Below are 60,948 nucleotides of genomic sequence, written 5' to 3'. Positions count from 1 at the left end.
TGAGTCTGACTTTGTTTTTTTTACGATTCTGCTAGGAACTATCATGACAATATCAAAGGATCGAGTGAAGCCATCTCCACAACCAGACAGCTGGAAATTGAGGGAGATCTTTGCTACTGGCATTGTCCTTGGAGGTTACTTGGCACTAATGACAGTAGTCTTCTTCTGGCTTATGAATGATACCGACTTCTTCTCGGTGGGAATATACAGTTCTTTGTTTTCCATTAATATATAAGCTATTTAGGTCACAGTTATTTGGGCAAATAAGTTCATTCTTCTGATTTTATTTAATTATTTTCATAATGCAGGACAAGTTTCATGTGAGATCTTTGAGGGATAGGCCTGAGCGATGGCGGTGTTGTACTTACAAGTGAGTATTGTGAGCCAAGCCCTTATTTTCATCACAAGGTCTCGTAGCTGGTCTTTTGTTGAACGCCCTGGACTTCTCTTATTTGGAGCTTTCATGATTGCTCAATTGGTAAGCAAACTGATTACCTTTATAATTTTACCTAATTGCTCAACTGGATGCTTAAGGTTTTAAAAGTTGTAGTAATTTCCAATAATGTTAAGACAATTAATCTAGAAATTTGTACATTTTGAAAGTAAGAATTTTACTCCGTTAGCAAGCTTAAAAACCTGTGTGATATTTTACTTGGTTGCTCTCGTATGTGTATGACAAAAGAATTTTCCTTTTTTTTTTTTTTTTTTTTTTAAATAACTCATTCCGCAAAATGGCAGTCTATGCAAACTGGGGTTTTGCACGGATAAAGGGAGCTGGCTAGGGGTGGGCTGGTGTCATGTGGCTTTACAGTATAGTGACATATGTCCCTCGTGACTTTCTTAAATTCGCAATCCGATACATTCAAAGCGGAAAGGCGTGGAATAATCTTTTGGAGAACAAGGTATGTTGCATTCCGCGCTACCCAACAATATAAGTTAGATTCATGTTTCTTGCCACAATTTACCTTATTGTGTCTTCCCACCAGACTGCCTTCACTACAAAGAAAGATTATGGGAAAGAGGAGAGAGAAGCACAGTGGGCTGCAGCACAGAGGACCCTTCACGGCCTTCAGCCACCTGAAATGAACAACCTTTTCTATGAGAAGAACAGCTACAGGGAGCTTTCTGAGATTGCAGAACAAGCCAAGCGGAGGGCTGAGGTTGCAAGGTAAGGACCGTTTGCACTCATACATAGATTTAGAATCATGCTTGTCTCCGTAATGATGTCTGCCGGTTCTGTTTCTTGTTTCCTGGAAAATGCTTCATCTTGCATTGTTTTGCTTTGCTGGTTGGACTTGTTCCACGTGAGAATTGAGTTCTAAAAGAGCTTTTCGTTTTGGTTGCAGGCTTCGGGAGTTGCATACGCTGAAGGGTCATGTTGAGTCAGTTGTGAAGCTGAAAGGACTTGACATCGATACAATTCAACAACATTATACAGTTTGATGAGCTTTTCAAAAGGGAAACACACAGAGAGACTTAAGTTTGTACCTTCAAGTGACGAGCGAGTAGCAAAAATTAATGACGATGATGATGAAGCGCTTAGCAATAACCTTGTGTCTTTAGATTAGGTTGCAACTAGTTTACTTTTGATGTTAAATTTGGCCAGAGGATTCTCCTCATTTGTAGCCAAATAACATGAAGTTTACGGTTTGGTTGTTTTTACTCACATATCGGCTTTTCAATGTGAAGGCTGTTGCGTATGCTTTTGCATTATTACTGTACAGAGTAGGAGACTAAAAACAAGAAATAAGGAAGGATCCAATATTAGTATGTGTTTTATTTTCCCCTGAAATTTTTGGTTGTGTGAAAAGGTGGCAACTTTTTCTCTTGGGTTTTCTCATGTCTGTAAAATAATCTGACTTGTTCATGGGTTTTACTAATAAGGGAATCTGCTTTAACTCCAAATCACGATCGTTTGGAGTCTTGGACATGGACTTTCGTGCCATATCATTCGTTCGCTCAAAATTTACACAAGGACAGTCCTTGCATTTGGTCTAGCACGGACACATTCCGATGGACCTGAATGCTGGGAAAGGGATTTCACAACATCCCTTGTGGCCAAGGCCAAAATGTCAGCACAAGTAACCTTGTTCCTGCAATTAGGCACTCTATCAACAGTAGCCTTGGCTTTGATCACCGTGTCAAACGAGTGAGTCCATGGCAATGTGAAGTCCATGGCAACGTGTTCACCGAATTTTTAAACGAAACAATTTCGATAATTTATTTGTATATCATCACCATGCTGGTTGCAAAGATTACGATAAGACTATTGTGTAACAGGTTGCTGCCATACGATGTATTGATGGGCACATGTTACGCCTCTATGAACCTGCTTAGGAGTTTCAGAAGCAAACCCCTTGAAAAAGGTGTGACGAGCTGAGGATGAAAATAGGTTGCTTTGACGAGCTGAGGATGAAAATAGGGTGCTTCGAGCTTTCGTTAGTGAATCATGAAATCTAATAGAGGAGGGTCCACCAACACATGCGAGTCTCTTCTCTATTAGAGAGACGGCACGAATGATAGTACAACTAGATGGTAGAAATAGCATTTTTTATCCAAATTTGCTCTTGTTTTAGCCTAGTAATCATCTTGCGAATACGTACGTAGTACTACTTTACCGCAAAACAGCAAAGGCTATACCAGCTCCATTTTTGTTGTTGCATTAGGAAGAGTTTGTGACAAATTCAACACGAAACAACAAGAGCATATGCTGCTGGAGCCTGGACTAGAAGCACAAATCAAACGCGCAAGGAAAAAAAAAAAACATCAGATAAAGTACCCAACTAAAGTGTTTCGTACATATATTACATATAGGCACGCACACGCTTGAGAGAGAATTCGGCAAGTACCAATTTCAGGAACATCTATTCTATATTTATACGGGGGATGTGAGAAATCTTGGGCCAATATTCCCGTCTCTCTTCAGAATCGTTCTTTTAACAGCGGACACTCTTTGATAAGCAGATGAGAAAGAGATGTGGGAAGCCATTCTCCTGGCAAGCACCCGATATTATGGCACTCCAAAATAGCCAACCTTTTCAGAGATTTGGGCGCTACTTCTGTAAAGCCCTGGAGCTCAGGGCATCCTTCTATTCTGAGGTATTCAAGAGAGGTGAGTTGTCTCAAAACCTTGCCTTGGATGGTTGTAAGATTTGGATGAAAGCGGATGGAGAGACTAGTGAGAGTGGCGGGCAGCAAACCCTCTTCCGGAAACGAACATCCCATTTCTTATCCACCTTCTTCACTGAAACTGATTTCCAACATTCTAAGAGAGTTGAGTCTTGTTAACCCCACAGTGAGCAGTTTGCAGCGAGTTTTCTACAACACTAAGAAAAAAGGTGTTGTATATTTGACGCCAGCCTTCCTTGACGAAATGATTCCACTTCTGGACAGCCAATTACCATCAATTTCTGAAGAGACGGTAGAAGGGTATGCATTTGTTCTGGCAACGACCTCAATTTCTTGCATCGATCGATAAGCAGCTCCTCCAATTTGGGCGCATCCATCCCTCCATCTGGAAAACATACAAAATTTGGGCAGTCGACCATTTCCAAGTGAACGAGGGAAAGGAATTTAGGGCATTTAGATTCCACATGTGCAAGTGAACCACTAAAGGACTCCAGACCATTCAATTTTACACTTTCAAGACTTTGCAGCTTCTCCAACGGTAATATCTCAGTCAGCTTGGGACAATTTCTCAATTCAAGCTCACGAAGATTAGGAAACATTATTGTGGTGTTGCCTCTGCTTCCATCGTAATAGGACCACTTTTCCCACTCCAACATATCTTCCAAGTGCAATTCTTGTAGAGATCTAAATGGAGCACTCCCACAAGTATCGTTACCGTAAAACTCGCTACCAATCTCAACCACGTTATTCATCCCTAGAACATGAAGCTCTTTGAGGGAGGGTAGTTGCCCAAGTGGTGGCAATAAGCAGCAATGCTTGCAATCACCAAGTGCAATACGAGATAGTTTAGAGAAATACGGATCTCCTAACCAACCTGGAATGTTAAACCCCCGTAAGACCTAATTATAAGTTGTTTAAGGTTGGAGCTTGTTGAGCACTTCTCTGTCATTTTCTGGATCATGATTACTAGCATCATAAGCTCTTCCCCATATCAAGAAAAGTAGGTTCAGATTCTCCTTGTTGCTCATGATATCTGCCTCCAAAGCATTCCCCTTAACGTTACCAACTCCTGAGATTTTAAGGCTTCTGCGCAAATGCTGAAGCTCTTTTAACTCTCCAATCCTTTGAGCTGTTTGTTTGTCCAACACAAAATCGCTTAATGTTTGGAGATTTTTCAATTTACACATCCCTGCAGGCATCTCTTTGATCTCTGTTTCTCGGATGTTGAGATGGCGCAAGTTGATTAGCCTTCCCAAATTGGTTGGTAGTTGAATCAGCTCAAGACAAAAATACAATAACAAGGTGTGTAAATTGTACAAGGTGCACACCGTCGCAGGTAATTCTCTTATTTTAGTGTACGACACGTCCAAATGCCTTAAGTGTTTTAAGTTGCCAATTGAGCTAGGCAACTCAACGATATCACAACATGATAACTTGATCACTCTTAAACATGGTAGATTTGGTAATAAATCAACAAGTGTGTAGTTCAATACCAACTTATTGCAGTCTTTGTAGCCTCCTTCAAGTTGTAGAAAGGTGTGCAAGTGCTTAGCCTCATCCAGCGCCTCAAATTTCTGAATGTCATGACCTCCAAATTCCATGAATGCAAAGTGACGAGTTTTGCATAAATTTTAGTTGGGCGGCTGATTTTCCTCCAATCTTAAACAAAATTCTCCAGCTACAAACTTTGCTAAATCATGGTGAAACATAACATACCCAACTCGTCTAATGAATGTTGAAAGAAAGACCCTGATACTAGAATATCAAAGTGATCACTTCCAACATCTTCCATTGCCTCCTTCCCGTGGGGTTGTAAGAGGTCTTCAGCCATCCACCATGAAATTAACGTTGAACGTTGAAAGTTGTAACCTTTAGGAAATATTGCACAATAAGCAAAACAACGTTTGAGATGCGGAGGTAGATATTGGTAACTTAACCGTAGAGCTGGCAAAACCTCATAATTTGGCAACTCCCCATAAGTCGCTCTTCCATATCTTTTCCCATTCCCTTCGATTCAAAACAGAGTGTAACAGGCCCCCTAATGATTTTATAGCTAAAGGAAGGCCTTGACACTTGTTAACAATTTTCCTTCCAATGACTTCAAGATACGGATGGGCAGTAATAACACTGTCTTCCGTGAAGGCATGCTTTGCAAATAACAACCAAGAATCGTCCTCGGATATTCCCTCCGCAGCTATTGAAGTGAGTCATCAAGTTATTCCAGAGAAGATAATCCTCACTCCAGACATCATCAAGAACGAAGAGGAACTTTTTTCCTGTCAAAACCCCCTCCAATTCTTCAGAAAGCAGATCCAGATCTGTGATCGTGCAAGGGTTTTTTGTGATCTTCCCATGTATCGTTTGTGCTATTTGAAGAATATCAATTTCTCCTCCGACAAAAACCCATGCTTGGACATCAAAGTCACCCTTGACATCTTTGTACACAAGTTGGGCAAGGGTGGACTTCCCGATCCCTCCCATGCCCACGATGGGAAGCACTCCTATTTTAGGGCCAGTCGGATCATTCAAACGTAATGCTTCAAGGGCTCTTTTTTTTGTCATTTTCCCTTCCGAAGACGGCAGACTCATCGACCCGAGAAGTAGTTTGACGAGTTCTTTCTTGTGGCCTATGTTGAACTCCTTCTTTCAGACCATGAACGTCTCTTTCATTGAGAATGAGGTTTAATACCCCAGAATGTTTGATATCTTCGGTTCAAGAGAGTTGTGAAATTCATCAGAGTCCAACCCTTCTTCTCCGTCCGATGAATTTCACAACTCTCTTGAACCGAAGATATCAAACATTCTGGAGGTGTTAAACCTCATTCTCAATGAAAGAGACGTTCATGGTCTGAAAGAAGGAGTTCAACATAGGCCACAAGAAAGAACTCGTCAAACTACTTCTCGGGTCGATGAGTCTGCCGTCTTCGGAAGGGAAAAGGACAAAAAAAGGATCCTTGAAGCATTACGTTTGAATGATCCCACATAGGAGTGCTTCCCATCGTGGGCATGGGAGGGATCGGGAAGTCGGTTGGAATCTGAAATTCATCGGACGGAGAAGAAGGGTTGGACTCTGATCTCGAGATCCCGCTTGTGCTGCTGCTAGCTGCAGGAGAATGGTCATCCTCACCTTCCAGCTGGCGTCGAAGAGCTTCAGCTTTGATCTCGTCCAGCAACTCTCCTAAACAGTAGATAGCTTCTTTGAGATCGTCGAGCCACTTCCTCACGGTCGGGCTTGTCATCTGCTTCTCCTCGGCATCGTCAACCAGCTTGTCAGCGGTGAGCAACTTGAGCTTCAACTCTCTCATGAGCAGCTCGTTTTTCTTCCCAGAGATGAAATCGAGGACGGGACGGGAAGCTATCCGGTCGAACAAAACAGAGAGGAAAGAAGAGAGAAAAGCTCCGCCTACCAACTCAGCCATGGTCACAACTGAGTCGTCCACGGATAGGAATCTGAAAGATGAAAGAGTTTGGATTGTGGGGATGAGCTAGTTTTGCTTTTGCTACTAGCTGAGAGCTTTCATATCGTTCAGATCTCCGTCTAACTTTTTCCACATGGGGATGTTTCAATGAGTTTTGTGATGACGCTAAAAGATTAAAGTTGGAAAGCAACGCGGTTTATGGGGTCCTCCAGTTGGAGATTTTTAACTTTTACCGCGGTTTCAATGAGTTAAAAAAGTTATTACAGAAATTAATATTTCATAAACCGCGTTAAAAATCATTGAAACCACATGGGATGTTTCAATGAGTTTTGTCATTCAAAAAAAAGTTATTAGAGAAATTAATATTTCAAAAAAAAAATTTGAATGACAAATGACTTTACCACTTTTCTCGGATTCCCTTCCATAATTGACCATCCAGAGTTTTAACTAATATTTCATGATATTTTATTTTAGAAATATTAAGTTCATATCCTTTATTTTATTATTAAATTGATTAAAATTCTATTTATATTTATTTTTTATTAAGGTATTTGGATATTAATAACATCATTAATTATTTTAATAATAAAATATTTTTATTTTTAAATATATTCCTTTAATGTTAAAAATGTTACAATTAGTATATCGATATTTATGGTTAAATTTTTTATCATATATTTTTATTTTTAGTTTGTACCTATTTTTAATTTGCAAACCTTTTTCAATTTGTACCAATTTTCTTTTCATTTTTAATTTGTACCCATATTTTTTAAAGTTTTATTTGTATTTGTACCATTATGTTTACCGTCATGTGACATTTGTATATTTAATCAATGATAGAAAAATTATATATGTTATATTTATGTTTTATGGCTAAACTTTGTACCATATAATTATATTTTTAGTTTGTATCCACTTTTAATTTGCAACATTTTTTTTTAAATTTGTAGTATTTTTTTTTAGTTTTAATTTGTACCCATATATTAATTTCTTTTAGCTCCCATATTTTTTAAAAATTCATTTGTATTCATAATTTTTTAATATTTTATTTGTACCCTAATTTATTTATAATGTACTCATTCTTCTGTATTAATGTACCACTTTGTTATACGTGAAATGTATAATTTTTTTGTAAAATGTACCAATTTTTTTAAAACTATGGATATATTCTTTTGCCATTTATTATTTCTTATTGTTACATAGTTTTTTATCCATTTATTCAATCAAAATGTTTGAATTTTTTTATTGTAACCGTTTCTAATAGTATTATAATGAGGGACTTTAAATTTATAGGATTATAAATCTCATAAAATATCAAACAATTAATGTCAAAACTATAAAAATATAAATATTAATAATAACATAATGAGGTGTACAAAGTCAATGGACTTTGATCAAACTTTGAAAATCATTAAGGTTTTAATCAAATAATGTTAAGATTAGAAACCGCATCCAAAATATCCATTTATTTTTTATTTTTTATTTTTTATTTTTTATTTTTTTGATTAAGGAGTGTGATTAGTTAAGATATGATTAAGTCTTTTGAGGGAAACAGAATTCAAACGCCAGGCTTCTTTTTGGGACTCAAGTAAAACAAGTTAAGATATGATTATTTTTTTTAAAAGCGTGGCACTATCCATCCATCTTATTTAACTTTTCATACACTCTTTGCTAATTTTTATCATTTTATTATCTTCAATGCATTTAATTTAACGGTAAAAAATTGAGAGCATTGTATACAAAATAAAAAGAGGTGTGAGTGATAGCACCACACTTTCAAAACTATCTACTAGCAGCGATAGTGTTAGTTGCTGTGGGATTTTTTTATAAGAAAACTAATGAAAATGGTTTGAAAACTTTGAGTTTTAATCAAAATGACAAAAATGTGTTGCATATAAATAGTGTCATAAGTGACTTTTTTTTTTTTGAACAATCGATATTATCTACACTAAGGGGAGGGGTTGGGCTTAACCTCATAATGGGCTAGCAATAAATTGGTGCAAATTCGCCTTTGGCGAGATTTGAACCTAAGACCTCTCACTTATCAGTGAAGAGAAATACCACTAGACCGTAGTACTAGTGGCATAAGTGACTTTTTAAAATAAAATTTTCCTTTTTCGTTAAAACGAACAATACTGGAAGGAAATTTTGTTCTTCTTTTTACACGTATTGCTTTTGGATCTAGTATAGAAATTAAATGATGTTTCTTAAGAAATAAGTCTGCAAATCTGAAATGAAATAAAAAAGAAGAAATAGTTTGGATTGTGGGGATGAGCTAGTCTTGCTTGCTACTGGAGTACTAGTTTTGCTTGCTACTGGAGTATAAGTTTCATATGGGATGTTTCAGTGACTTTTGTTTTGATCCCAAAAACTTAAAAGTTGGAACATGAAACATGCTTTATGGAGTCTGACAACTTTTACCCAGTCAATACCTACTTTTCCTCCTCCAACTGAAATCTGCACTTCTAATAGCATTGGATTTTTTTTAATCGAAGAAAAACTTCAAGTTTAAGTTTAGTAACGCGTTAAGTAGCTCGCTTAAAAAGTAGATTCGTAAAAATGAAACTCAATAAAATTAACGGAGACCACATAAATGGTAGATCATGTGATTTAATTCGGATAATGATCGAGAAAGCAAGATACATAATTTTTTCACTGATATAATTGTATCATCAGAAGTTTACTTATTGAAGTTAAATCATAACCTGCTTGACTAGTGTGTTATTATTGTCCGATCTTGGACTAGAAAAGCTTTATTTGCTGGGATTGGGACAATACTATACAACTACTATCCTTGATTGAAAATGACTTTACCACTTCTCGCGAATTCCCTTCAATTCTTAATCATCCAGACATAGATCTATTGCAGCTATACATACGAAATTATGAATTGTTGTTGGACTTGGAAAGAAAGCAAAACTGTGTTATTATCATGGTTATTATCGATTCCAACAAAATTAACTTTTAAATTTTATCGAATTAGATCCTTTAAATTTATATATCTAAAATATACTTATGAAGTTGTTCCAATTTATTGATTGATACTAACCTTATATTCTTGCCCTTGAGCCAGAATAGCCGTTTTCATTTTCAAGTGTTGTTCGATAGATTGCGTACTAATCAATATTCGATTGATATTCTAATTCACCAGTATATGTAACTATTCTTACAATACGAAATTCGATATCAAATTTCCAAGCCACAGGCAGGATTTGCTTATCTTAGTTGCAGAAGCTTTTTGCAGGACCTTCAAATGTCATCAGGACACCAAAAGTTTTTCATGAGGTTTGGTGTTTGACTTTAATCTACATAATTTAGTTGTTTTTTAGACAATTTAATTCTAAGACAATGCCTTAGAGATGTTGCTTAATCGGAATCTATGGTTTTAGGAATTCCATCGAAGCAAAAAGCATGATCTTGACCATCAACTTCCCCCTACTGAAATTTCAAGTGAAATTTTGATCATATTCACCGATGCCATGAGAACTTGCAGGCATTGGAAAGTAATTCCTAGTATTTCCTTAAGGGTGCGTTTATTGCGCCGGACTGTCTCGGACTAGACTAGCTGCCGGGACTAAACTGGACTGGCTTAGACTGGACTAAGCTGGACTAACTTAGTGAAGCGTTTGGTGTAATGTCGGACTAAGAAGCAGGATAAGAAAAACAGTACTGTTCACCAGATTTGTGTTTGCTTAGACTAGGACTACAAATTTTTGCCATTGTGTAATAGAGTAATGCTACAAATCTCATGATATGGGTTAATTGGAGCATATTTTTGCCATGTATATTATGAATCTTAAAAAAAATTGACAATTGTTTTGTTTCTATTACCTGCTAATAGAATTGGGTTTAATTTGCAAATGTAGCTTGATTTAAACTCTATCACCCAACAGAAGAAAAATAATAGTGCCCAATACATGCAACTTCAACAAATACAAGTACATAAGAAGATCTCCATAATTTAGAAAATCCTAGTTAACATTAGTTAACATTAGCCAAAATAGATCTCCATAATTTACAAAATGGCTAGTTAACATAAGTCAAAATACTAGTGCAAAACTAAGTTATAAGCCATAACATAAGATTTTATGATTAATAAAATACATCCATGTTAACATTAGCCAAAATCCTCATCCGCTTGCGTTATCGCTTAAAAACCTTTGGACGAACACTTTCTTAAGTTCCGGTTTGATTGCCCTGAACACTCCCACATTTTTTGGTTTATCCAAAATAAGAGACAATGCATCAATTTGATCCATAGGAGAGAGACCCATTGCTTCAAGTTCATTAGCTATGTCAGTATGATCTGCAGTACCTTGAACTAAAGCTTCAGTTACCATTTGCATCCTCTTCCCACTTTCAACATAAAAATCTTTCAGTCCACTGATAATTGCCTCGGTTCCATCACTTGAACTTCCCACAGCTCTTTTCATCTTTCTTTGGCTATTTTCAGATGGGGTGCTTTGTTGGCTTTGTTGGTTCATTGAAGAAACAAAATTTTCACCTCCAATATCACTTTCACCAACATGATCATGACTTTGTTCCTCCACCATTTGAGCAGGGGTTTCGGCTACATTACCCGTAACCCGATCTTTTCCAAATATACATGCAAATCTATCAAACAGTGGAAAAGGTTTGATTCTCCATCCATCGGCTTCTTTATTTCTCTAAGATTATATCAACATAGCAAAACTAAAATTTAGCATGCGTGACAAATATAGCAGCAATAATATAACTAATGTATAAATAAAATAGGATATGAACCTGCACATAAGTTTGCCATGAGTCATCACTGTCAACTTCAACGCACTTTTTGACATCATTCCATGCAAATCCACTTGTGTTTATCATGTCAACGACCATACTATATGTTTTTTTCCATTTCTTCAACTTGAACTCAATATGTGGATTTGCCTTTATATTTGAATGAGGACATAAAACATTGACAGCTTTTGCTATTTCAACCAAAGTACCTTGTTTGAAAGCACCGGTGTCACACCGTTGCTTCCGAGCAACAAAATCCTCAAGAACTCCTAGTAATACTTCTTCCTCAAATGCTTCCCATTTACGCCTTCTTCCTTTTGGCTCTTGAGTAGCATTCAAAATATTTTCGTTATCCATACCTAAACAAAAAATATTTTAATGAAGGAAAATACCATACAAATAATCAATTTGCATAATATCCAATCAACTTGCATAATATCCAATCAACTTGCATAATATCCAATTAATTTGCATACCATCCAATCATTGTGCTAATATCTAACAAATGCATGATAAAAAGGAATACTAAAATAAAATGTTATCATTAACACATATAGCTAGTTCGGTTGCTAGTTCCTAATTGCTCTCCACTCGTTATACATTTCCTGAGCCATGTCATTCCTCTTTGCAGTCCACTGGTCAGATGTTTGAACACTACCAACATATTCACCTTCTTTTGTATTTTGTCCATCTTCTATTATTGGCAAATTCTCCATTGGATCTACAGACATCTCTTGCCTAATAAGATTGTGTAGTAGACAACAAGCGGTAATTATTCGACCTTGTGTCCTTATCGGATAGAAAGATGGACTCCTTAGTATCGACCACCTTCCTTTTAGCAAGCCAAAACAGCATTCAATTACATTCCTTGCCTTAGAATGCTTCATGTTAAAATATTCTTCCTTATTAGAAGGTGTTCGTCCCTCCCATTCAGATAAATGATAAGGTATTCCTCTATAGGGTGCAAGGAATCCTTCACCATTTGTATAACCACCATCTACAAGGTAATAATAACCTAATGAAAAAAAAAAACAGACCTTATTAGTGTTTTGTAGTTGACAAACAAAACTAGACCTAACTTACAAAGTTGAGACTAAGTAATAGTCTTACCCGCTGGTACCTTAAAACCATTAGGCCTAGTAATTGCATCATGTAGCACTCTAGAGTCTGATGCGGAACCCTCCCACCCCGGAAACACATATATGAACTACATATCTCCTGAACACACACCTAACACATTAGTTGCGACTCGACCCTTTCTTGTTCGGTATCTTGGTTTGTCAATTTCAGGTACATGCACATCAATGTGTGTTCCATCCAATGCTCCCAAGCAATTCTTAAAAAAAAAAAAAAAAAAAAAGTTTTTGTTAATTTATACAAAGGGAATGAAGAGTTAAAGCTTAGGGAAAATGAAAAAAAATTCTCATCATACCTTAAAACATCGCCACCTAGGATCTGTAGAATCAATAGGCACAGGCTGAGGGACTTTTAGTAGGATACCTTGTAATCGCAAAATTCCTTGCAATACGATATTGAAATACCTACTTATAGTCTCTCCCGACCTATAAAATCTACCGCCAACACTACGATTCTTAGTATGATGTGCTAATATTTGTAAAGTCATACACACCTGCTCCTCTACAGACACCAAACCATCAGTTTTTACCCTCCCATCTTGACGAAGTAAGTCACATAATATGCCAAAAGTCCTTCTATCCATTCTCAATTCGTTGACACATTCAATATCAGTATTCCCTATTATACCATTCAGATAACACAAACTAATCTCTCGTCTAATAAGTGAACGGTTAGTCAATGTGGGTCGTTCAACATGTCTCTGTTTGCCACGTAGCATCATCAACACAAGAATCGTACAAATGCAAATTGTCTCCAAATAAGACATCTCTAACAATAAGATCAATAAAAGCTTCATTCGATCTATATCTATCCAAACAAAAAAAAAACAAAAAACAAATTAAGGACATTATATATGTAATATTTACTGTTATTAAGGGTGATGGAAATGAAGTGATTATGATACGAAATGAACTAGATCAAAGTAATTAGCGAAGTCACAATCCGAGGCATCAAATATACGGGTGGTGTTGGAAAAAAAAAAGTTATCATTAACCCGAGGCAACAAATATACAGGTGGCGTTGAAAAGAAAAAAGTTATCATTAACCCGAGGCAACAAATATACAGGTGGCGTTGAAAAAAAAAAAGTTATCATTAACCCGAGGCAACAAATATACAGGTGGCGTTGAAAAAAAAAAGTTATCATTAACCCGAGGCAAGAAATATACAGGTGGCGTTGAAAAAAAAAAGTTATCATTAACCCGAGGCATCATATTCAAAATGTTCTACTCTTATACATCTATAAACATGTGTCTAAGAACACTAGTATGAGGATTGCTATCATTGCTAGGCATTGCATGTGAAGAGGGAAATTAAAGGACACCTGTAATGCAGTAGCCTTAGCCTTAGCCTTCCGTTTATGCTCCTCTTCTCTGCAACCAACAACCACAAAAAATTGTAATTCAGCATCAACCCCACACAATACAAAACATTCACATTGTAATATCATGGTTATAAACCAAGTACACACACACACACTCATGGACAAATGTGCAAAATACACATACATACTCACACTCACACTCACACTAACACACACACACGGACATACTCACACTCACACACGGACATACACTCACACACACACACTGCATACACACACACACATACACACACACACACTGCATACACACTCACACACATACTCACACGGACATACACACTCTCACACACGGACATACACTCACACACACCCTGCATACATACATACATACACACACACTGCATACATACATACATACACACACACACACTGCATACATACATACACACACACACACTGCATACATACACACACACACTGCATACAGACACACACACACGACATACATACACACACACACACTGGTCAGATGCACACACTGCACACATACTGGTCAGATGCACACACTGCATACACACACACACTGCATACACACTCACACACTACATACACACTCACACACATACTCACACGGACATACACACTCTCACACACGGACATACACTCACACACACCCTGCATACATACATACATACACACACACACATACACTGCATACATACACACACACACACACACACACTGCATACACACACACACTGCATACACACTCACACACTGCATACACACTCACACACATACTCACACGGACATACACACTCTCACACACGGACATACACTCACACACACCCTGCATATATACACCCGCACACACACACACTGCATACATACATACACACACACACACTGCATACATACATACACACACACACTGCATACATAAACACACACACACACATTGCATACATACACACACACACACACGACATACATACACACACACACACTGGTCAGATGCACACACTGCACACATACTGGTCAGATGCACACACTGCATACACACTCACACACATACTCACACGAACATACACACTCTCACACACGGACATACACTCACACACACCCTACATACATACATACATACACACACACACACTGCATACATACATACACACACACACTGCATACATACACACACACACACACTGCATACATACACACACACACACACACACACACACACACTGCATACATACACACACACACACGGCATACATACACACACACACACACTGGTCAGATGCACACACTGCACTCACACGGACATACACACTCTCACACACTGACATACACTCACACACACCCTGCATACATACACACACACCCTGCATACATACACACACACACACACACCGCATACACACACACACACACACTGCATACATACATACACACGCACACACACTGCATACACACACACACTGCTTTATGAAAACCCCAAATTCCAAATTTGAAACTCCAAATTCCAAATTTCTAATCTCAATTTCAAACCCCAAATTCCAAGCTTTATGAAAACCCCAAATTCCAAACCCCAAATTCCAAATTTCTACTGCATACTTACATACACACACACTGCTTTATGAAAACCCCAAATTCCAAATTTCAAACTCCAAATTCCAAATTTCTAATCTCAATTTCAAACCCCAAATTCCAAGCTTTATGAAAACCCCAATTTCTAATCTCAATTTCACCTAAATATCAAAACCCTAAAATTTGTTCAACTGCAGAATCAAATAAAGCTCAAACCCAAAACAAATCCGCCCAAATCGATGAAAAAAATCCACCTAAATCGACTCAAATCGACGAAAAAAATCGAACAATCGAAGCTTACCAGACAACTGGAGGCAGATGAGGGCGAGCAGATCTGTTACGTGAAGACGAGGGAGCGGACGACGAGAGGAACAGATGAGGAGCAGGATGCAGATGAGGGCGACCAGGATGCAGTTGACGGCGAGCAGGACGCAGAGATGAGGATGAGAAGGACGACGTGAGGGAGGAGGACGTCGACGACACTCTCTCCTAGGATGACCGAGGTTCTTTCTCGCAATAGCGCAATCGGATGAGAAGGACGACGTGAGGGAGGAGGTCTTACGAATCCGGACGTTTTTGGGGTGGTTCGCTAAGAACTCCTAGCGAGGGGTTTAATCCGTGCGAGTCGGATCTAATCCCATTAAACCTAATCCTTGCCCCTACCAAACATCAGACTACAATACCAATTAGTGTAGTCCAGTCCAGTCCCCCCTAAGAAGGTCAAACAAACACGCCCTAAAGCTGCTGTTAATGATACTAGATCGTTCATGGCCATTTTTCAACAGGTCAAATACAATCCTATGAACTCAGCGACACGACAAAACTCAAAAAATAAAGACACGGCTAGAACACGACGATTAAAATCTAATAAATATCACATATATTAAAAACAATACTTCAAACTCACAATATAACAAAATACTAGTGTTCATCATACATAATGATTAAAACACAAACATAATAATTAAAACTCACAATAGAAGTTTTTTATTTATAAAACTGCCCCAAAATATCTATCATATTTACAAAAGTGCCCCTGCCGTGTCTTGACTGTTTTGTTGACGTGACATTAATCAAAATAGGTTTATTTGTCCTTGACTCTAACGAGACATTAATTGTATAGTTGAAACTAGCATTTCTAATTCGCATTTCTTAATTTACTTGGGTGACAAAAGAAAATTAAAGAATTAATTTCCTATTTCTAATTATCTTTCTATTAACCTAAGAAATAATTGGAAACTTCAAAGTAATTGTAAAGAAATTAAAATATGTTATTTATTCTGATTGGTAAGCAAAGTCAATTGAAACAACTAGGACATATTTTAATTGGAATTCATCAAACCAGACAGAGGGTCTCTATCGAATCGACGTGGAGTTGGAAATTAATATGCAATACTACACGTACGATTGATTTGAAGTTTTGCCTTCATAACTTAGTCACTAATTACTATATAATCTGGGTGTGAAAGATTTCGTGTAGAACGTCAATTTCTTTTTTATGTTCATATGTGCCCGGAAAGATGCAATGTTGAAGATGATTGCTTCACAGTTTTTATATCATATTTACAAAAGTGCCCCTGTCACATCTTGACCGTTCTTGACGTGACATTAATCAAAGTAGGTTTATTTGTCCTAGACTCTAGCGTGATATTAATTGTATATTATTCGGAATATTTTTAAATGAAGTTGTTGAAACTAGCATTTCTAATTCGCATTTCTTAATTTACTTGGGTGACAAAAGAAAATTAAAGAATTAATTTCCTATTTATAATTATCTTTCTATTAACGTAAGATATAATTGGAAATTTCCAAGTAATTGTAAAGAAATTAAAATATATTATTCATTCTAAGCAAAGTCAGCTGAAACGACTGGGACATATTATAATTGGGATTCATCAAACCAGACAGAGGATCTTTATCGAATCAACGTGGAGCTGGAAATTAATATGCAATTATAGACGTACGATTGATATGGAGTTTTGCCTTGATGACTTGGTCACTAATTACTATATAATCTGGGTGTGAAAGGGTTGAACGTTGATTTCTTTTTATCGTCTATGTGGTGCAGGTTGAAATCATGGTCTAAAATATTTATAATATTTCGATATTTTCATCGAAATTTACATGTTTTTTAACTACCGATATTTCTGATATCATCGATATTTTAGACCTTGCTAAGTCACTCATGTATCTTACCATGCAAGGTATTAGACCTTGCCAGCTCGCTATATAATCAACTTAAATTAGTTATATCTATCATGCAATGCATTTCCTTCCAATTTTTTGTGATAAACTAATAGATAATTGACTAAATAAACATCCTGCAAAGTTTCAATAAAAATTTCCAAGTTTTTCTTACAATTTCCGTGGGTTTTATTCCATTTTTATCGATATCGATAATATCCCGATATTTCTATCGAAATTTCCACATTTTTGGATAAACAATATTTCCGATATCATCGATATTTAATACTTGGTTGAAACTAACTCCTCCAATGAGAATCGCCATTCTGGTTGGGTCAGGTTGAAACTAACTCCTCCTTCGGCTTTAGTATATATGAATCCAACTGTTAAACACCAACCAACAAACTAACTCCTCCTTCGGCTCCTCTCCAGACATACACACTCCTCCTCTTCTCTCTCTCAGCCGGAGGCCATGGCAGCTCGTAAATCCCAGGCAGTCCTGGCGATCTCTGCGATCTTCTTACTCTTAGTCCATGGCGCCCACTCCTTCTACCTCGCCGGCGTCACTCCGCAGGACTTCTTGAAGGTCAGCTCTCAATCGCCGACAAATCTAATCTGTATTTTCATTTAATTTCGATTTTTTGTCGAAATTGTATGTGTTTGTGTATTAAATGAGTGATCCGTGTGTTCCTTTTCGAATCTGTGACTGTGACCTAGTGTTAGGTTTGGTCTGTTTGGTTGCCGAGAAAATGGAGGAAGATAGAAGGATTGGAGAGTAGGTTATCGTGAATTCGATTGGCTGCTACTTTGATATTGAAATGATCGTCGAATTAGGTTTAGTTGACCTCTGTCATAGTTCAAATCTTGAGATTTGTAGGTTTTGATATATGTTCTTTTGCTCTGCATATTTCTTTGATTTGCACAGGCTGTTTTTTATTAATACTTTGATGCGTAGAGAAATTCCCGGCGCATCTGTTCTTGGTTGGTCCGACATCGATCTGTATATGCCCTAACTCCTAAGCAAGTACTCTAAGAAGATTGTCATTTAGTTTCACTGGATTACAAATGCTGTCTGTGGAATTTGAATTACTTCTTGTAAATTAGATTTGAAATTCCGTCATTGTTTTACTTCACTTGACTGAGAAGCAAAGTGCTTTGCCTCGCGGAATTTGAATTATTGCAGGGATATCGTTTGAAGGTTAAAGTGAACACGCTGACTTCTACAAAGACTCAGCTTCCTTACTCCTATTACTCTCTCCCTTACTGCCAGCCTGAGAGAATCATCGACAGTATAGAGAATCTTGGGGAAGTGCTCCGTGGTGACCGGATCAAGAACTCCCCCTATGTGGTTAGTGTTACTGCACTTGTACAACTCTAAGCCTACTTGTTTCTCCTATGTTCGTAAACTTACAATCGGACTTGTGCAGTTTAGAATGCGGGAGCCTCAGATGTGCAACATTGTCTGCCGGATAACACCTAATGCCAAAATTGTAAAGGAGTTTAAGGAGAAAATAGATGACGAGTATCGAGTGAACATGTATTTAATTTTTTCTGACACTTTAAATGATTTATCCTAGTATATTTGAGGAACTAAAACAAAGTCGCATATCTTATTAAGACTTTTTTTTCTATGACAGGATACTTGATAATCTACCTCTAGTTGTTCCCATTCAAAGGCTATATCAAAAAGCTCGTACTGTTTATCGGCTTGGGTTCCATGTTGGGCTCAAAGGCCATTATGCTGGGGTATGTCCATTATTTGTTGGCACCAAATACCTTTCTTATTTGGAGATGCTTATGTTTTTGTCGTTCTTACACTATGTTATTGTGCTCAGAGCAAAGAAGAGAAATACTTCATCCACAACCATCTGGCATTTACTGTGAAGTACCATAAAGATCTGCAAACTGGAACGTCAAGAATTGTGGGATTTGAGGTTAAACCATTCAGGTCAGTTTTTTTCAGGGCGTTCCTTTTCTCCTGCATGATTCCTTCTTGCTGAATCTTCTTTCTAAATTATCAGTTGGTCATACGGTTTGTTTGACTGTTGAATGTCCAGTGTTAAACATGAATATGAAGGGAAATGGAATGATCCAAAGACTCGTTTAACTACCTGTGACCCCCATTCGAAACATTCTGTTTTGAATTCTAACTCTCCTCAAGAGGTTGCCGAAAAGCAAGAAATCGTATTTACCTATGATGTTGAATTCCAGGTGAGCTCATTAATTTAAAATTTTACTTGGTATTTTCTCATAGGAGAATTATAACTCATAATTTACTATCTACTGTTTGCTTATTATAGCATCATTTATTTTTGTCATGAACTACTATCGTATGTCTTTTGCCCTAATATTTCTGATGTAATGGTGTTGAACATACTTTGTCATTTGTGAGGAACTAGTCATCTCATAGGATACTTCTTTTCATGTCTACCTGTTTAGGAGAGTGATGTGAAGTGGGCTTCTAGATGGGATGCTTATCTACGGATGAGTGACGACCAAATCCATTGGTTTTCAATTGTCAAATCATTAGTTAATGTCCTCTTCCTTTCGTGTGTAGTAGCGATGATTATGCTAAGAACACTCTACCGTGATATCTCCAAGTATAATGAACTCGGGACCCAGGAAGAAGCGCAAGAAGAAACAGGATGGAAACTTGTCCACGGGGATGTCTTCAGGGCTCCAATTAACTCTGAATTGCTTTGTGTATATGTTGGAACTGGTGTTCAATTGTTTGGAATGATACTGGTGACAATGATATTTGCTGTCCTTGGCTTCCTCTCCCCATCTAACCGGGGCGGTCTTATGACCACAATGCTCTTGCTCTTTGTCTTCATGGGACTTTTCGCCGGTTATGCCTCAGTTCGGTTGTACAAAACGTTTCAGGGTACAGAATGGATGAAAATCGCATACGGGACAGCAGTCATGTTCCCAGCAACTGTTTCTGCCATTTTCATTGCCTTGAACACTCTGATTTGGGGCCAGAACTCATCCGGAGCTGTGCCATTTGGCACAATGTTGACCCTGGTCTATTTATGGTTGGGAATCTCAGTCCCACTCGTATTTGTGGGAGGCTATGTTGGGTTCAGGAAGCCAGCACTTGAGGATCCAGTAAAGACAAACAAAGTCCCAAGAGAGATCCCAGAACAGACCTGGTACAAGAACCCAGTTTTCTCAATTCTAATCGGAGGGATCCTCCCATTCGGAGCAGTTTTCAACGAACTATTCTTCATCCTCACTTCGATTTGGCTGAACCAGTTCTACTACATCTTTGGTTTCCTCTTCTTGGTCTTCATCATCCTCATCATCACATGTGCTGAGATCACCATCGTCCTCTGCTACTTCCAGTTGTGCAGCGAGGATTACTTGTGGTGGTGGAGATCATACCTCACATCCGGCTCATCGGCTCTGTACCTCTTCCTCTACGCCACATTCTACTTCTTCACAAGGCTCGAAATCACAAAGCTGGTCTCGGTCCTCTTATACTTCGGGTACATGCTCATTGCTTCTTATGCATTCTTTATTGTCACCGGAACAATCGGCTTCTACGCCTGCTTTTGGTTCACGAGGCTCATCTACTCATCGTAATCCAAATTCTTCACTTTCTTGAACTTAAACGTTGTCGTTGTATAGCAAAATTTATCTTGATCTAGACGTTTTCCTACAGTAGTAGTCTCGATTTGCTAGTAAAAACCTTTGTTGTGAAATATAATCAAAATTTATACTTTCTTTGTAATAGAGAAGATCGAAACAAAACTCATCGTATTCCAAATTCTTCACTTTCTTAGACCACATTGCTGATCATTGAGATCATGTCATGAACCTAGAATGTAAAATCAATAGATAAACTTGTATGTTACACCTTAAGCGAATTTGTAATTGTCACACCAAAAAATCACTCATTAAGTAGATAATCAAGAGCATTGATTAAGTAAAACATGTCATGAACCTACCCATCATAAAGTAATGATATATATATGATAGAAAGGAAGAAAGAAAATATGAGGGTCCCAAGCCAATGCAACTTCATAGAGACGAGGAGGGGTTTGATCTTTGATGTGCTTTTTTGCTTGGCAAATAAGGCAATGTGGGGGACCATATATGCCTTTGGTGTGTTTTGAAGAATATAAGTTGCACGTTTTGGGTTTGTTTGATGGTGTTTGGGTTACACATTAGAAGATTCTGTACAGGTTTTATTGCTCTTAAAGCTGGACATTTACCCACATATCAACCTCTGCTTCCCTTCCCTCCCTCTTTCACGTACACACACTGTAGCGTGAAAATGAAATTTGGCTTGTGTCCTAAACCCTAAGTAACCGAAATCCGAAATCCGAAATCCGAAATCATATGTGGGGGTGACCATCGAGTTGTGTTCGTGTTACTTATTTATATTGTGTTGTGTGCTTGTGTTAAGTATGTGTTGATCAATATGCAGGCTGATATGAAAATCATAATAGAATAGTAGAATAATTCATACTACTTATTGAAAAAGGAGAAAAGTTGTGTTAATCATGTCTCATCACATTGTATATTCATGCGGGTTTTGAGTTGTGTTAATGCGTCTTGTGTGGAATTTCTTTGGTAAACTGAAATAGTATTATGCTTATGAGTCATAATCATGTCATTTAAACCTAGGTCAGGAAGGTTCAACTGGACTGCTTTCAACAAATTAAATGTTCATAAAATTATGAATTTTTTAACATTAATTAATATTTTCGGTTTGGTTTGGTGCTTGGTTTGGTTGAGCAGTTTTTCTGTCCACCCCTACTTACGAGAATTCAAACTTAAACATCGATTGAGTTTACAACTCATTTCATACTCACATATATGCTATTTACAACTCATTTCATACTCACTTAAACTGAAGATCGATTGACCCCCACATAGTGCAAGTGGCAATGTAGGGTTATCAAGAAGCAACAACCAGAAAATTCAACTTCATAATATACATATATTTATGAGGTTGTGCAAATCTTAAAAAAGGAAGGAAACCGAGTTGGCTCTCTCTCACTCTCTTTGTCCGTCCATCAAGTAGTGAGAGTGATTTTCTGTGGGTTTTTCGCTTGTTTTGGTACAAGTAGATGAAGATGATGCATGTCCACTTCAAGTCATTACTCCGAAAGGATATTGAACAAGTAAACGATGCTTATCCGTCCCCTCCTTTTGTTCAAGTGGATGCATTCTCCATGCAAAGAGCAAGATCCTTCGATAGTGTCCCTAATTAAGCATCTGTGCAATCAATAAGTTTAGGGTTTCTATGCAAAAGACCTCGATATAATTAAAAGTGAAACCATTTAATATAAGTTGTGGTTTGTTTTTGTAAGATTGCCGATGTAAAAAAATTTACTTTATTCAACATGCCACCTCACGTCGAACCACTTTGAAATGAGTTGGACGGAGAGCTACATCGGTCATGTTTGCAAGTAAACTCAATAATAAGGCCTATAAAACTTGGGCACAAACTAAGGGCCCAACCCAAGTTCCTAGGTTGGCAGCAAAAACAAACTTTCGACACCACACCGACCCAAAACATGGTGTTTTAGGCTTTTAGCCGTTGGTGTTCTTTTCTCTCTCTACTTCTTTTTCATATCATGGCAAAATCAGTTGTTATATTGGCAAAGAAAACTCGCAATTTTTTGGAAATACTTTTGAAAATGACTAAATACGATTTTAGAGATGTTTTTGGATTTCAAAAGCATTTTAGCTGTTTTTTCAAGATTCACTTGCATTTTTGTTAAAGTTTGGTTTCAAAAATATTTTCACCAAAGGTATTTTAACCATTTGAAAAACACTTCGAAACAAGCTCTTGATATGATTGGAGTTGTGTTTAATTCCAATCATATTGAGTCACGCAACTATAATTGAGACAGGTAAGACATAATAATATATTGGACCGTTGCCCAATTTGGAAAATCTTGTCTTAGCGTATACAAATTCACTAAACATCGGCATTGATGCTAGACTAAATCTAAAATAGTCCAATCTAAGTCAAGCCATAAAAGGAGGACCATAACATGATATGATTTTGCATAAAAAAAACCTTAGGGTAAATTACAAAACTATCTTAATTATGGGTTGAATCACAATTTCATACCTCATGTTTTAAAAATTGTAATGGCATATCTCATCTTTCGAATTTGTTGCAATGTCATTACTCCGTCAGTTTTTCTATCAATTTCTCTGTTAAATGCTGACGTAACTTGAGGCGGGACCCACTTCCTAACCCAACTGGATTAAAAAATTAATTAAATATTAAAAAAACTAAAAAAATAAAATAATTTAAATATTTCCCTTGCAAACCCATCTCCCACACCTTCTTCCCCAGCCCACTCGTCTCCCCTCCCCAACCTTCCTACCTTCACCATCAAAACCAGAACCCACTCCCTCACTGCTGCCCTTTCCTCCCCCATCTCCTCCCCCGAGTCATCATTAACTAGCCCAATTTAAAATCAAAAAAGGGCACCTCATTCTTCTCAAGCAAGCAACCGCATACCAATTTGTTGCCGATGTCAATTCCGTCAAGGACTTTCTTGAGCACCACCCCAAAAACCCTCACCTGCAATCTGAAACCGTTTGCGGGGTATTTCAAGGACCTTCTCGAGGCTTGTGGAAGGCGAGGGCGGGCAGAGGAAGAATAGAAAATCTGACGACTGCAAGAAGAGGCATAATTTGGGTTGGGATCTCAAACTCGAAAAACTAATTCGGTTCAAGAAAATATGGGCAAAAATCCACACTTGAAATTCCCCAAATTGAAATGCATTTTATAACAATCAATTGTAAACCCCATTTAATCATAAACCAAATTCTTTTTTCAAAATCAAAAACCAATTTCAAAGCCATCCTTTTGAAAGTAGAGAACTTTGGGAATTGAGATGCCTGTAAAAAGGCCCATTTCAAGAGCCCAGAGGGTGTCACGGTGGAGCAACACCTGGTTATAAGGTTGCTGGAGAAGAGGAACGTCATTGGGAGGGAGGCGGAGATGGGTTCTGTTTTTGGGGTGAAGGGAGGAAGGTTGGGGGGAGACGGGTGAGCTGAGGGGAAATGGGATGCCTATAAAAACGCCCATGTCGAGAGCCCAAAGGGCGTCGCAGTGGATCCACACCTGATTCTAAGGTTGCTGGAGAAGAGGAGCGTCATTGGGAGGGAGGTAGAGATGGGTTTTGGTTTTGGGGTGAAGGGAGGAAGGTTGGGGTGGGGGGAGACATGTGAGCTAGGGAAGAAGGTGAGGTTGTTGGGTTTATAGGGGCGGGTCCCACATTTTAAAATAAAAATATTTAAATAAGGGTTTTTATATTAACACCCCATAAAATGTTGAATGCACCCCACATTAAAATTTAATATTAAATGACTTATTTACTCTACTATGTAATGACAATTTTGACCTTATTAGGTTTAAAAAAAAACAAAGATTTATAAATACACCCCAAATCACTTTTAGCGTATTATTTATCTTCTCAACTATCAAACATGTTGATTAAGAAAAATTGTTTTTGACGAATGGAACACGAAATCGATGTTTCAGGAGCTTCGCATGAGGTAAGACTTCATAGTTTTCATTGTTTTAGTGATTTCGATGACATTGATAATTATTTAATCTTGCGTTTGCTGTATTATTTAAACTTCTATATTCATATTCATCTTTTAATGTACATATGGTTAGATTCAATCCCTGAAAATTAAAAATGAGTGTTATAAGATTTGAGAAATGTGGGGTGTAAAGAAAATGTGGGGTGTATGTACAAAATATAAGATGTATATTGAGAATGTGGGGTGTGAGGGTATTATGGGAAAGTAAGTGGGGTGTATTAAGATAATTTTTAAGTGAAAAAGCAAATGTGGGGTGTATTAAGTTTGTGGGGTTTATTCAACAATTTGTGAGGTGTTAATATAATTAACCTTAAATAATTGTATTTTTAATTTTTTTAATATTTAATTAATTTTTTAATCCGGTTGGGTTAGGGGGTGGATCTCATCTCAAGCCACATCAACATTTAACAGACAATTTGATAGAAAAATTGACGGAGGTATGACATTTTAACAAATTCGTAAGATGAGGTATGTCATTGTAATTTTTAAAATATGAGGTATGCGATTGTGGTTCGACTCATAATTGAGGTAATTTTATATAATTTACCCAAAAACTTAAGGGTTTTACCCGAGCCTTCTCAAGTCAGGTATGTGATAAGAACATGTTTCTTAACATTTCAGCGTAAGTGTCCAATTGCAAAACACACCTAACCCGGAAATATATAATATATATTTATTTTTTGTCATTAAATTGGATAGATGAATAAAAAATCAAGGGAATAAATAAATAAAAATTGCAAAAAGAATAAAAAAAATCAGTAGTGTATTAAATTGGATATATCAGTGTCCTACTCATATTTCCTATTTCCAGATTCAAACCAAAATTTCAGGTATGCACTAAAGTGGCATACACATTGGGTTCACGTAACATTCATATATAGTTGACAAAAAAGCACAAACGACAAGTCGTTGCGTTAACATAAAAGAAAAAGAAAGCTAGAAAAAAGGAATTCCTAGCAAATTAGAAAATTCATTTAAAGGAAACGGATCTAATCAAATAGTGAAAATTAATTATTTACCCATTTATGATTATCCATTTTTTACCATCTATATACGTCTTAATCAGAATATTTCAATTTCTCAACTATCATATAAATATTGTTTATGAAAAATAAAATCAATCAAGTCTGAGATCGTCATGTTAACGGACTTAAAGTAGTAATATATCGTTTGAAAAGACATTAATCAACTCAGAGATCATATAGTCATATTCACCGTCTTAATAAAATAAACCAACCAAATTAGAGTTAGAAAAAAATTTTAAACACAAAACGTTGTGCGTGAGCAAAGTCATATTCCCCAAGACAATCCAACAGTAATCGATCTCAAACTTGATATTTACGTAACGATTAATAAAATTAGCATGTTATACCATAGTGGCTTTATATCATAGTATAATTCCTTTATAATTCAGAAAATGGATAACGTGCTGCAAAAAAAATAAAAATAAAAAATAAAGAAGAAATCATATCAAATATTTGTATCGTTATTTGTATCATATCTCTATAAAAAAGGGACCCACACGTACACCAGATCTCACCGGAGAGAAAACGCGGAGTCCACCCGCCTTGTAAGCTTCCAGTCGCCTCCTCTGTTCCCTTTTTAATATTTTTTTTTTCTTCAACTCTAATTTTTTAGTTAAAATTTTATTTTATTTCTACGCGACAGACAAATACGAATCCAACTATTAAACGCCATTACACCACCAACCAATAAACTAACTCCTCCTCCTCCTTCGCCTCCTCCTCCTCCTCCTCCTCCTCCAGATCTGCACACCCTTCCTCTTCTCTCTCAATCGGAGGCCATGGCATCTCGTAGATCTCCGGCAGTCCTGGCGATCTCTGTGATCCTCTTACTTCTCGTCCATGGCGCCCACTCCTTCTACCTCCCCGGCGTCGCTCCGGAGGACTTCATCAAGGTCAGCTCCCAATCGCCGACAAATCTAATCTGTAATTTCATTTAATTTCGATTTTTTGTTGAAATTGTATGTGTTTTTGCATGAAATGAGTGATCTGCGTGTTCGCTGTTCGGATCTGTGACCTAGTGTTAGGTTTCGTCCGTTTGGTTGCCGAGAAAATGGAGGAAAATAGAAGGATTGGAGATAAAGTTATCGTGAATTTTTTTGGAGATTAGGTTGTCGTGAATTCGATTGGTCGCTACTCTGCTATTGAAATGATTGTCGATTTAGGTTTAGTTGACCTCTGGCATAGTTCAAATCTTGAGATTTGTAGGTTTTGATATGTGTTCTTTTGCTCTGTATATTTCTTCGATTTTCTTAGGATGTGTTTTATTAATACTTTGATGCGTAGAGCAATGTAATTGTGAGAGTAATTCGCGGCACATCAGATCTTGGTTGGTCCGATATCGATCTGTATATGCCCTAAGCAAGGACTCTAAGAAGATCGTCATTTAGGTTTCACTGGATTACAAATGTTGATTGTGGAATTTGAATTTTTTCTCGTAAATTAGATTTGAAATTTCGTCATTGTTTTACTTCACTTGACTGAGAAGCAAAGTGCTTTTCCTCGGTGGATGTTTTGTATTAATTTCGTTCTCTTGGATCTTTGAATGCAGGGAGATGATTTGAAAGTTAAAGTGAACAAATTGACTTCTACAAAGACTCAGCTTCCATACTCATATTACTCTCTCCGTTACTGCAAACCTGATAAAATCTTGGACAGTACAGAGAATCTTGGGGAAGTGCTCCGCGGTGACCGGATCGAGAACTCCCCCTATGTGGTTTGTGTTATTTCACCTGTACAACGCTATGGCTATTTGTTTCTCCTATGTTCATAAACTTACAACAGGATTTGTGCAGTTTAAAATGCGGGAGCCTCAGATGTGCAACATTGTCTGCCGGTTAACGCCTGATGCCAAAATTGTAAAGCAGTTTAAGGAGAAGATAGATGATGAGTATCGAGTGAACATGTATTTTTCTGACACTTTAAATGATGTATTCTTTTATATTAGAGGAACTGAAACGAAGTCACATATCTTATTAAGACTTTCTTTTTCTATGACAGGATCCTTGATAATCTACCTCTAGTTGTTCCCATTCAAAGGCCAGACCAAGACGCTCCTACAGTTTATCAGCTTGGATTCCACGTTGGGCTAAAAGGCCATTATGCTGGGGTATGTCCATTATTTGTTGGCACCAAATAACTTTCTTATTCGGGGATGATTATGTTTTTCTCTTTCTTATGCTATGTTGTTGTGCTCAGAGCAAAGAAGAGAAATACTTCATCCACAACCATCTGGCATTTACTGTGAAGTACCATAGAGATTCGCAAACTGAAACAGCAAGAATCGTGGGATTTGAGGTTAAACCATTCAGGTCGGTTTTTCCAGGGGGTTGCTTTCTCTTGAATGATTCCTCCTTGCTGAATCTTCTTTCTAAATTATCAGTTGGTAATATGGTTTGTTTGTGTGTTGAATGTCCAGTGTTAAACATGAATATGAAGGGAAATGGAATGATGCAAAGACTCGTTTAACTACCTGTGACCCCCATTCGAAACACACTGTTGTTAATTCTAACTCTCCTCAAGAGGTTGCCGAAAAGCAAGAAATTGTATTTACCTATGATGTTGAATTCCAGGTGAGCTCATTAATTTAAAATTTTACTTGGTATTTTCTCATAGGAGAATTATAACTCATAATTTACTGTCTACTGTTTGCTTATTATAGCATCATTTATTTGTCATAAATACTTTGTGATTTGTGAGGAACTAGTCGTCTCATAGGATACTTCTTTTCATGTCTACTTGTTTAGGAGAGTGATGTGAAGTGGGCTTCTAGATGGGATGCTTATCTACTGATGAGTGACGACCAAATCCATTGGTTTTCAATTGTCAACTCATTGATGATTGTCCTCTTCCTTTCGGGTATGGTAGCGATGATTATGCTAAGAACACTCTACCGTGATATCTCCAAGTATAATGAACTTGAGACCCAGGAAGAAGCGCAAGAAGAGACAGGATGGAAACTTGTCCACGGGGATGTTTTCCGGACTCCAAATAACTCTGAATTGCTCTGTGTATATGTTGGAACTGGTGTTCAATTCTTTGGAATGATACTGGTGACAATGATCTTTGCTGTCCTTGGCTTCCTCTCCCCATCTAACCGGGGTGGTCTTATGACTGCAATGCTCTTGCTTTTTGTCTTCATGGGAATTTTTGCTGGTTACGCCTCTGTTCGCTTGTACAAGATGTTTAAAGGTACAGAATGGAAGAAAATTGCATTCAGGACTGCTGTCATGTTCCCAGCAACTGTCTCTGCCATTTTCATTGTCTTGAACACTCTGATTTGGGGCCAGAAATCATCTGGAGCTGTGCCATTTGGCACAATGTTTGCCCTGGTCTTTTTATGGTTCGGAATCTCAGTCCCACTCGTATTTGTGGGAGGCTATGTTGGGTTCAGGAAGCCAGCACTTGAGGACCCAGTGAAGACAAACAAAATCCCAAGACAGATCCCAGAACAGGCCTGGTACATGAACCCAGTTTTCTCAATTCTGATTGGAGGGATCCTCCCATTCGGAGCAGTTTTCATCGAACTATTCTTCATCCTCACTTCGATTTGGCTGAACCAGTTCTACTACATCTTTGGTTTCCTCTTCTTGGTCTTCATCATCCTCATCATCACATGCGCTGAGATCACCATCGTCCTCTGCTACTTCCAGTTGTGCAGCGAGGATTACTTGTGGTGGTGGAGATCATACCTCACATCTGGCTCATCGGCTCTGTACCTCTTCCTCTACGCCACATTCTACTTCTTCACAAAGCTTGAAATCACAAAGCTGGTCTCGGCTCTCTTATACTTCGGATACATGCTCATTGCATCGTATGCATTCTTTGTTGTCACCGGAACCATCGGCTTCTACGCCTGCTTTTGGTTCACGAGGCTCATCTACTCATCGGTGAAGATCGACTAAACTCAAGACCGGGTCTCGGCAAGGTGTGATCTCCTCCCCCCCCCCCCCTCCGGAAGATGCGAACAGATGATAATCTCTCTAAAGTAGTGTAAGATTTTCCAGTTAACTTTGGATTATTGTGATTTCGAAATGTATCTTATTTGTGCTCATTTTTGAACCATGACAAAAGCCGACAACGTTATATTTACTGTTAGAGTATATTTCTATTTGTTTATTTTTCAAGGCTACCTCTACAGTGCCAATTGGTAGGAACCTTCTTGTTACTTATCTCTTTTAGTATTTGTTTTCTTCTGATTTTCATGGTTTTAATTTCCCCGAGACGACCAATAAAATGTATCTGGATCCTCTGCGGAGAGACCGGAGCGCTTGATTTGTGTGAGGTGAGGCGCTCGTCCGGTCCCACTAGGGAGGAAGTTTTGACTCTGAGGGGTGCGTCTGATGGTATCGTATACAAGATCATGCCTGCATTTTGGAGTAATCTTTCCCTCTTCAACAAGCCGGCGGTGATCTTATCTTTGAAAGATAGTCTTGACGTGGCAGTATACGCCTGGCTCCATAGCGGAGCTAGTCATTTGCTACTGGTTTCTTTCCTATCGGACCAGAGGCGGCCCGAGAAAGAGTTTCTGAAGACGGCATATTTAATTTGATTGGTTCGAATTATTTGATTTTTAAGCTTCCCACAGTGATATGTGGTGAAGGTCTCTGTCCATCTCCCTAACAATGGGGCCTATGACGGGAGAGCAAGTTATAAAACAAGCGATGACAGACCCAAAGAATCTGTCGACGCACCCAAAGAAGCCGTCGTAGGATGGGGATATCATGTCATGGTTGGCCCCGGCGGTTATATGATAACGACGCTGCAACTCTCACGTTTATATTTTGTAATAATGTGGTGTGGCATTTATAAAATTGGATCGGAATTTTTTTTTTTTATTTGAAAAGCCGATAGTTTTTATATTAAGGGATTGGAGAGTGAATTAAATTTTACAATGAGCTTACTATAATAACATAGTTCAACTTTACATTTGACGAAAATCGAATATAAGACATCTTACTTATAAGTGAAGAAAAATATCACTACATCATCATACTAAGTGGTGACTTCCTTCTTAAATTGAAATAAATAGAAAATCGCCCCATTTGGTAAAAACACAATTCATTGTGCATGAGATTAAGTGTTAGAACTCATTGCAGATTTCAGACTTTTTATTTTATTTTTATTTTCAACTAAACTTAAATAAGTTAATATACCATCCATTGCAATTATATAATTTTTGTTGTAGGGAATGGATATCGGTATTTTCAACTATATTATTTTAAACATTTATTTTGAAAAACAAAAATGTACTCTCATTTGTTAAAATTACAGATACGATTGCCACTTAGTACATCTAATGATATTCCTCAAGAACGAATTTGAACCATATTATTTTTAGCCCATTGTGGGGCTAAAGCCACCCCCTCTCTATTGTTCAAAAAAAAAAAATTACTGTTACAATTAACCGCGCCGTGTCTGCGCCGTGACTTCATGTGTAAAAGCATGAAGAAACTGAAAAACCAAAAAACACAGCTTTGAGGAGGAGCCGCGAGGTCGAGGTGTTACTTCCTTGGGCGAGTGTCCTCGGGGCTGGCAACATTGGCAGAGACCCTGGCAACGTCTCCAGCGGTGGCTTCGGGCTTTTTGCGGGCGTAAAGGGTGAAGTAGCCGATGGTACCAACAACGAGGAAGCCGGCGACTGCCATGGCGGTAGGGCCAAAGGGAACGAGACGTCGCTGGTGAAGTACACCGCCGGGGTTATGACCGGGAGGCCTCTGTGATCCCTGCAGTCCAGCTCTCTTCACTTCTTCCAGACTCATTTTTGTCGTCTCCGCCGTTTTCCTCCAATCTTCGTCCCCCGCCATCTCTCTCTTTCTTCTCTCTGCCTTGGTTCTGTATCTGTGTGATGTGAATATGATGATGTTTTGTGTAAATTAATTGGTAAGGGGGAATCAAAGTATTTGAAGAAGAGAAGTTGCATTGGTGACACGTTTTGAGTGCATGCGCAGCCACTTGACACGTATCGGGTTCGTGTAACCCTAGCTAGCTAGTAGGACAACTCCAACTTTGTGCGTGTTGAAAGGACTCAAGTAAATTCGTCTTTGTGGTTTAATAGTACGTTTTAATGGTATTATTTTTTATTTGTTATTGAGAGATCTTAAGTTCAATTCTCGTCAAAAATGAATTTAAATCATATTATTATTCCTAGTACATTATGAAGCTTAGTTCACTCTCCACACTATTATCGAAAATAATGTCGTTTATTAAAGAAAAAATCGTTACTTTATTTTTTATTAAAGTATTATTGATCAGTTTATGAGTTTAATGCTATTTTTTTCAGTGAAGATCCAAGGTGGATTCAAAATTAGTGTATACCTCTTGTGCCTAAGTTTAAACTAGGACGAGTGAATATCTTACCATCTATTTTTATTATTTTTCTTATGAAGATATGATCCACATGTATTAATAGATCTTATTTCTATTAAAAAATGATAACAAATAATGGTAAGGGTGACGCTACTCCTTTAACAGTTGAATATCTTAACATTTATTTTTATCATTTTTCTTATAAAGATATGATCCATATGTATTAATAGATTTTATTTTTATTAAAAAATGATAACAAAATAATGGTAAGGGTGACGCTACTCCTTTAACGGTTTTAGATATGAGAAAATTGTAGAAAAGTGGAGAAAAGTCCCTCAACTATTAAAAAAGGTCTCTCAATTTTAACTCTAATTCCCCAATTTAAAATCTATGACCATTGACCTTACAATCTATGATCATTGACCATTTAACTTATCAAAACGTATAATTATGATCATTTTAGTCAAAATTCCGTCAAAATAATATATGTTTGAAAGACTATTTGCTACAATTAAATAAAATTAAAGAACCCTTGTTCTAATTGAGTTAAAATTAAAAGACTCATTCCAATTGAATTAAAGATGGAAAGACCACTTGAATTTTCAAATTTGACCATTGATTTAATCTCACATGAAACATGACTCGTTTTAACAAAAAAATTTAACGAAATTGACAAAAATAACTCGTTTTGATGAGTTAAGAGACTAATGATTATAAATTTTTAATGGAAAATTTTATTTAAACCCATTTAACCTCTTTTTACACCCAACTTAAATTTTAAATATTAATTGTTTATTTTACCCTATTGCATAATTACTATTATGTACAAAATGAAATTAATAATAAAACTCAAATTTATCAATAAACCCAAACACTATAATTAAACCCTACGATTACTCTTTGTTTATCCTACGTTTATTCTGGCTAAAACCCTAATAGCTCTCATAGAGAAAATTAAGTTTTTTTATTGATAAATGGTGATTTTGAAGTTTTGAATCCTCCAACCAAGGTACGTATGACTCAATTTATGAATTTTTTGTTCGTTTGATTTCAATTTTTGAGAGAGTAGAAGTTATTTACTGTAATTTTTTTCAACAAATACAACGAAGGCATCCTACCTTCCGCTAAAACAACAACGAAAGCATCCAACAATGAATAATGTCTGGTGTGAAAGGACCCAGTAACCTGAACTGGAAAAACAAAAAGACCAGTCACAGCATTTTTTTCTTCTCCTTTTTGTTCTTAATTTGCTTTCTCAAATCAGTTGAGCACAGTTTGAGGGTTGGCCACTTAAACCAGGCACTGTAAACCTTTCCACCTTTCTCTCTGGCACTCTGAACCATCCAATTCACAGACTGGCTCTCGTAATCAAACATAGTCAACAATTTTTTGTTCGTTTGGAAAGGGTATGATTTGGCTAACAATTTAAATGCAGAACCTCTACTCACAGTAAACACAAGACCATACTCATTCTCAGGAATATTCAAATAATCCATAATCCTAGCCTTTATATCATGTTCCAATAGTGCCTTTCTCAGCACCGCCGTAAAGCGCATGATTATTCAAATTTAGCTTCTAAAAATTAAATAGGTGTAAAAATAAATTCACATATTGAATTGGGTTTACGAGGGTATATTAGGTATTAAATTTGGGTTTAAAGAGATATTAATAGTTTAATTAAAAATCAAATGAGTGCAAAGAGTAAGTTGGGTGTAGAAATATGTTAGATGGGTTTAAATAAAATTTTCCATTTTTAATTAAAAGACATAATTCTAATTTAATTGAATTTTTAGTTAAGAGACCATAAATTAATTGAAGTTAAAGTTGACTATTGCTACAATTTCTTATACATAAACCATGAAGAAAGATCTCTCTACAAAAAAAATAAAAAAAAATAAAAAATAAAAAAAATAAACGAGTATGTCAGGGTCAACCCTAGCTGTGGGTGGTGGGTCTGCAACCCTTCGAGGATATGCCTCTGGCTTTCTCTTAACATAAGGGGTATAGCCAACGCCACCGGCGATAACAGCAGCAGTGATGGCCATGGTGGTAGTGGTCAGGCCGAAGAAAAGGCCACTCCTCGCAACCCCGGGAGGGGGATGCCCTTTGGTGCATCTTCCATTTTTTTCTCCTATCTTCAATTCTTCTTGATCCACAGTCTACCTCTCTCTGATCTGTATATCTTATATTTTTGTTTTGGGGCTGAGACGGTGAAAGGAGAGGCTTTGTCGACACGTACGTTTTAAGTTGCATGGCACCAAGTGCAGCAGTCACTCGACACGTACGTACCCGGTTCGTGCAAGGTTTAGGTATATACAATTACAAAACATTAGGATGGAATGTGATGTGGAAAAACTAAAACCTTACTGTGTTGAAACTAGTTAGTTCATTTGAAAAAGATCACCTTGGCTCCAAACTTTGGCATGAATCTAAACCTTATCTCATGAAATGCATATTGCCAACCTAAAACCTAAATTTACGTGCCCATAACACATAAATCCATTTTCGCTGATTTTGTCTACAAATTTGTCAAACCACCCGATGTGGCTTGAATGGGCACATTCTATATTAACCAAGTTGGAACATGATATGTTATCTTATTTATAGCAAAAATATCATCGTAACGATATTTTTAGCTGATAATTATCTTCATATTGTGTGATTCTCTATAAAAAGAAAAATTACAGAACTTTCATAAAAAAGGCTTGAGCTAAGTTTATTTTAATAAAATACCATGCTATAACTTTATTTAATTAAAAATACTTAAATTTTAATGAAAAACCCTTAAATTTTAATAAAAATGACAAAAGAACTTAAATTTTAATAAAAAAGACATAATTTTAATATTAAAAAAATATCTGACTCGTGGACCCACGCATCCTCACACAAACTATTTATGAAACTTTCTACACTGTTTATGAAACTTAACGGTACTACACTGTTTATGAAATTTACGACATTGTTTATGAAACTTACTACACTGTTTATAAAAACTTACGACACTGTTTATGAAACTTAATGGTACTACACTGTTTATGAAACTTAACAATACTACATTCTTCTCTCTCTTCTTGAATATTCTTGGCACATTTTCACCTTCCAAACACATTTTCTTCTTCTAATTTTCTTCAATACTTATCAAATTTTCTCTGCATCTCTTCAATTTCTTAACTTTCTACACTATAATTACTTAATTTTCTCTGTATCTCTTCGTAAGTTTCCCTTGTTAAAATTTCTATCCTAAGATTCGTTTGCAAGATAAGGATGTTAACTTTTACTGGATATTTGAAGAAGGTTTCTCGAATTTCACATGATCATATTATATGGATTCTGTAGGTGGAAGGAAGCGTAGAGGGAGTGGAAGCGGTGGTCGAGGTGTGCGTGGGGTGGATTTTTGTTTGGGAATTGGATATAATACGAAGTCAATAATTCTTCATTGCATACGGTTGCTAGTCGATCTGCTACAGTAACTCCTACGTATCATGCCCACGCTTTTTGTTTATTTTTTATTTCCCTTCTTATCATTAAATAAAGTTATTAGATGATTTTTATTTAAATTCTAAAGTTTTGAAATCATTTTCATTAGTTTCCCTAAAAATTTATGATTAACTAACAGGCGTCCGACGTCCGAAAACTTTTACGTTTCTTAAAAGAAAAAATAAATCGAGCAAATATATCACTGAAGCATAATATTTGCAACCTCAAGTGGGGATGCACATATATATCCCATTCGCAAATACGTATCTTGATTGATAAAATCAACAATCGAAACTGTTCAATTTATAACCTTTATTTGAAACTTGGTGCGATGGCAAGTGCCTTCGTCCATGAGCGGTAGGTCTCGGGTTCGAGACTTGGGAGCAGCCTCTCCATAAATGGGGGTAAGGCTAGCCGACATTCACCTCTCCCAGACCCTGCGTAAAGCGGGAGCCTTGTGCACTGGGTACGACCTTTTTATTTGAAAATCACTACTCCTACAGAAAATCATTCGAACTGGAGGCCGTTTTACCATCCAAACATATCAAATAAATGGACAGTTCCTCATGAATAGGTTTCTTGGTACCTACACTGTCGATTTGTATTATACATTTGAATGACTAAATGATTTCTGATTGAAATTATTCTTTGTAGAAGTGATTTCAAAAATAAAGAATAAATTGAAAGGTTCAAATCGTTAATTTTAAACAATCAAGATACGTTACGGAGGGTATGTAGTGCAAGTATTATCCTCACTAAATTACAACTACAAGTCTGCAAGTAATCGAACTACAACTACAAAATCACTAAGCTAGGGACCAAATAATTTTTTTATTCTTTTCTTTTTTTTTCTCCTATTTTATTTTTTCAGTACAACTATATATTTTACGTTAAGGGAGGGGAGAGTTCGGCTAAACCACATAATGGTAACTTAATTTGGTAACTTAATTTAGTATCGAATTCATCATCCATACTGAAGTACTGGTCCAGTTTAACCCCACCTTCTAAAACGACAACGGTTTGAAGCGTTTCGAAACCAGCTAGTGTGCACTCACTCACAGGGCCCAAGCCCTGCAACCAGGTGTTCTCGTCTTTCCATGCTTTTGTGACCGTTGCAAGAAACGTTTTCTGCTCCGCCATTAACGTTTTTCTCCCGTTGCTTTAACCTTTTCCCTAATCCCCACAACGGCTAAGTTTTCTTCCCACACTATATATACATCACAGCTGAGACCTCATAGCCACCACAACTCAAATCCTCTCTCTCTCTCTCTCTCTCCCTCTCTCTCTCTCTAAAATTATTCAAAATCCCCCAACACTCTCTACTCGCTCTCTAAAATTTTCAAATGGCTGGCTTTTCATCCTCAAAAGCTCTGTCATACTCCTGTCTTCTCGTAGTCTTCCTCCTCTTCAGCTTATCAGAAGCCAGAGAGATCACCGTTGGTGGCAAGAATGGCTCATGGGCAGTCCCCTCCTCTGAATCCCAATCCCTCAACAAATGGGCCGAAAGCACCCGCTTTCGCGTCGGCGACACTCTTGGTAAAATCCCCATTTCAACTCCCATCTGGGATTTTCCATTTTTTAAGTTCTCTTTCGCACATTGCTAATTTTGTGTGTTTCTGTCATTTTTGTTTTTGCAGTGTGGAAGTACGACAGCGCCAAAGACTCAGTCTTGCGAGTGACGAAAGAAGACTACGGAAACTGCAATGCATCAAACCCAATTGAGCAGCTCAAAGACGGCGAAACAAAGCTCCACCTTGACCAGCCAGGGCCTTACTACTTCATCAGCGGAACCAAGGGACACTGCGAGAAGGGGCAGAAACTGGTGGTGGTGGTTATGACTCCAAGGAAGCACCTCGGTATCTCTCCCGCTCCTTCTCCGGCAGGGGAGGTCGACGGTCCTGCTATTGCTCCGACAAGCGGCGCTACAAGCTTGAAGGGTGGTGTTCTGACTGTGGTGGCATTGGGAGTTTTTTCTCTGTGGTTTTAGAGAGGGGGAGATTTTTTGAACTGTGGTTGTTGTTATCTTTCTGGGTTTTTGTTTTGAGAGTGGGGGATAATTATTTGTTTAATTCTTGATTTTTTATATATATGAGACGAGATATTGTGTAATTCTATTTCGAATGTCATAATATCAATATTCATTTTCTAAATATAAAGCCTTGAATAATTCTTTTATTTTTTTAGACAAAATGATAGTTGTTTTATTATAATACTAAAAACTGATACAAACATTAATTTGAACATTATGAATAAAATCCAAGATAAACTTCATTAATACAAACGCCAACTTGACCAAACCATCACTGTATCGGTCGATTTTAAGGCGACGCCCGCTTGAAAATAAGCAAAGGAAAATATCCAATTCTTGAAAAAACCAAAATTAGAAGAATAAGATGATACCCAAAAGCCAAATGAACTTCACGTTTTGGAACAGAAATTGTGAGCACAAAAACGACAATATAACACACTCTTTGATAATGAGCAACGTTGGCTTTGAAGAGGAAATGATGAGGAATGTCCATACCAAAATGAATTTTGGGCTCAACACCGTTAGTAAAATCACCATAAACGACGAAGTAGACCCAAACCCAATAGGAGATACTCACAAGTAACCTTCAATAAGGTGGCACTAATAGACGGAGATATTAAAACGAAAAATAAAACTACGGCAATCCATAAGAAGAGGAAAGAGAAAGGTTAGGAGAATGGGAAAAGAGCTGCCAGTGCCACCGACCCCAAGTCAAAAAAAATGGTCAGCGGGTATGGTGTTTTTAGATCTAGGGTTTTGGTATGAAAAGTATACGGTGGAAAAGAGGATGAGTAAGGGTGGCAAGAGGATAGTGGGAAATGACAGATTATATACGAAACTTTGAACTGATTAAGTTGAAAAGAGAAACGAAAAATTGAATTAAGTCGGAAATCAAAATCCTCGAGAAAATTTTAAGCTGAACAACGGAGAAACAATAACTTGAAAGTGAAAACAATCTTAAGCTGAAATCTTGAAACTCGACCTCATTGAAAATTTTGAATCTTCCGTTACAAAGCAATGAACGATTTTTCCTTGAATTCGAACTTAAAGGTATGAAGAAAAAAGGATTCAACATAGAGATTACAAGATAGGACAGTTGAGTGTCATAGAGATGCGCCGGTAACTCATCATTTCAATTCTCCCAGGCCTGGTGGCATTCCTAAACTCTGGGCAAGGTTGCTCATTCTCTCCTTCATGGCCTGAAGATGGGAAGTACACACAAATACTATCAGTTAAAGAAGCCGACTTTTATCAATCAGTCCGTGAAAAATAAAAACACGAGACAGCGTTCTCACCATGACACTCTTCTGATGCGCATCCTTGTATGCTTCTGTGACCAATTCAGAGACTTTCTGCATCGTGAAAGAAAAAGGAAAAGAAATCACATCTATCCTAAGGAGAAACTCATTCCGGCGAATGGGAAAGGCAAAAATAGTTTTCTTGACTTACTTCTGCTCCTAGTTCCATAGCAGCCTCGGTTATCTCAGTGCGTACGGGTTGCTGGTTACCAGAAAGGGTTACCTAGGGGAAAATCAGAGATGTTCGACAAAAAAAATAGAGGGGAAAATTAGAGATCAGTGGATTGTCAAATCGGAGAGCAACAGAGACAAGAGTATATATATGCAAAGGGGAAGAGAAGACGGAGGTTCCATGTAACTAACAGCCAAGCTGATAAAACTAAAATGTACTGATTGGAAAAACTCAGAGTTATCTGTGTATGTCAGTAAAAGTTTTTCTAGCGAAAGTGTCTTCGCATTAACTTGATACTATGAAAGTGAGTTAAAATACCAGTCCGACACAAGCAAACCAACTTAGATTCCCAAACCGAACAAATATCAAATGTTGAGTGAATCATTCTTACCTTTATTATCTCACCTTCACAGTAACCATCAAACTCTGCCCTGAAAAAACGGAAAGAAAGAATGAAGAGATAAATAATCATACCACTGAAAGGATTATGGGTATCAGATTAAATTGGATAGAGCTTTAAGAACATACGCAGCAAGCTCTTTCTGCACACGCACTGCTTCAACTTGTACTACATTTTGAGCTTTCTTAACTGTTTCATACAGATTTTGCATATTACCGAATATTCCAGCCTGCATCACAAGTGAGCAGACATAACAGTACATCAACTTAATATTTAAATCAAGGTTTCTATTCTTAAAACTGCTGGACTAGCTCCACGTTGACCAAGAAAGATTCAGGATACTGTAACAGAAAACAACATAGGATCATAGTGACAATTATGCTAGCAACGACATGAAGTCACTATCAGCATATATTCTAGTAAACCAAAGTGGCCACCGTGATATATGACCTCAAGCTTGCAATGTCACCATTACACAAGACAAAGCAAATGATGATAACACTATCAGCATAGCAACCTTATAGTTCGACTATAATTATAGCTAGCAACCCCAATTTACGCCCATCCCATTGCCCCTTATCCTGAACAAATCCTGCCACCAATTGAATGAGCAAGATATAATGATCCATAATAAAACATAGCTGGACCATGTTCGACTAAATTACAGTTGGCAGTCTAATGTCAGAATCTGATGGGCCTAGCGCTGCATAAAGCTACTTAGCCTACAAATGGAAGGGCTACGAAACCCTGCAATCTAAGAGTGCATGAAGCATATAAATTTGATTTCATGTCCACACATGAAGCATGTAAAAGTTAAAACTAGCTATCCCCTTTCATTTTAACAGAGTTTGTATTGACTTGACATACTTAACAGAGGAATACAAAGGCGCAAAAAAAAGATTATGAGAAAGATCAGTGTTTGAAATTTCTTCGATACCATTGAAATTTCTATGGAAATATTGGAAAATTAGAGAAAGATATGGGAAGAGGGTGATGAAGTCTAAACTTCACCCTATATCGGAGAAACTCTTAAATTTTGACTAAAATCAATATAATTCATCGATATTTCCGACATATCGGTTAAATATTGGAGAAACTCTTATGTCTATATCAGTGTATGACATTCCCCAAAATTTCATTTTAAATTTCCACGTTTTTGAGCAATTTTTCATCATTTCCATCGAAAGCAAGCGATATCGATATATCCATTGATATTTCCACAAATTTTCATATCGTTATTTCCACCAATACCAATATTTTAACCAGTCAGAAGGATTAACGGGTATATAAATTCAGTAGATAGCAATTCTAACGATCAATACACACTTCGTCTACCCAAGACAAGATCCAGAAAGATGGAAAAACAAACTACAAGAGGGAAAATGCTAAACCTTTGAAGCTGCATCATCACCCTTTTCAGCGTTATCCTTTTTTCCTCCTCCAAATAAGCCATACACACGGGAGGAACGGGGCGCCCTCCCGGTCTTAACACCAGGCCAAGAAACAATTGAAGGACATGATGGATGTGAGTTTACTACTTCACCTATAATCAGAAAAAGCAGTAAGCTCGATTTGTCATCAGAAATTACACAATAACCCCGTCTCACAGCAGATTAGGCAAAACATTTTTGCATAACAAATCAATGATTAACAGATTGAGCATCCATTTCGGAGATTCGCAAACATTAGAGAACATAAATTTTCAAAGCCCACCATCTAGTTTGACATCCTAAACAATCTAGCTCAGCTAGGTGGCATCAAATTTCAATGCCCAGAATATGGTCCAACATGCCAACCATAATTTCTCACACTGCCAAAGCTACGATTCTTCCTAAAGTGTTTGCTAGTAAGGGCATAAAATTGGTATAAATAGGAACCCAATTTCCGTTCTACAATCTAGCTCAGCTAGGTGGCATCAAATTTCAATGCCCAGAATATGGTCCAACATGCCAACCATAATTTCTCACACTGCCAAAGCTACGATTCTTCCGAAAGTGTTTGCTAGTAAGGGCATAAAATTGGTATAAATAGGAACCCAATTTCCGTTCTATCTTGTTTCCAAAAACCCATAATTTTTCTATGCAATTCGAGACATATTTGCATGCAAAATTGAAAGGATTGCTACTGGTACTAAGCCAAAACGTATCGAGAGGGAGAGAGAGGTAGCTTACGGAAAGAGAGGTGCTCCTGGGAGTCGGTGAGGCGGTGGAAGTTGGAAAGCCGGGAGGTTAAAGCACTGGTCGACGCCATTGACGGAGTGAGAGAGAGAGAGAGGAAGAAGATAGAAGAAGCGAAAAAGTACAAGTTGTCGTTTACGGAAGGAAGGAAGAGGGTGTAATTCACTGCCACTCTCTCGCGCTGTCTCTCTGTTTTTGGATAGGGTGGATCTTTTTGAACAAAACTTTGGTAATTTTATTTTTATTTTTATTTTCTTTAATGAAAGGGTCTGTTCAACTATATAAATGGAAGAGGATCCTCTCCTGAGCTCAGAATGGGGATCCTCCTAACCACGAAATTCGGGTCGTTAAAATTTAATTCAACAATTGCAATTATTATAAATTTTAGAGGGTTCTTTTATTTGGAGCCGTTGGATTAAATTTGAACTTCGTGGTCAGGAAGATCCCCACCCTGAGCTCAGGAGAAAATCCTCTTCCGTTATAAATAGGCAAAAGTTAAAGCGATAATATTTGCTAGGGACATGAGCAAAGTAGATGTAAAATGTCACACTGTTTAATTTCGTAACTACAACACAAAAGAATTACAGGTAAAAAGAGGAAGGGATTGATACTGATATTATTGCTTTCAGTTCTTTTTCTTTTCCTTTGTTGTGTGTATTGTGATCACATACGGAGTGCTTTTTATATAGAGCAACATCCGTGACAAACCAAACAAACAAAATGATTGTTCTTTTTGAAAGCATCACACAACAACTATTACCCTACTATTCTCAAGTTTCACTGTAGGCATTCATTCATTCATCCTCATAATTTTACAACAAAGATACATTTCAAATGACTTAAAAACTTTTTCTTAGTGCGCACACAAAATATCGTGCGAAATCTTAACAATTTCTTCTTGCACAAAAACTACTAACTATTTACTCTCGATTTTGCCTAGTTCAACAAAATTCATCATAAAACCTCATTTTGGTAATATTTTCATGCGGTATATTCCGAAGATGTTCAAAGTCGACGAATCTCCATTCCGACTTCGTTTTGGGTCATGAAGAGAAGAAATTACATTTAGCTTTCGGAAAATTTTCAAACGTTAATATTATGAATGACTGATTACGGAAGAACCGCTTCATTTTTGTAGGTTGATCTCGCCTATTACTTTGAAATTTATAATTGATTTTTCTATTTTCAGCTTCAAATTTTAATAAAAAAGATACTCATCATTTCTCAATAAATGATAAGACCATTCTTAATGGCTTATAACATTTTTGTAAATGATTGAAAATGCTTTTAATTTTTAAAACCAATAATTAGTAAAAATACAAGTAAATTCTGAAAAAAAGTACTTCAAGTGCTCTTGAAACCCAAAAAATTTTGCTCTAAAAACTCTTTCAGTCATTTTAAAAACACTTCCAGACAAGCTCTTAATCGACGGTTCAAAAATTGTACAAACATCGTCATAAAACCTCAGCATTGCCAGTCATATTATATATTATTCTAATTGTCTTCAAAATTTAATCCAGAGTTGTAGTCTTTATCAAGACATATATATGGATAATACATTCCTCCAAGCAACACCTTCCCGTTCAAGACATAATAAGATGCTTATACATTCGTCTGGTAAATTACAACTACATTTCTACTTATCAAAAGGTAACACAAAAACTTGCACTGTGAAAAAGAAAGAAAACGCAAAAGCACTACAGAGAGGACGGATAACGGATCATTCCAAAACGAGGGCAAATCTGGTCTCCGCAACGCAACCCTATGAAAGTAAGATAAGAAAGAAGATGGTCAAAAGAAGTTGAAACTTAAACCTCTTCAAACTTGGTATAAAGGAAAAAAAAGACTAAGATTTACTTTTACAAGCAGTTCACAACGATTCATGCGATGGCCTAACTGGAAATGTGAGGCCAACATCACCAATTCTGATTAGTGAGTTTTAAGTAGGATTAAAATATGTGCCTTGATTCCTTTACTTCCCCAGAATTAAGGGAAAACCTGATTTCAAGTGTGTGTTTATGTGCATCGACATATCTATTTTCACAACCCAAATCAAGGTGATTTTTTCTCAATCTTTTTGACCTTTGTTCCATAGGAGCAAGACCTTGGTTCCGTAGGAGCAAGTAAGAAAGATTGAGAAATAGAACCATCTGATTGTAATAGATACTAGGACATGTCTCAAACACCATCTTATACATCAATCACTTCAAAACATGTGTGTGTCCTACAGTCCTAGTTATAAATCCTCATAACTACGACAAATCTAGTCATAGACTAGATTCACTTTCATAGGAATATTTGGATAAGGCTCACATATCATATTGTAAATGCTAACAATTTTATATGATTACAAAGCAACAGCTCATTCATACCTAAACCTACGTATTTAGATTGTGGTACTGCCTGTGATCAATAGTTTTATATCCCATATGGGGAGCCCCCGCGGGAATAAGTTTCCCTTAAAGTTCAGAGACTTTCAATAAGTAGAGCACCATGCATTTCCAGATCGGCTATGAATTATTAAATTCCCATTGGTGATAAATAGTGATTTGTAATCCCCCCAAATTGCACCGATCATCAAAACCAGAAGATTAGGTGTGGAAGGATAGCAATACTATTTAAGTGGTTAATAACAAAACATGACTTGCATTAGTAGCAATAACAAATTTACTTGTAATTATAGTTATTCCAAACATGACAACAACAATTATTAGCAACTCAATCATCAATAACGAAATCTTATCAGTTATACGTAACAATTTATGGATATATCAAATCCTTGGTCTTCCCATTTTGACCGAGCAACGCCTATACAGATTTTAGACAAGTAGCACAAGTATTGTTATACCAATGTCCAATAACACTGACACGGGCACATGACTCTGTAATATTGAAAGCTAGATGACCATAATGAACTTGAAACAGCCAAAATAACCGAGGAAATAAAACCATAACGTGAATAAGAGTTAAGAAAAGAGTTCTACCGGGAAAATCAGGAATCAGCTCATGGATACGTCCTCTTCATCTGAACTGATCTGTATAGGTCCCTTCAGACCACCTTCATTATCACCAAGAATCTCTCGTGCTGCTTTCTCAAGGAATTCCTTGGCAGCAGATTGAACTGATTGTTTATTAGGGGATTGATATTTCCTTTTCTTTGGGGCATTCCTTTCTAGATACTTCATGGTTGGCCCATCTCCTTTGCTAATGGCTCTCATACTTTGCCTCTGATCTGAACAAAATCAGCTATTATTAAGTGGAATGATATCAAGGTGTTTAAAAAGTGACGATACTGACATAAAAGGTAAATGACCAACTTACCAGGGGTGAGGTCTGGCAAAGAATGCTCGATGAAACGGGTAGCTGCCTGATGATTTAAAGTAGTGGATGGTCGCAAAGGTGCTTGAACAAAATCAAATTGTCAATAAGAATATAAACAACCCACCAGTCAAACAATCACAAGTAAAAATGGAAATTTGCAAACAATTCAATATGTAAAACACATGAAACACGATATCTAGGATATATGTCATGTGTAGCAATAATCTGTAATGTCCTTCTTGGTTGCGGCATTGTTTGAGACAACAAGGAGAACACTAAGCACAGCCACCCACATGACACGTGCGTGAATGGCAGCACCTCAATCTATAGCCCGCATTCACAGACGGAAAACAAGGAAAATGCTAATCACAGTCTCCCACACAACACTGAGTTCAAATGACAGCACCCCAAATCAATTACTAACGGTAACTCACTTGGCGCAGGCAACTGCGCTTAGCATATCTCGATACTACAATATACAAATCGATCCATCAATAATGGCACTTCCAAAAGAAGAGCATGTACCTTTACTCAAATCCACCAACTTCTCAAGCTTCTCCTCATACAATTTTAATCTATCCTACATAAATGAGACAACAAAAACAGAAAAGCATTCAACTTCACCCAATTCAAACAGTTACGCAAATCCGATAATCTCAAAAACCATGAACTCACACACACAGACATGCATAAACCCAGAAACAATATCCACATAAATTCGATAAATTTCAAGAATTTGATTAAAAAAATATACAAATATTAGCAAACTTACGAACTCCGTTTTGACTGGATGGTTAAATGGGTTTACTCCAGTGCACCTCAGCCTCACTGTAAAACCAAAAAGTACAAAAAATCAACTAAAATTCGAACTGGGTTACCCAAAAACCTCAATCAAATCGGAATTAACTGAAAATTGAGTGAAGGAAAGCGAAGACTTACAGGCAAAAAGGAGGGTGGTGGCCTTGGAGAGCATAAGCAGCGAGTGGGCGCGCTCGAGCGGCGGCATTTCGGCGAGGACGTCGGCGTCGGCGAGGGAGAGGAACTGGAGGAGGTGGGGTCGAAGTTCTTCCACGTCCCCCAAGGTTTTCTTCACTGATTCCATCACTGAATCTGGTATTATCGAGCTTCCTTCCATTGATCTCCGTCTCTCGCTCTCTCTATCTTTCTCTCTCTAAATCTATGTGCGGCTGTGGCAGAGAAATAGAAGAGAAAATAAACTCAGAGGTGTGAGGGTGGCAGATTTATACAGCGAAATTTCCAAGTTCGGAGGAGGAGGCAGTAAATGTCGAGTTTTTGAGGGGGCTAGGGCTTTTGATTTTAGTGCCAAAAAAGAAGAGGGGATTTGAGATATGAAATCAGGGTTTATGGTGGCAATTTTGGGACAAGAGTGCACAACAACTCTATATTATAAATTGCGTTGTAAAGATTATTTCGGTACAAAACTAATCGAATATGAGATCATTTGAAAATAGATTAACGGATTCGATACACGAATTATGAATCGTCTATCTATTTGCTATCATTGATTGCCTAAATAATCTCAATCTTAATTAATTTTTTTGTAAAGATAATCATTATAGAGTGATTTTTAATTCAAATGTTGTAACAAAAAAAAGAGTGCAAATAGAGAAAAAGAACGTTTTAAAATTTTCCTAATAAAAAGACGAGTGGGAGTGAAATATTCGAACGATGCAAGCGAAAATTATTGTGTGCTTACACAACATGCACATGTGGTATTACGAGTTCATTAAGTTATAATATAACTGAATTCAAAGCTTAGTGCTAATTATTAGTCATCGACTCTGTGAACATGAAATTTTCCTGAAACGAAAGAGACAAGAACAACGTGCACAAACAAAATATTTGTATTTAATGATTTTGGGTTACAATCTCTCTCTATTTTGATCATCTGATTCGATCTCCGTAAGGTATTGATTTGTGGATGTTTCGTTGATCCAAGGGCCGTCGAGGCTTGATCTTGGATGAACTGTTGGAAGTTTCTTCAAGGGGCCGTGGGCTTGATCTTTGAAGGTGGATTTGAGCAGATCTTCAAGGAGCCGTTGGGGCTCGATCTTGAGGATGAGTGTTTCTTCAAGGGCCGTTAAGGCTTGATCTTGAATAACGGTGATGAACGGATCTTTAAGGGCTTTTGAGCTTGATCTTGAAGAACGGTTGGATGTGTGGATTTGTTGATGTTGTTGATCCAAGGGCCGTCGGGGCTTGATCTTGGAAGAACGATGAACGAAGAACGAAGAACGACTTTCTTCAAGGGCCGTGGGGGCCTGATCTTGAATTTGGCGGAAGTTCTTCAAGGGGCCGTCGGGGCTTGATCTTGAAGGTGGATGATTGTTGATCCAAGGGGCTGTCGGGGCTTGATCTTGGAGGTGGATGATTGTTGATCTGAGGGGCCGTCGGGGCTTGATCTTGGAAGAACGATGAACGAAGAACGAAGAACGACTTTCTTCAAGGGCCGTCGGGGCTTGATCTTGAATCGGTGGATTGTTCTTCAAGGGCCGTTGGGGCTTGATCTTGAAGGAGGATTTGATGAAGAACGAAAAGGGCTTTCTTGATCCTTCGGGATTTGCTTGAAAGCTTCGGAGTTTCAGAGCTTCAAGAATTTTGCCTAATGATTTTGGTTCCTCTCCAAATGAATGAATTAGCCTTCTATTTATAGAATTTTCCAAGGCCTAATTTTGAATATAATATTTCAGATGAAATAAGTCGTTTCTGCCAGGTGTTGACACGTGTCCTGTTTGATGACTTTTCCAACTTATTTCGATTTTTTGTTTAGACACACGCTACGTGTAAAATTTATGTAATACATGAGCGTTGAAACTTTGATTTATCGGTCAACATTTATTTACCGAAATTTCGATGTCTACAAATGCCCCCACTTCAAGGCGCGTCGTATACATGTGCTTGTCACGTGTAGGAGATGTGTTTTGAAGTCCCTTACTGTAGATGTCGATCCAAAGGCCATCGAGGCTTGATCTTGAATTGGGCTGGAGATTTCTTCAAGGGCCGTTAAGGCTTGTTCTTGGACTTTGTTTGAGATTTCTTCAAGGGTCGTCGAGGCTTGATTCTTGAAGGTTGACTCGAACACATAGCAAGCAGGCACGAGGTGAAGGTGACGACTTGTTGCTTTGTTCAATCTTTCTAATTCACACATGAGCAGTTTGGTCAACGGTATGATCTTCAAGATTGATGGGCTATTCTTCCAGTTGGTGACTTGATCTTTAAGGATTTGATTCAAGGGTGGTGAATCGGCACGTGCAGCCCACAACGCCCAGTAAGCCGACCCAAGAATTTGAGAGTCAAAACGAATTCACCGTCCAGAATGATTGCAACCCTGATGATATGAGATACTTTTGATTTTGAAGAAGTAGCGGATGACTCAGCACGTGCTTTGTTGCACTTGTCTCCACATGCTTCAAGGTTTCATTTTCATTTCCTTTATCTGTTCCTCAGGCAAATATGGCATCTTCTCGAGTTCCTCATCTCAGACTCCTTTTGCTGAGTTGACTGTGCATGCTGCATTCTTCTCTGCTTGTTTCTTCTGCACGTTGTCTCCACGTGCTGCAAGGTATCATTTTCACTTGCCTTATATGTTCTTCAGGCAGATGTGGCAGCTTCTTTGGAAGTACAGCAGCAGTGGGAGACGAGTACTCGAGAGCAGTGCTAGGTAGGCAATCAGGGAAGGGTTCCCAGTAGTCGGTTCCTTACCCGAGTTTGAGTGGAAGTTCCGGCATATTATTTTCTTTATCCTTGTCTTTGTAGGTACGAACAAGGACAAAGGAAAGGACAGGGAGAACGCATGATATGAGATACTCTTGCTTTCTACCCTGGTGATATGAGATACTTTTGCTTTGGTGTCATTTGTTTGCAGAGGTACCCCAAGGAATAAGGAACACTGAGTGACCCGAGATGCATCGTTGGGAAGGCATTCTCGGAGATGAAGAAAGGTTCTGTATGTCTGCCTTGCAATGAAGGGTGAAGGTGGACATTTATATGGATTAATAACCGGTACTGTTCTTTCACTCTTGTCGGCAACCGTTGGATGATTGAACAGTAAACTTCACGTGCTTTTCTCCTTCACCGAAAATCTTTGACAGATTGCCCGTGATTTGCGCAAAGTTGAATGTGCATATGATAGGTGTTGACGCGGCTGAAAAAGACTGGCGCCTCTTCGATATCTGGGATCGGCACTTCGACAAATTACCCATGATTTCTGCAAAGCTGAGTTTGCGTGTGATGGGTGCTGACAAGTCTGGAAAGGAAGATCGCCCGTGGTTTCCGAGTAAGCCCAGCTTTTGAGAAAGCTAGCACCTCTTCGATTTTTTGAATTGGCCTATTCGAATTCTGAGCTCGTCTCTTCGATCTCTGAAATCCATTCGAGTGCTGATTTTTTATAGAGGCATGCAGTTCGTTTCAAAACACACTTGAATTTTCGCTTGTGAAAAAGTCCCTTCTTGCACTTCTAAGATCTTGATTTGTCCGATCTCTTCTTTCTTCAACACTTTGAAAATGTCTGGACCCTCGGACCGTCGTTTTGACTTGAATCTTGGTGAAGAGGAAGTCCCGCCTTCTCCAGACAACATATGGCACCCGTCCTTCATATCCCCTACTGGTTCTCTTACTGTTGGGGATTCGGTGGTGAAGAATGATATGACCGCTACGGTGGTGGCCCGAAACCTTGTCACTCCCAGAGATAACAGACTACTTTCTAAACGGTCTGATGAGTTGGCTGTTAAGGATTCTCTGGCTCTCAGTGTGCAGTGTGCAGGTTCTGTGTCTAATATGGCCCAACGCCTATTTGCTCGAACCCGTCAAGTTGAATCATTGGCAACTGAGGTGATGAATCTCAAACAGGAGATTAGAAGGCTTAAGCATGAGAACAAACAGTTACACAGGCTCGCGCATAACTATGCTACAAACATGAAGAGGAAGATTGACCAGATGCAGGAATCTGATGGTCAGATTTTACTTGATCATCAGAGGTTTGTGGGTTTGTTCCAACAACATTTGCCTTCGTTTTCTGGGGCTGTACCGCGTAATGAAGCTCCAAATGATCAACCTTCGGTGCCTCCTCCTCCTAGGGTTCCGCCGAGTGATGTGGCTTCAAACAGTCAACCTCTGGCGCCTCTCATTTCTGGAGCTCTGCCGAATGGTGAGGCGCCACCTGATCGTCCTTGAAGATCCCCTCTTGTAATTTTGATTTGATTTGATTGATTTTTTTTAAAGGTATGTATAATGTAAATTTATGTAAAATTTCCAGAAAAATAAATAAAATGGACTTCTATTTCTCTCAATGCATTTGTGTTTTTTTTTTTTTTTTGCTATATACAAATATTCATATACATATATATATATATATATATATATATATTTTCTATATCGTTGGACGATACCTGATGCACCATCCCTCCCTCTTATATATATTAATTCTTATGGTGCGTGGAGCACCTAAAAAAAAAAATAAAACAAAAAAAACTTTTATTATTTTTTAAGATGGTGCCTGATGCACCATTTCCAATTGGCCTTATATATATATATGGTGCCTGATGCACCATTCTAATTGCCCTTATATATATTTTATTTTATTTTTTTTATTATTTTTTATCCTTATGGTGCGTGAAGCATTGCATAGCTTTTCATCATTTTTTTTTATACTTTTTTTTTCTTTCTTTTCACGTGGTGCAGCACTACTTTGCTCACCATCCTTTATTTTATTTTATTTTATTTTATTATTATTTTTTTATTATATTTTTTTTTGTATAAATTTGGATGTCGGGTTGAGGAATTTGCAGGGAGAACGAAGACGACGGAGATGGAGCACGGCAAGGGATCAGGTGTCAGTGGTGGTGCTGGTGGATTCATATGCAGCATTGCCCTTGGATCTGGGGCAGCTAGACTCTTCAAAGTTGTCGGCGGTGGCGGATGGAGAGCCGGTGCCGTGGCTCCATGAGAGAGGCGTCGTTGGGCTGCGTCTAGTGATGGAATTGGCGCCGTTCATGCCGCTTCTCCTCTGATGCGAGACGCCGCAGTCGAATCTGAAACCGGAGGACGCCGCTTTCTTCCCCAAACCCTTGACATCCGTAGTACCAAACTACCTAAAATCCGCTGGCGATCTTATATCAAGCAACAGAGCATTGGCCTCCTCACCCAATTTTGCATAAGCATTTCTGGCAGAGTCAACACCAAACGACTTAGGAGGCTTCAGAACCTGAGACAGAATCAATGGAACCGCCAAAACTGCGAAACCGTCAGCGACAACTGCAAGATTATCGGTCACAAAATTGATAACACTGTCAAGAACCCCACCTACTTCCAAGTCTCCACCTCCACCACTCACAGTCTGCCCGTGAACCTGTGGGACCGCCCGTTTGAATCGTCCGAGTACGAGTTGAATTCGAGGTGGGGAACGTTCACCGAGTCGGTGTAATTCTTGAAGTCGCCGGCGCCGCCAGTGGATCCACCTGCGTAGCTGTTGAATTGGTTATTGTGGTTGACTGAGTCGCGGCTGAACCGTCGGAAAGAGTCGACTGGGAGGTTCTCGCCGATCGAGTAGTTTTTTTTGGAACAAGTCGATTCCAGCGAGCCGATCCGTGCCGTAATTGGTGAATTTTTTTTTGTCTGTGTAGACCGCGAAATTCGCGTTCTTGTCGTGCTTTTCGTGGCTCGGTGCCAAATCGGGGAAGCAGACGGTGAAGATGCAGCCGAGAAGGACTCTGACTGCTATGGCGGCGCCACCCTTCGATTTGCTGGCAAGTCTGCGCTCTCTTTCTGTGAAATCAGCAACTTTGCAATCTGGGTTGCAGCAGAGTTCCGAATCAGAATCTGGGTATGCGACCGGGATGATGATGAAGAACTGGACCCGAGCTTGAAGTGGACAAAGAAGGCCTAGATTTGGGCTTCTTGCTAGGTTTGTAAGATGGAGAGCTTGGTCCAATTGGATTTTGGGTTTTGAGAGTCGGGCATGGGCCTGGAAGAAAAAGAAGCAAAGCTCCTTGCACAGCAAGCTCATCAGCTTGGAGTCGAGTGAAGATGGGCCATAGGAGTTGGGCCCAACGTTGGTGGCCTCGTTGATAGTGTGAACCGTGCTGGGCCGAAGCAATTGCAGATTATATATATATATATATTGTATAAAACTTTTTTTTTTTGTAAATACATAAAACATGTATCTTTTTTTTTTTTAATAAATTTTTTTTATTTTTTTATATTTTGATGTGACTGAACTTGAAATTGAATATTAAAACTGCCTACGTACCCTTCCAAAGAAAGAGATCAAGTCAAAACGTAGTTCAAATACATACATATTTTTTGGTATTTTTTTTGTGCCGTTTGCAGTTTTAACTCATGCAGGCAAGGAGTGTTGGTGTCGTTTGTAGTTTCAACTCGTGCAGACAATGAGCATTTGGTGCCGTGTTGCAGTTTCAGCTCGTGCAGGCAAGGAGCGTTTGGTGTTGCCTTTTATGCTCGTGTAGACCAGGAGCGTTGGTGTCGCCTTTTATGCTCGTGCGGATTAGGAGTGTTATGCCATGCACTTTAGGCTCGGGCAGGTGAGGAGCATCGTGTCTTACAGTTTAGGCTCGTGCGGACAAAGAGCTTTGGTTCGTGCAGTTTAGGCTCGTGCGAACAAGGAGCATTGGTTCGTGCAGTTTAGGCTCGTGCGAACAAGGAGCATTGGTGTTGCCTTTTATGCTCGTGCAGACTAGGAGCTTTGTGCCATACAGTTTAGACTCGTGCGGGCGAGGAGAATTTGTGAATTTTGTCAAGCAATCCGGGAGAGTTGTTCCTCGTAATCTTCATAGCAAGGAGCCTTGACTGAGTAGCTGAAGAAGTCTTCTAGGAAGATGTCACACATCGTGATGGGGATGGATGATCTTTGTGTCAAAGTTTCATTATCTCCAACACTTTCACATTGTTCTGGAGGTTGACGAAAGTTGCTTTGCCCCCTTTCTGATTGGTGCACTTGTGGAGAAGACATATGCTTTTTGTGCAGTTTCTTCGGAGTGACATGAATCCATCCTTCAACTTCGCTTGGCTTGACTGGCATGGTTTTGGAGCATGCCTCCAGCGATTGAGGTGAAGATTTTGAGTTGACAGAGCCGGAAGTGAGGTTTTCTTCAGGGATTTTGTCTTCTTTGTCTTTTTGGGCCTTTTCTTTAGTGCGATCCTCTTGGGTTTGTTGGCGTGAAGATTGGCCGGTGTAGATGATGGTGCGCCTCCTTACCTTCAGTGGTCCTTTTGTGTCGACTTCCAAAGTTGCTTGGCGCTTCATCTTTGAAGGAATCAAGCTTTGAACATCGTCTTTTCCTGCTAGACTGTCGAGCTTTTCTCCCTTTGGTGTTGTTTTCCTGTTTCTAGAAGACTTGTTAGTTTCTTCAAGTCTGTCCGCAGCCGACTGTTGCGGGGGAGATCTAGCTTTGCCGCTTTGTTTCTTGGGTTTTGATAACCTTTCAAAGATCTTTGCGGTGTTGGCGTCTTAAGCCTTTTGAAGACAGAAGTTCGGTCTCGACCACTGATGCAATCAAGTGCCGAAATTCTAGGTTTTGAATGGTCCAGCCTGTCGAAGACTAAAGTTCGAGGGGCGGGTTTAGGCTCCTCTTTTGGCCTTGTGGCTTGTGGTCTTGGCTTCCTTGTTTTTTTGTAGGTCGCCGATGTCCACCCTTCCTTATTACCAGTAGATGCATCTTGGTTGCTTGCCCCCGGTGATGGTTGTGTAGGAAGTGCCGTGTGACTTGAACATTGACGGGAATGGTCATGCATGCTTCGGAGAGGCACATGATCGAGTGATCCCAACACGATAGTAGTAGTGTGTACCGCAACCATGTCTTCGAGGTCAAGCTCGATTTTCCCTTGTTGTGCTAGCTTCAGGATGAGATCTTTCAGTACGAAGCATTTTTCCGTTGGATGACTGATGAAGCGGTGGAATTTACAGTACCTTGGACTGTCGGTGCGATTCATCTCTTCTGGCCGTCTGCATTCAGGCAAATCGATCACCTTCTTTTCCAGCAAGTCTTCTAACATGGCAACCACATCAGAGTCGGGGAATGGATAAGTTTTCTCTTCAAGCTCCTTCAAAGTGCGTCTACGCATCTCTTGATCACGAAAAGCTTCAGCTTGAATCGCCTTGCCTCGTGTAGGGATTTGACGGGAGCTGTGTTGACCGTCATTGCTTCCTTTGTGGATTTCCACGTAGCCTTCTTCACCTTTGTCTCAAGAACTTTGTCGTTCTTGTAGTCGGCGATCGGTCCCTTCTTCCCATGATGGGCGATGCTTAACTCCATGTCATGGGCGCGAGTGGCCAATTCCTCGAAGGTCCGTGGTTTAATGCCTTGAAGGATGTATTGCAAACCCCATTGCATGCCTTGGATGCACATATCGATTGAAGAGGTTTCCGAGAGCCTGTCTTTACAGTCGATTGGATGCACATCTGTCCGCAGCCGACTGTTGCGGGGGAGATCTAGCTTTGCCGCTTTGTTTCTTGGGTTTTGATAACCTTTCAAAGACAGATCTTTGCGGTGTTGGCGTCTTAAGCCTTTTGAAGACAGAAGTTCGGTCTCGACCACTGATGCAATCAAGTGCCGAAATTCTAGGTTTTGAATGGTCCAGCCTGTCGAAGACTAAAGTTCGAGGGGCGGGTTTAGGCTCCTCTTTTGGCCTTGTGGCTTGTGGTATTGGCTTCCTTGTTTTTTTGTAGGTCGCCGATGTCCACCCTTCCTTATTACCAGTAGATGCATCTTGGTTGCTTGCCCCCGGTGATGGTTGTGTAGGAAGTGCCGTGTGACTTGAACATTGACGGGAATGGTCATGCATGCTTCGGAGAGGCACATGATCGAGTGATCCCAACACGATAGTAGTAGTGTGTACCGCAACCATGTCTTCGAGGTCAAGCTCGATTTTCCCTTGTTGTGCTAGCTTCAGGATGAGATCTTTCAGTACGAAGCATTTTTCCGTTGGATGACTGATGAAGCGGTGGAATTTACAGCACCTTGGACTGTCGGTGCGATTCATCTCTTCTGGCCGTCTGCATTCAGGCAAATCGATCACCTTCTTTTCCAGCAAGTCTTCTAACATGGCAACCACATCAGAGTCGGGGAATGGATAAGTTTTCTCTTCAAGCTCCTTCAAAGTGCGTCTACGCATCTCTTGATCACGAAAAGCTTCAGCTTGAATCGCCTTGCCTCGTGTAGGGATTTGACGGGAGCTGTGTTGACCGTCATTGCTTCCTTGGTGGATTTCCACGTAGCCTTCTCCACCTTTGTCTCAAGAACTTTGTCGTTCTTGTAGTCGGCGATCGGTCCCTTCTTCCCATGATGGGCGATGCTTAACTCCATGTCATGGGCGCGAGTGGCCAATTCCTCGAAGGTCCGTGGTTTAATGCCTTGAAGGATGTATTGCAAACCCCATTGCATGCCTTGGATGCACATCTCGATTGAAGAGGTTTCCGAGAGCCTGTCTTTACAGTCGAGGCTTAGAGTGCGCCATCTGTTAATGTAGTCAATGACTGGCTCGTCCTTCCACTGCTTTGTGCTCGTCAGTTCTAGCTTGCTCACAGTGCGGCGGGTGCTGTAGAAGCGGTTGAGGAATTCCCGCTCCAATTGGTCCCAGCTGTTGATGGACTCAGGCTCTAGGTCTGTGTACCACTCAAAGGCGTTTCCTTTCAGCGAGCGCACAAACTGCTTGCAAGTTTCAACAAAATGGGCAACGTGTTGTTTCGGGTTTCCCTTTCCATCGAATTGCATGAACTTTGGCGGTTGATAACCCCTCGGCATCCTTAAAGCGTCAATCTTCTTTGAATATGGCTTCGAGTAAAACCCGGAGGTATTTGAGCTCCCTTCGTACTGCGCCTTGACGGTGCTGGTGATCATCTCCTGCAGCTGCTGGATAGAAAGAGATCCCATGAGTGCCACTGCCTGGTCTGGCTCCGGCTTCACATCGTTTTCCTCCACCTGAGGCTCCTCTTCTTCGTCATCTCTTCTCTGTAGTGGATCATCTTTTGGTTTGGGTTTCTCGCCATCCTGCGCCTCCAGTCGGTTGACAAGTGCTGCAATTTGTAAGTCTTTTTCTTCCACAGTTCGGGTTAACCTTGCAATTGCTTCATTCATCTGAGCCAGTTGTTCTTCGATGGAGGTAACGCCGATGGTCATGACTTGTGCAACCAATAGACGTGACTTTCCTTTAGACATCCAAGATGCTGACGAAGAACGTCGTTGGCTGTTTTGGGATGTCATCTTGTGTGCCTCAGCAGCATGCTTCGGTGCCCCCAACGAGGTTAGGTTGATGACAGACTCACACCTTTGATGCTCCCCTTGCTCTTTTAGCGGCACCAACTTTGAAGTGGCATGTTGAGGAGCGGTTGTGGCGCCAATGGATTGTCTGTTTGCGGCAGAAGTGCTTAGGATCCTTCCCTCAGTGATTGCGAGAACGGCTTGTCCCTTGCTTGATGCCATTGACTTTGAGGTGTGTTTGGATTCCTTGAACGGAGAAAGAGATGAGAGGTAGAGATTATCCCACTGGGCGTGCCAATTTGTGAACACGAAATTTTCCTGAAACGAAAGAGACAAGAACAACGTGCACAAACAAAATATTTGTATTTGATGATTTTGGGTTACAATCTCTCTCTATTTTGATCCTCTGATTCGATCTTCGTAAGGTATTGATTTGTGGATGTCTCGTTGATCCAAGTGTCGTCGAGGCTTGATCTTGGATGAACTGTTGGAAGTTTCTTCAAGGGGCCGTGGGCTTGATCTTTGAAGGTGGATTTGAGCGGATCTTCAAGGAGCCGTTGGGGCTCGATCTTGAGGATGAGTGTTTCTTCAAGGGTCGTTAAGGCTTGATCTTGAATAACGGTGATGAACAGATCTTCAAGGGCTTTTGAGCTTGATCTTGAAGAACGGTTGGATGTGTGGATTTGTTGATGTTGTTGATCCAAGGGCCGTCGGGGCTTGATCTTGGAAGAACGAAGAACGAAGAACGAAGAACGACTTTCTTCAAGGGCCGTGGGGGTTTGATCTTGAATTTGGCGGAAGTTCTTCAAGGGGCCGTCGGGGCTTGATCTTGACGGTGGATGATTGTTGATCCAAGGGGCCGTCGGGGCTTGATCTTGGAGGTGGATGATTGTTGATCTGAGGGGCCGTCGGGGCTTGATCTTGGAAGAACGATGAACGAAGAACGACTTTCTTCAAGGGCCGTTGGGGCTTGATCTTGAAGGAGGATTTGATGAAGAACGAAAAGGGCTTTCTTGATCCTTCGGGATTTGCTTGAGAGCTTCGGAGTTTCAGAGCTTCAAGAATTTTGCCTAATGATTTTGGTTCCTCTCCAAATGAATGAATTAGCCTTCTATTTATAGAATTTTCCAAGGCCTAATTTTGAATATAATATTTCAGATGAAATAAGTCGTTTCTGCCAGGTGTTGACACGTGTCCTGTTTGATGACTTTTCCAACTTATTTCGATTTTTTGTTTAGACACACGCTACGTGTAAAATTTATGTAATACATGAGCGTTGAAACTTTGATTTATCGGTCAACATTTATTTACCGAAATTTCGATGTCTACAGACTCATCTACTATAATTTGAATGAATTAATGAATCCGTAATATGTTTTTATGACATAACGGTTCCATCAATTAAAAGAATTGTCATACAAAAAATTTCATATGCATTAATGTATTTCACTAATGGTTCACCAAATTAACATCTAGTATGCTTTGCCTAACATATGAATTTAGAGACTAGCCATAAATAAAATAATATATAAAAAATTGGCATAAACTACAAATCATAATTGAGTTTTTCATGTTTTTTCTCTTTCTAAGTTTTGTATTTTTATCGAAGAAGGGGGAAAATGAATTTGGAGCCAAACAAAACAACAAAAATATCCAAAACCCACCACACCCCCACATACATGATTACATTTCAGCCTACATCGATGGAGGGAGGGCTACCCAATTCACCCCAACACCTTCTCCAATTTCAAACTCCCACTTCAACGAACCCATAGTCGATTCCATCTTCCTCCATAGCAGCAACCCTTCTGCTCTCTCTCTCTCTCTCTCTCAGCAGCGGAACGCGCACACATTTATTTGCTTTCACAGTAGAAATTCAACTAACAAAATGAAGAATCCGTCTTCAATTTCTGTGAGTTACTCATTCTTTAGCTCATAAAGTGTATTATCTATGGAATTGTTGATTGTCTGCTCTTCAAGCATGTGCTGTAGCAGTGTAAATTTCAGTGTTGCTTTCACTGACGATAGGATATTTGCTGGTTCATTGAAAGCTCGAAACTTTGGGAAGTTGAAGGTTTGGGGATGTGGGTCTTTGTCGAACTTGAAGAAAAACCGGAAAAAAGGGATGGGTTTTTGTGGGTTTGTGATGAAAAGGTCAGAGGAGGAGGTGGTGGTGGGGAAGAAAAGCCCGAAAATTTCAGTTTCTTCTGAGGAAGTTGTGAGGGTTTTGAAGTCAGCTTCGGACCCGAAATCTGCTTTAGCATTGTTTAAGTCATTTGCTGAGTTGCCTAGTGTTGTTCACACCACTGAGACTTGCAATTACATGCTTGAAGTCTTGAGGGTTGATAGGAGAGTGGAGGATATGGCTTATGTGTTTGATTTGATGCAGAAGCAGATCATAAATAGGAGTTTGGAGACTTACCTTACTATCTTTAAGGGTCTTGATGTCAGAGGTGGGATTCGACAGGCACCATTCGCTCTTGAAGAGATGCGAAAAGCGGGGTTTGTATTGAATGCGTATTCGTACAATGGGTTGATCTATAATCTTATTCAGTCTGGATATTGTAGGGAGGCTTTGGAGGTTTATGAAAGAGTGGTGTCAGAAGGGATTAAGCCGAGTCTTAAGACTTACTCAGCACTTATGGTGGCACTGGGGAAAAGAAGGGATGTTAAAACTGTTATGAGCTTGCTAAATGAGATGGAAAGTTTGGGATTGAGGCCTAATGTTTATACTTTTACTATATGCATTAGAGTACTTGGGAGGGCGGGAAAAATTGACGAAGCGTATGAGATTTTTAAGAGAATGGATGATGAGGGATGTGGCCCCGATGTTGTGACTTACACCGTTCTCATTGATGCTCTTTGTAACGCAGGTAAACTTGATAAGGCCAAGGAGTTGTTTGTAAAAATGAAAGCCAGTGGTCATAAGCCTGACCAAGTAACCTACATTACTTTGCTGGATAAGTTTAGTGACGGTAAAGACTTGGACACGGTGAAAGAATTTTGGAGTGAAATGGAAGCTGACGGTTATGCTCCTGATGTGGTTACTTTCACCATACTTGTCAATGCTTTATGCAAAGCTGGAAATGTTGATGAAGCATTTAATATGTTGGATACCATGAGAAAACAAGGGGTCTCACCGAATCTTCATACTTACAACACATTAATTGGTGGACTTCTGCGGTTATGTAGGTTGGACGAGGCATTGAAGCTTTTCAATAGTATTGACTGTCTGGGTGTTCCACCTACTGCTTACACATACATCCTTTTCATTGATTACTATGGAAAGTGTGGCGACTCTGGCAAAGCTATGGAGGCCTTCGAGAAGATGAAAAATAAAGGCATCGTTCCTAATATTGTTGCTTGTAATGCATCTTTGTACAGTCTTGCTGAAGAGGGTAGACTTCAAGAGGCACAGGATGTCTATAATGAGCTCAAATATTATGGGCTTTCTCCAGATTCAGTTACTTACAACATCATGATGAAGTGCTTTAGTAAGGTGGGGCAAATAGATGAAGCCATCGAGTTACTCTCAGAGATGGAAAGAAATGGGTGCGAAGCAGATGTAATTATTGTTAATTCTTTGATTGACATGCTTTACAAGGCTGACCGAGTAGATGAAGCATGGCAAATGTTTTACAGAATGAAGGAAATGAAGCTCACTCCAACAGTTGTGACCTACAACACATTACTCGCTGCATTAGGCAAAGATGGAGAAGTCCAAAAGGCCATTGAAATGTTTGAGAATATGGCCGAACAAGGGTGTCCTCCAAACACAATAACTTTCAACACACTCCTGAACTGCCTTTGCAAGAATGACGAGGTTACTCTGGCCTTGAAAATGTTCTGCAAAATGACCACAATGAGTTGCAGTCCTGATGTTCTGACCTATAACACTATAATTTACGGCTTAATCAGAGAAAACAGAATTGATTATGCGTTCTGGTTCTTCCATCAGATGAAGAAATCACTAGTTCCTGATCATATAACATTGTGTACCCTCCTACCCAGGGTAGTAAAGGATGGGCGTATTGAGGATGGTTTCAAAATTGCTGAGAACTTTGTGTATCAGGTTGGGGTACGAGCAGATAGGCCTTTTTGGGAAGATTTAATGGGAGGGATTTTGATTGAAGCTGAAATAGACAGAGCCATTTTATTTGCTGAAAGGTTGATCTCTGATAGGATTTGCCGGGATGACTCTGTACTGATTCCTCTACTCAGAGTTTTGTGCACACAAAGGAAAGCTTTTGATGCGCACAAGGTGTTTGAGAAATTTACGAAAGCTCTTGGAATTAAGCCAACACTAGAAGCATGTAACTACTTGATTGAATGGCTTCTGAAAGATCATGCTGCTGAAAGAGCTTGGGATCTGTTTAAGGA

General features: G+C 38.8%; 9 protein-coding genes and 3 long non-coding RNA genes across 15 annotated transcripts in view; 6 read left to right on the top strand and 6 right to left on the bottom strand.

Moving 5' to 3' along the window:
• The first annotated feature begins 737 nt into the window (after nt 1–737).
• LOC103440719 (plasma membrane ATPase 4-like) lies at nt 738–1,666 on the top strand. The gene is made up of 3 exons (XM_029106505.2): nt 738–902; nt 987–1,168; nt 1,347–1,666. The coding sequence occupies exons 1-3, from the start codon at nt 798–800 to the stop codon at nt 1,441–1,443; spliced, it is 384 nt and encodes a 127-aa protein (XP_028962338.1). The 5' UTR covers nt 738–797; the 3' UTR covers nt 1,444–1,666.
• A 216-nt stretch (nt 1,667–1,882) lies between these two features.
• Nucleotides 1,883–4,315, top strand: LOC139198443 (uncharacterized). The gene is made up of 2 exons (XR_011583969.1): nt 1,883–2,442; nt 3,118–4,315. It is a non-coding gene; the product is annotated as an uncharacterized lncRNA (long non-coding RNA).
• Nucleotides 4,316–5,229: 914 nt separating this feature from the next.
• On the bottom strand, nt 5,230–6,548 carry LOC114826467 (putative disease resistance RPP13-like protein 1). The gene is made up of 2 exons (XM_070826802.1): nt 6,096–6,548; nt 5,230–5,772 (listed from the first exon to the last, which is right to left on the bottom strand). Exons 1-2 carry the CDS (start codon nt 6,546–6,548, stop codon nt 5,230–5,232), a joined length of 996 nt encoding a protein of 331 aa, XP_070682903.1.
• Nucleotides 6,549–11,498: 4,950 nt separating this feature from the next.
• LOC139198445 (uncharacterized) lies at nt 11,499–16,100 on the bottom strand. The gene is made up of 3 exons (XR_011583971.1): nt 15,663–16,100; nt 13,772–13,820; nt 11,499–11,671 (listed from the first exon to the last, which is right to left on the bottom strand). It is a non-coding gene; the product is annotated as an uncharacterized lncRNA (long non-coding RNA).
• Nucleotides 11,774–13,256, bottom strand: LOC139198444 (uncharacterized). The gene is made up of 3 exons (XR_011583970.1): nt 12,745–13,256; nt 12,423–12,648; nt 11,774–12,327 (listed from the first exon to the last, which is right to left on the bottom strand). It is a non-coding gene; the product is annotated as an uncharacterized lncRNA (long non-coding RNA).
• A 1,770-nt stretch (nt 16,101–17,870) lies between the features above and the next one.
• Nucleotides 17,871–21,314, top strand: LOC103440720 (transmembrane 9 superfamily member 8-like). 3 transcript variants are annotated; one of them, XM_008379416.4, is made up of 7 exons: nt 17,871–18,131; nt 18,729–18,893; nt 18,973–19,082; nt 19,183–19,291; nt 19,381–19,493; nt 19,603–19,756; nt 19,985–21,314. In XM_008379416.4, the coding sequence occupies exons 1-7, from the start codon at nt 18,018–18,020 to the stop codon at nt 21,128–21,130; spliced, it is 1,911 nt and encodes a 636-aa protein (XP_008377638.3). In that variant the 5' UTR covers nt 17,871–18,017; the 3' UTR covers nt 21,131–21,314. The 3 variants fall into 3 exon arrangements, with proteins under 3 accessions (XP_008377638.3, XP_070683311.1, XP_070683310.1); XM_070827210.1 differs by having other exon boundaries at nt 17,921–18,131; nt 18,978–19,082; XM_070827209.1 differs by lacking the exon at nt 17,871–18,131 and adding an exon at nt 18,366–18,545.
• Nucleotides 21,315–26,673: 5,359 nt separating this feature from the next.
• LOC103440721 (transmembrane 9 superfamily member 8-like) lies at nt 26,674–30,308 on the top strand. The gene is made up of 7 exons (XM_008379417.4): nt 26,674–27,047; nt 27,704–27,868; nt 27,948–28,057; nt 28,153–28,261; nt 28,351–28,463; nt 28,571–28,724; nt 28,899–30,308. Exons 1-7 carry the CDS (start codon nt 26,934–26,936, stop codon nt 30,054–30,056), a joined length of 1,923 nt encoding a protein of 640 aa, XP_008377639.3. The 5' UTR covers nt 26,674–26,933; the 3' UTR covers nt 30,057–30,308.
• Nucleotides 30,309–31,535: 1,227 nt separating this feature from the next.
• Nucleotides 31,536–32,024, bottom strand: LOC103440718 (uncharacterized). The gene has a single exon (XM_029106746.2). It carries the CDS (start codon nt 31,956–31,958, stop codon nt 31,656–31,658), a length of 303 nt encoding a protein of 100 aa, XP_028962579.2. The 5' UTR covers nt 31,959–32,024; the 3' UTR covers nt 31,536–31,655.
• A 4,646-nt stretch (nt 32,025–36,670) lies between these two features.
• Nucleotides 36,671–38,087, top strand: LOC103440714 (early nodulin-like protein 15). Its single transcript, XM_008379412.4, has 2 exons — nt 36,671–37,473; nt 37,575–38,087. Exons 1-2 carry the CDS (start codon nt 37,281–37,283, stop codon nt 37,922–37,924), a joined length of 543 nt encoding a protein of 180 aa, XP_008377634.3. The 5' UTR covers nt 36,671–37,280; the 3' UTR covers nt 37,925–38,087.
• An 842-nt stretch (nt 38,088–38,929) lies between these two features.
• LOC103440716 (nucleoid-associated protein At4g30620, chloroplastic-like) lies at nt 38,930–42,268 on the bottom strand. The gene is made up of 7 exons (XM_017333564.3): nt 42,008–42,268; nt 41,228–41,379; nt 39,965–40,065; nt 39,828–39,867; nt 39,416–39,487; nt 39,262–39,318; nt 38,930–39,165 (listed from the first exon to the last, which is right to left on the bottom strand). Exons 1-7 carry the CDS (start codon nt 42,084–42,086, stop codon nt 39,094–39,096), a joined length of 573 nt encoding a protein of 190 aa, XP_017189053.3. The 5' UTR covers nt 42,087–42,268; the 3' UTR covers nt 38,930–39,093.
• A 1,199-nt stretch (nt 42,269–43,467) lies between these two features.
• On the bottom strand, nt 43,468–46,727 carry LOC103421006 (uncharacterized). The gene is made up of 6 exons (XM_008359041.4): nt 46,274–46,727; nt 46,107–46,162; nt 45,860–45,914; nt 45,335–45,415; nt 44,998–45,245; nt 43,468–43,775 (listed from the first exon to the last, which is right to left on the bottom strand). The coding sequence occupies exons 1-5, from the start codon at nt 46,467–46,469 to the stop codon at nt 45,013–45,015; spliced, it is 621 nt and encodes a 206-aa protein (XP_008357263.2). The 5' UTR covers nt 46,470–46,727; the 3' UTR covers nt 43,468–43,775; nt 44,998–45,012.
• An 11,468-nt stretch (nt 46,728–58,195) lies between these two features.
• The window catches only part of LOC103440713 (pentatricopeptide repeat-containing protein At4g31850, chloroplastic), a 4,033-nt gene continuing 1,280 nt past the window's right edge, over nt 58,196–60,948 (top strand). Inside the window, exons 1-2 of one of the 2 annotated variants that reach the window (XM_017333893.3) lie at nt 58,196–58,480; nt 58,597–60,948. The exon at nt 58,597–60,948 is cut by the window's right edge and continues 944 nt beyond it. In XM_017333893.3, the coding sequence (XP_017189382.3) occupies nt 58,694–60,948 (2,255 nt within the window). In that variant the 5' untranslated portion in view covers nt 58,196–58,480; nt 58,597–58,693. The other variant, XM_029106743.2, reaches the window with a different exon arrangement.

This window comes from Malus domestica, chromosome 08, assembly GCF_042453785.1.
Source record: "Malus domestica chromosome 08, GDT2T_hap1".
Lineage (NCBI taxonomy): Eukaryota > Viridiplantae > Streptophyta > Magnoliopsida > Rosales > Rosaceae > Malus > Malus domestica.
This window is presented reverse-complemented; position numbering and strand designations above follow the sequence as displayed.

Coding starts and splice junctions, on each gene's coding strand:
- LOC103440719 (XM_029106505.2), top strand. CDS start 798: ATGTGGCTTTACAGTATAGTGACATATGTCCCTCGTGACTTTCTTAAA. Junction 903..986: donor ATAATCTTTTGGAGAACAAG/GTATGTTGCATT, acceptor TCTTCCCACCAG/ACTGCCTTCACTACAAAGAA. Junction 1,169..1,346: donor CGGAGGGCTGAGGTTGCAAG/GTAAGGACCGTT, acceptor TTTTGGTTGCAG/GCTTCGGGAGTTGCATACGC.
- LOC114826467 (XM_070826802.1), bottom strand. CDS start 6,548: ATGGCTGAGTTGGTAGGCGGAGCTTTTCTCTCTTCTTTCCTCTCTGTT. Junction 5,773..6,095: donor CTATGTGGGATCATTCAAAC/GTAATGCTTCAA, acceptor ATGGTCTGAAAG/AAGGAGTTCAACATAGGCCA.
- LOC103440720 (XM_008379416.4), top strand. CDS start 18,018: ATGGCAGCTCGTAAATCCCAGGCAGTCCTGGCGATCTCTGCGATCTTC. Junction 18,894..18,972: donor TCAAGAACTCCCCCTATGTG/GTTAGTGTTACT, acceptor GGACTTGTGCAG/TTTAGAATGCGGGAGCCTCA. Junction 19,757..19,984: donor CCTATGATGTTGAATTCCAG/GTGAGCTCATTA, acceptor CTACCTGTTTAG/GAGAGTGATGTGAAGTGGGC.
- LOC103440721 (XM_008379417.4), top strand. CDS start 26,934: ATGGCATCTCGTAGATCTCCGGCAGTCCTGGCGATCTCTGTGATCCTC. Junction 27,869..27,947: donor TCGAGAACTCCCCCTATGTG/GTTTGTGTTATT, acceptor GGATTTGTGCAG/TTTAAAATGCGGGAGCCTCA. Junction 28,725..28,898: donor CCTATGATGTTGAATTCCAG/GTGAGCTCATTA, acceptor CTACTTGTTTAG/GAGAGTGATGTGAAGTGGGC.
- LOC103440718 (XM_029106746.2), bottom strand. CDS start 31,958: ATGGCGGGGGACGAAGATTGGAGGAAAACGGCGGAGACGACAAAAATG.
- LOC103440714 (XM_008379412.4), top strand. CDS start 37,281: ATGGCTGGCTTTTCATCCTCAAAAGCTCTGTCATACTCCTGTCTTCTC. Junction 37,474..37,574: donor TCGCGTCGGCGACACTCTTG/GTAAAATCCCCA, acceptor TTGTTTTTGCAG/TGTGGAAGTACGACAGCGCC.
- LOC103440716 (XM_017333564.3), bottom strand. CDS start 42,086: ATGGCGTCGACCAGTGCTTTAACCTCCCGGCTTTCCAACTTCCACCGC. Junction 41,380..42,007: donor CCAGGAGCACCTCTCTTTCC/GTAAGCTACCTC, acceptor TTCTGATTATAG/GTGAAGTAGTAAACTCACAT. Junction 39,488..39,827: donor GTGAAGGTGAGATAATAAAG/GTAAGAATGATT, acceptor ATTTTCCCCTAG/GTAACCCTTTCTGGTAACCA.
- LOC103421006 (XM_008359041.4), bottom strand. CDS start 46,469: ATGGAAGGAAGCTCGATAATACCAGATTCAGTGATGGAATCAGTGAAG. Junction 46,163..46,273: donor CACCACCCTCCTTTTTGCCT/GTAAGTCTTCGC, acceptor TTGGTTTTACAG/TGAGGCTGAGGTGCACTGGA. Junction 45,246..45,334: donor TTTGCCAGACCTCACCCCTG/GTAAGTTGGTCA, acceptor GATTTTGTTCAG/ATCAGAGGCAAAGTATGAGA.